This window comes from Acinonyx jubatus, chromosome E2, assembly GCF_027475565.1.
Source record: "Acinonyx jubatus isolate Ajub_Pintada_27869175 chromosome E2, VMU_Ajub_asm_v1.0, whole genome shotgun sequence".
In the NCBI taxonomy this organism is placed as follows: Eukaryota; Metazoa; Chordata; class Mammalia; order Carnivora; family Felidae; genus Acinonyx; species Acinonyx jubatus.
In genome coordinates this window covers 4,366,576-4,437,153 of record NC_069396.1, presented here as the reverse complement: position 1 = coordinate 4,437,153, position 70,578 = coordinate 4,366,576, and the positions used below count along the sequence as shown (strand labels likewise).

The following is a 70,578-nucleotide window of genomic DNA, read 5'->3' as shown; positions in this document are numbered from 1 at the left end:
TCTTGAAATGGGGAGATAACCCTAGACTCTCCAGGTGAGCCCGATGTCATCACAGGTCCTTCTAAGAGGGGGACAGGAGGGTCAGAGCCAGACACGGGGACACGGTGATAGAAGCTGTGTTACTGGCTTGAAGGTGGAGGAAGGATTTCCGGAAGCCAGAAAAGGCAGGGGAGAAATTCTGGAGCCTCCAGCAAGAACACAGACCTGCTGACATCTTGGTCTCAGACATGTGACCTCCTGAACCGTAAAGGAGTGAGTTACTGCTCTCTTAAGCCACTAAAGGTGGGGTAGTTTGCTATTTGCTACAGCAGCAATGGGGGGCGGGGGGGCACGGATAAACTCTCCTCCCTCCGTCCCTCAGCTGGGAGCCTGCAGGGGTCAGAAAGCAGGGTGGCCAGAGGTAGCAAATCAAGACACAAGATGCCCAGTTAAATTTGAATTTCAGATCAACAGTCATTGTTTTTGGTAGAGTCCCCAGTGTTGCATGGGACCTACTACTCACCCTGAAAAGAAATGATCGATACAAATGTTACTGGGCATCCCGGTTTTATCCGGCAACCCTAGTGACAAGAGCAGCTAGGGAAGAAGGGAGCAAGGAAGACAAACACCACACTCCCCCACACCCCCCAAATGTCCACAGCAGGCTCTAAAAGGGAGTGGGGAAGATTTAATGTTGAATGAAGGTCCAAGCGTTATCAGTCGGGACTGGACATTTTTCAGTGCTAAACTGAGACCACCAGCAATCTAAAAGTGACCTGAGACTTAGTTTCCCAAGAATGGAGAAAAAAAAAAAATCACGGGGAAGTTCTGGACTTTTCGTCCGGCGTCGAGCGGGTTCGAGGAGCGGCAGGAAATAAAAAGGCTATCATGGTTGCACCTGCAAGGCTATCGTGGACCGGTGACAGTGGGACAGAAAGCTCCATCTCTAGCTCAAGGTCAAGGGGCAAACAGAAGCAGCCACGATGAAGGGTCCTGTGTGTGCTTTGCATCTGGTGTGGCCTCACCCCTCACCCCTGCTGGGTTAGAGTCACTGTAGGGAAGAAAACTGGCTCTTTCATTTTCCAAACCCAGACCTGTCACAGCGAATGAGGCCATGCGCCCACAAGGTGGCGCCCACGATCACTGTAAGAGACTTTGCTTACAGTCCTGTGTGTTTTCAGGGGCGCCTGGCTGGCCGTAGGTGGAACACGTGACTCTTGATCTCAGGGTTGTAAGTTTGAGCCCCAGGTTGGAGGTAGAGATTACTTAAAAGTAAACTCTTTAGGGGTGCCTGGGTGGCTCAGTAGGTTAAGCCAGCTTGATCTTGGCTCTGGTCATGATCTCACAGTTCATGAGTTCAAGACCCATGTCGGGCTCTATGCTGACGGTGCAGAGCCTGCCTGGAATTCTGTCTCTCCTTTCTCTGTCCCTTCCCCACACATACACGTGGGCTCTCTCTCTCTCTCTCTCTCAAAATACATAAATAAACTTTCCTGTGCAACCTACAGCCAGTGTCCCCTATGATTAACATGTTACATTAGTATGGCACATTTGTCACCATTAGCGAAGCAATATTGATCCCTCGTTACATGCAGCTCTCCAGACGGGGATGGTTGCTCAGACTCTCCTCAGTTTTTATGACCGGGACAGTTTGAGGCATGCTGGTCAGGTGTTCTGTCGGGTTCGGGTTCCCCTTTATTGGGATTTGCCTGGTGTTTTCCTCATGACTAGACTAGGGTTGTGGGTTTGAGGGGTGTAAAGTGTCTGCTCGTCCATCATATCAAGGACACATGCCATCACTGTGACTTATCTTGGTTGGTGTTGACCTTGGCCAACCACCATCCAGTGTTGACCGTGGTTTCGCCATCACCCAGTCTCTCTCCTTCCTCTTTTCATACCGTGCTCTTTGAATCGCGTGTTTTTCAAAGGTTTGCGCATGTGACATTTACTTGGGGCTCTAGTCTCTTCCTGACTCTCCAATTATCCAAATAAAACTTCATCGGGGCGCCTGGGTGGCTCAGTCCGTTGAGCATCCAACTTCGGCTCAGGTCATTGATGATCTTGCGGTTCATGACTTTGAGCCCCACACCAGTCTCTGGGCTGACAGCTCAGAGCCTGGAGCCCGCTTCAGATTCTGTATCTCCCCCCCTCTCTCTCCCTGCCCCTGCCCCGCTCGCACTCAGGTTCTATCTCTCAAAAATAAAAATAAACGTTAAAAAAATTAAAAAAAAAGTAGTTCATCAGAGAGGACAGCCAGAGACCAGCAGTGTGAGAAGGACCCAGGGGCGCCCTGCCCCTGCCCTGGGAGCAGCGACCCCACACCTGTGCCCTCACACCTGTCACCTGCTTAAAAACCCTTCAGTGACCTCCACCCTCCTGAGCAGACCCCACAACTCCTCACACCCTGGGTTTGGCCATCCACCCCCCCCACACACACGCATGCCATCCCACTCTGGGTGACACGGGACACACATGGCCTCTTCACAGTGTTTCGTGAGCCTCGCAGAGTTGGTGACATCCTAGATTCACAACCCACCATGTCTCGCCACGACAAAGCTGCATTTCTGCTTTTGTGGTCCACAGGCCTTTTTCTTCCTCTAAGACCATGAGAGGTGCCAAAACCTCCTCGTTGCTAAAATCCTCTGTGCACAGGCCCAGATGGCAGTGTCTCTACAGCTGAGCTGAGCAAGGCCTGTGTCTCAGCCCGCTCACCTGCGTGGGGCCACCGCGGGGACTGCCTTATATGGTGAAAAGCAGCCCCGGGGCCGAGAGGGCAGCAGGGCTCATAAAGGAAGCCTTCAGTTTCAAAAGAGGCTTTGCACGGATTTTTGCAGAAGGTCTGGCCTCCAAGCCTGCAGTCTGCTCACTACCTTCCCCGAAGGGACCGTGTATCTATGGCAACCAGGAATTAGGTGTCAAAGAGACTTCCTGTCCGGCAGCTAAAACAAAAAGGGGGGGGGGGGGGACAGAACAGGCCTCCAGGAACCCACCCCCAAGAACGCTGTGCCACTGGGACGAGGCGACATTGGCCACAACCACGCCCAGGGCCACGGGGCACAGGTTCAGGGGCTGCTGCCAACGGGAGGTGTGGTGCGCGTGGAACATACCAGACTTCAGCGACGGGGTGGGGTCTTTTCCTAATTTTTAAAATGATGTGAGAAGACGGTTTTAAGCGTCAACTCTCTCAGTAAGTTGCATTTTCTAGAACCCGAGGAGGGCTTCCTGTATGGGAAACGGCATCCTGAGCCTGGCTTCCCTGGAGGAGACCAGTCCCTTAGGGTAAGTTTGTCACATCGTTCACTCGCTCAGCCCGTCTCCTGCACCGCTGCCGAGTGCTAGACTCGGTGCTAAGGGCCGGGGACACAGAAGCGAGGCCTGCGCGGCTCAGAAACGTAAAGTGTCCCTGCCCCCGGGGCCCGTGAAGCAGGCCTGGGGATCCCAGAATGCCGCCCCACTCCTGACCCCTCCCTGAGCCCACCCGCAAACAAACCAGAGGCAGGGTCGGTGGGGGAAGAATCAGTACCACGCAGAGAAGGTCCTGGCGTGCGAAGCTGCTGTCCCCAGTCAGAGCACTCAGGGGCACCCCTGCAGCCCAACGCCCCACTCCTGAGTGTCCCCCAGCACCCCCCTCGCCCACCCATCTGTCCTTCCATCCATCCCAGAGGTACTTAGCCCCCACTGCCCCTTGGACACCCTGGAAAGATTATGAAAATTCTTTAACCTAAGAGGAACAAAGCAGAATAAAACAAACCCTCCTCTACCCACCGCCTAGATTTAGCAATTGTTAACATTTTGCCCTATTTCCTACGGCTGCCGGTATCTGAAAGGAGACCAGAGTCGTCCTGACCCTCAGCCCTAAATAGGCCCATCTCCGTCCCTGTGAAATAGGACACTTGTCACCCAACCACAATACCGTTAACAAAAATCCTGAATATCGTCTGACCCTCCATCCGGGGGCTCCGGTTAGAAATGCGGGCTCTGGGGTCTTGCCCCCAGACCTACTGAACCAGAATCCGCATCGCAAGAGGGTCCCCAACTAACCCACGTGCTCATTACAGTCCGGAAAACAAACTCGACACCCAGTCTGTTGGGGGCTGAATTCTACGCCTCCTGATTCATAGGCCGAAGCCCCAATCCCAGGACTCAGAATGTGGCCTTAGTTGGAAATAGGGTCAGTGCAGATGTCATCAGTTCAGACGAGGTCATTCCGGAGCAGGGTGGGCCCCTAATCCAGCATGACTGGCGTCGTTTTAAAATTTGGACACAGACAGACACACATGGGGAGGACGACACGAGGAGACGGGGAAAAGGGTGGCCGTCCACAGGCTGAGGGGCGCCTGGAACAGAGATCCTCACGGCCTCAGAGGGACCAGCGCTGCTGACGCCACAGTGATTCTGGACCCCAGGCCTCCAGAGCGGAGAGAGAGGACGCTTGTGCCGTTTCAGCCAGAGCTTGGGGTCCCGAGCCACAGCGGCCCCGGGACACCATGCACAGCCCATACTCTAGACCTCGCCTGCAGGGTTTTTCAACGACCCAAGGCTGAGCCCATGCTGGAAGGTTCTGACAGAGCCCGTCTGGGTGCGGCTTAGACTGTCCCTCACGCCGCTGGCAATTCTCAGCTGCAGTCTGCCTGCTTTCCCAGTTAACCTTGACAAAGTGGGCCGGGGAGGGGGGTCCCCCACCTGCTGCGGGGGGCTTTGCGAAGAAGGGCTGGCAGGTTACCTGGGGAGAGAAGTACCCAACCTCAGGGTGGGGACCCTCAGAGCTGTGGCCCTCAACGTGGGGTCCTGGGCCTGCGGCATCCACATCACCTGGGAGCCTGTGGGAAAAGCAGGTGCAGGTACCCCCCACAGACGTCCGGAATCAAGAGGCTGAGGGCGCCCAACAAGCTATGTTTTAAGGAACCCTCCCTGCAATTCTGATGCACTTCTGAGCCTGAGGAGCAGAGCCTTAAGGAAACGGGGCCAGGGCACCTTGGGGGGCTCAGTCAGTTAAGCGGCTGACTCGAGCTCAGGTCATGATCTCGCGGTTCGTGGGTTCGAGCCCCGCATCAGGCTCCGTGCTGACAGCTCGGAGCCTGGAGCCTGCTGTGGATTCTGCGTCTCCCTCTCTCGCTGCCCCTCCCCTGCTCGTGCTCTGTCTCCCTCTTTCAAAAATACATAAACATTAAAATTTTTTTTTAATTAAAAAAAAAAAAAAAAGAAAAGCACAGGCCTGAACTCTGGATGTGTTCCGACAACCTCCACCCATGCCAGCCCGTGGGGACTTTAAGAGCACCCGCGCTCTCTCCGTTGAGGTGAAAAGCAGCAAAATCCCCCATCAATAGCCGCAGGCTGGGTATCTCCTTCCCAGACCCCCAAACCGGCATCTCCATTCAACTGATGGCTCCCGGACATTCACTCTATTAACTTGTGTGGTGAATCATTCACATGGCCAGCCAACACGGTAACAATTTCAAACAGTCGGAGAGAGAGAGAGAGGCTAGAATACAAGGGAAATCCTGACACCCGGCCCCCAGTCCCGCTCCCCCCAAGGCAGCCACGACCAGAAGCTTCTGGGGGCTTTGCCCGGAGCCAGTCTGTGAATCCACACCCGAGTGCATCCATAGCCCCTTCAACACACACAGCGGAAGCCAGCGTCATACCTGGTCTCTTTCCTCCATGTACCATCCACCCTGGAGCTCACACGACCGTCTGTTTTTATAACGTGCCGCCGTCTGAGAACAGATAACTGAGCCCGTCCCTTACGGACCAGCATGTCGCTTGTTCCCCATCTTTGGCCTTTCCGCGCAAGCCTGCATTTCGCGGTCTTGTACATTTTTACACAAAGGGCCCAATGTCGAGCGGCCAGACGTGTGGATTTCACGAGCCAGTTAAAATGTCGAGGGGCTGATACAAAGTGAAAAGGACGTTATTTCCAAACAAGATCCCGCGTACAGGTGCCGGGCAGACACGTCTTCTGGGGGGGGGGGGGGGGCGGGTGGCAGGGGGGCCACCGTTCAAACCACCACAGGTCGGCCTGCAGTTCGCTCCTCTATGAGGAGCTTATGCTTGTCACACCCCCTCTCATCCGGGAGGAAGAGAGGCTGTGTCCTCTGAGATATCAGTCCTCCGGAAGCTGGCAGGGGCCGCTCTCACTCCCGCTGCCTTGTGCACCGCCCTGACCACAGCCCTCGGCTCTTACACCCACTGGGACACTGAGGGCCAAAGACACGCAGCCAGGTGGCTGTGAGGCCTGGTCCCACCCGGCAGCCCGCTGATTTCATGGCGCAAACCGGGGCCCCAACATCCAGGGGAGACCGACAGGGAAGGACGGGCCCCAAATAAAAGGGTGTTCATCTGGCGGTCCTTGGGGAAACACCTCATGACGCCACAGAATCGGGAGCCGGTTTGATGAGCCCCACGGATGAGTGTCCCGAGTCCTCCACGGTCACGTGCGGGAGGCCACCAGAGCTGGGACGCACGCCCGGACACACGCTCTCGGACGGCACAGACGGTCTGCGGGATCCCGTGGGGAGTTCATACAAGCCCGGATGCCCAGGCTGCATCCACAGCAACGGAGTCAGCAGCTCTGGGAGACGGGGTTCAGGCATCGGGGGTTCCCGTGCACAGCAGCATCGAGAACCACGGGTATGTAACCGGAAGCTGTTGCCGTGCCGGCTGGGGCTTCGTGGGAGGACATGGGGCTTGAGCTCACGACCCCGAGATCAAGAGTCACACGCTCCTCTGACTGAGCCAGCCGGGCGGCCCGTGCATGCTTTTTGGTTAATGTTTTCCCCTGTCCCATGGACACCGGCTTTGTAGTTAGAACCCTTACCTTAACGACTCACTTTCCGTGTGACAACTAAGCGTCCCTTACTTGTAGAGAAACACGAAGGTCCTGGGGATTGCTGACCACTTGCCCAGAGGTGCCTCAGGAAGGTCTTGCTTCGGATTCTGTGTCTCCCCCTTTCTCTGCCCCTTCCCTGCTTGTGCACATACGCACTGTCTCTCAAAAATAAATAAACGTTAAAAATTAAAAAAAAAAAAAGAATTTTCCAACCAAGTTCTGTTCTTTGAGTAAATATGGACGTTGTTATTTGAAAACGTAACAATACCAAGCACGCAAATCACACTATGTGCCCAGCCATGTTCCGAGCGCTTCACGGCTCAGAACCGTTTAATTATCCCTCGGGCCACGAGGCGAGTTCAGGCATTAACCAAGCGTTACTGCCCCGAGGACACGGAGGCCAAGAAAGCTTAACTGACCTGCTCAAAATCCCATGAGAATGTCTGAGCTGGGATTTGCTTCTGGAATCTGTGAACTCCACCACTGCCCTTTGCTGCAAAGAAAAGAAAGGACGCACGAAGAGAGAAGCCAGCTCAGCTCAGGAACAGGACCCAAACCCACAGAATTTAAGGGCAGAAATGCCCTCAGCCTGCAGCCTCAGGGGCTCGTTGTGGGCAGTACGCCAAGAAAGGGGGCAGGGAAGACCCACTAGCTGTGTGACCGGGCCACTTCTCTGCCTGGCTCAGTTTCCCCGTCTGTAAAATGGGCAGTGATCGCACCCACCTCCTATTCTAGGCATTAAGGAAAACTCTCAAAATAGCGCCCGGCTCCTCAGTGGCCAGCAGAACTTGGCTTTCGTTATTCCTGTTTTTCTGCTCGATTCGACACGCCCAACAAACCACCAGCGCTCCCACGCACCTCGGTCTGGAATGGCGTGAATTTGCGGGGATAACGCAGCCCCCTACCTCAGAATCTGTCCAGGCCGAGTTTGTGACAACCGCGTGGGGATCACGGCGGCTTAGGATGTGTGCCTGTGACTTTTAAAAAAACATTTTTTTTAATGTTTCTTTTTGAGAGAGAGAGAGACAGAGTGCAAGCAGGAGAGGGGCAGAGAGAGAGAGGGGGACCCAGAATCCCAAGCAGGCTCCAGGCTCCGGAGCCGTCGGCACGGAGCCCGACGCGGGGCTCGAACTCACGAACCGCGAGATCATGACCTGAGCCGAAGTCGGACGCTTCACCGACGGAGCCCCCCTGGGCGCCCCAATGACCAGGACTTTTTTCAAGGTCATAAAAGGGTTGCAGCTGTATCTGTGGGTCAGTTCTCTCATTTCCACGCCAAAGCCCCGAACACGGATTCTGGCAGATGGAAAACTAGGCGTCCTCTCGGAGCCTGTTTCCTCCTCTGTGAAATGGGCGCAGTGAGACTTGCCTCCGTTCGTGTCACTCAGGGTGGCGTCAGGGACCAGCAGCACCAGCAAAGGCTGAGATCCGTTAGAAACGCAGACCCTCAGCCACCACCCCCAGAGCTGCCGAATCAGAAGCTAATTTTGCTGGAGATCCTCCGGGGAATTTGCGGGCACGTTATGTTTTTTGAAAAGTCCTACCCTGCCTCTCAGAGTCTCGTTTGGAGCAAATAAACTGTAAGGCTCCTGTACGTTATTGACTTAGATACAGGTTAGCTCCTTCCCCTTGACCTTCTTTTCTGCCCAAAGGAAGGTAGAAACTCCACCTTGTCCGTAACCTGCAGTCGTGGTGACCCTGGGCGGAGGCTGGTGTCTGTACCTCATGAGCACAAGGTCTCATCCTCCCGGGGGGGGCCCCTCTGGGGTAGAAACTATTGTCCCATGTGACAGACGAGCAAACAGATGCTCAGAGAGGTCCTGTGACTTGTCCACGTTTGCCGAGGCTGAGGCAGGCTGGGGGACGCCGTCTGATGCCACAGCCCTTGTTCTGATCACCACGCCCTCCTCCCCGTGTCCCTCAGCCTGCGCCCTTTGGGACCCCAGGTTTGGTGCGCTCCCTGCTCCCGTCCTCCAGAGACACCTGCAGGTTGGGCCCACCCCCCACCCCGGGGCCACTCTGTAGTCTGGACAAACACCCTCCAAGCCAGACCAGCCAGGACTGAAACAAAGAAACCCAAAAATGTTACCAACTTGCAAATTTATGGGCAGTTGGGGAATGCCGGGTTTGCATATTTTAGCCTGTGTCCTTTCGCCCAGTCCTCTGCAATCACGTCATTCTGATTCTCTCATTCACAGGGCGGTGGCTGGGACGGTGAATGTGGACGCAGTGACCCTTCCAGAATAGAGTGGCCAGATGGCTCCGTCTTCCTGAGAGGGGTTCCCCAGACGCGCCTGAGGACCTTGGGAGCGTCCCTGGAAGCTCCTTCCTCGGTGGCTCAGATCTCTTATTTGGGAGTCCTGATTTTTCTTTCTTTCTTGCTTGCTTTCTTTCTTGCTTTCTTTCTTTCTTTCTTCCTTTCATGTTTATTTATTTTTGAGAGAGAGAGTGAGCGTGAACGGGGGAGGGGCAGAGAGAGAGGGAGACACAGAAACCCAAGCAGGCTCCAGGCTGCCAGCACAGAGCCTGACCTGGGGCTCGAACTCACGGAACCGTGAGATCATGACCTGAGCCAAAATCAAGAGTCAGCCACTTAACCGGCTGAGCCAGCCAGCCAGCCAGCCAGCCGCCCCGGAGTCCTGATTTCTTGTTTCGTACGAGTTCCCTCCCGGGGACACCCTGGCCGCTTCCTGCCTGCAGGAGGGAGGCTGGGAGGGTTCTGCCAATCTCGTCATCGGGAAGGACATCGGAGCCCGAGGGCCAGGAGCAGGAAGCCACACAGCAGAGCCGGCTGCTGGAAAGGCCCCTGCGGCTGCCACCCCAAGAACGTGATCTCATTGCTGAAATATCACGGTGGCGCATTCGTTCGACCATCGTAAAGCACATTTAGTCGTTCCTTATCAAAGAAATATAAAGACCTTCCGGACACAAAAAGCAAGAAGCCACATACACACACACACACACACACACACACACACACACACAGTGTGTTGGGAGTCACCAAGACCATGCCACATTCAGAGACTCACTAGAAGGACTCCTATTTGCACACGTGGTTGTGTTCATGGTTGAGATCTATTTAGAGCAACAGGGTCAGGATACGCAGCCAGATCCTCAGGAAAAACCCCCAGGTAGAGCCTTTCCAACTGAATGTTTGTGTCCCCTCGAAACTCATATGCTGAGGCTCTAAGCCCCAATGTGATGGCATTGGGAAATGGGGAGCCTTTGGGGGCTTAGGTGTGCTGGACATACACGAACTCACAATGGAGAATGAGAACAAGGTTCAGCCGATTCCACGGTTTCTTAAACACGACAATCGACACCAAAGGGCAGGTGTGCGGAGGGGGCCCCTTGGCTGCACTAGGCGAGGAGAAGGTTCTCTTTGTTCTAATCCGGTCCAGACCCGACTTCTGCCCGGTCAGGCGCGTGCAGAGGTCCCCTTTGGGGTTCTTGAGCTGCCCTGCTCTGCCCTGGAGGGCTCGGCTCTGTCTACACTCGCCCTAGTAACACGGAATTTACCGGAGTTTGCTCCCAATTCCCATGGACCCCTGCCCCGCAAGCATGGGGCTCTCCACCAGACATCTGCTGTGGGGCTACCTTTTCTCTCAAATAATCATCCTGGACTTTGTCCTCTACGGTTCCCCCCACCAGTGGTGGCCCCCCTTGAATGAAGTTCTAGCAGGATCGGAAAGCCCTTTCCTTTGAGTTTCAGAAAGACCACCTTTCCAGCCAGGTCTGTCTTGCTCAATTGAGTTCCTTTGGTTGCAGGTAACGTAAACCCAGCGCCGGGTCCATGAGGGCGTAACCTGGATGCCCACAGGCTCTGCTTAGAATTCTTTTTCTTTTAATTTTTTTTTTAACACTATTCATTTTTGAGAGACAGAGCATGAATAAACGAAGGGCAGGGAGAGAGGGAGACACAGAACCCGAAGCAGGCTCCAGGCTCCGAGCTGTCAGCACAGAGCCCGACGCGGGGCTCGAACCCACGAACCGTGAGATCATGACCCGAGCCGAAGTTGGACACTTAACTGGCTGAGCCGCCCAGGAGCCCCGCAACCAGGAGATGCCCAGGAGGCCCCTACCCGGTCCTCGAGGGAGCCACCCGGAGGCTGGCCTCACCCAAGAGCGCACGTCCTGTGTCCTAGGACCCGTCTCGACGGCCATTTCACGGGACAGAGACGCTGACCGGCCCCGCTGGGGTCAGGCATCCAGTCCTGGGGCGGCTGCTGCCGGCCAAGGGGTCAGGGGCCCGCGGGAGCGACACGCTTCCGTGTGGAAGCAGAAACCGCTGTCAGCAGTTGGCAGAAAACAAGCGTATCTTGCAACTTGCTGTAGAGCGCATTCCACGGCCCCCTGGCCGCCGCAGCCCCCGTGCGTACGCGGCTTAACCATTTCCTCGCTCACTCGCCCGCGAACTGCCCTTCTGGGAGCAGGTCCTCCAAGGGTATCTGGTGATCGATGAGCCGACCTTCGGCCTCCAGTCCATTTCCAGCCGAGCTATCGATCTGGGGGAAATCCTCCGGCTCTTGGCCATTTTCTTGCTCCTCTCGTTTCAACACGAGCCGACCACGATAAACAAAACTTGACAAGCAGGCCGGGAGGGGGACGGATACGGGGAGCTGTGACCGTGCCTGGTTGGCACAGAAGCCTCACGTACGCGCCTTTCTAAGCCTCCCCGAGCGAACCGTGTGTTCCTGGCCCTTCAAAGTCGGGGCCTTCAGGGACGTGTGGCACAGCGTTCTCGGGGGGCCACTCAGGGTTCTGTGTGGGACAGAGAGCGGCCTCTCCAAAGGAAGTTGATTAGACTTGGGGAGATAAATCTTCGGCTTCCTTCCTCTCTGAGACGATTCTGGGCAAAGTGCCCCCCGCAGTCCCTGCCGGGGGAACAAAGGCCCTCTGTCCAGCCAGGCGCCTCCGCCCGACCTCTTCTGCGTTATGAGCCGTGACCTCATGATCATTTCATAAAGCTTGCCAGGCTCTGAAATGGCCACTCCCCGCCCTCGGGCTGCAGGAGACCGCTGGGCCTCTCCAGACCGCAGTCCCCCCCCCCCCAACTGTCCCCCTCTCTAGCCCCGGGGGCCTGCCAACCCCACCCCCACCCCACCCCCCAGCCATAAATGCAGCCAAGCCGTCTGCTGATGTCACCCTGGCTGTCATCCAGGCCCCCGGAAGGCTTCCTCTAGATGACCGCCCTGAGGGGACCCTGACCTGCAGGAAGGCCTGGTACCCCAAGGGGACGATAAGCACAGGCTTTAGGGGCGGACACGGCGGCCTTCCAATCCACCCAGCACCCGCTTCCCAGCCACCACTGGGGGGGTGGGGGTGGGGGGCTCCCGAGCTCCCTGCCTCCGCCTCCTTGTCTGCCCACGGGGGATGGTGACAGCAAGGCTGAGCTCACAGGGGCGGTGAGAGGCTACACGTGGTCACGTGTGTGTGCCGTGCTGGCAGAGGGCAGGGGCCACAGCCAGAGCGGGATAAACCCCAGCAGGGGGGAGGTAAGAAGGTGCGCCTCCTGGCTCAAAGGACAGGAAAGACCTTTCTCCTTTCTTCTGGCCACCCTCCCCTCCCCCACCCCGCCACCCCCTTCCCCCCAACGCTGCTTGTCGTGCCGTTTTTAATGTATTATTTGAGGACACACCCCCTGGGGCACAGGACGCTCTCGGACAAGTGGGTGGAGAGCCGCGGTGGTTCCTGGGGAGGGAAGGGAGCCGGCGGCTGTGATGGGTTCCGGGAGGCAGGGAGGTGGCAGCGGGAGGCACCAGCAAGGCCCCCACGCGTGCTCCACTGTCCCATCGCACCTGACTTACAAAACGCAAATGCAGGGGCGCTTGGGTGGCTCAGCTGGGTAAGCGTCCAACTTCGGCTCAGGTCATGATCTCGCAGTTCGTGGGTTCGAGCCCCGCATCAGGCTCCACGCTGACAGTTCGGAGTCTGCTTGGGATTCTCCTCCCCTCTCTTTCTCTGCCTCTCCCCTACTTGTGCATTCTCTCTCTCTCTCTCAAAAATGGATACATGGGGGCATCTGGGTGGCTCAGTCGGTTAAGCACCCAACTTCAGCTCAGGTCATGATCGCACAGTTCGTGGGTTCGAGCCCCACGTCGGGCTCTGTGCTGACCGCTCGGAGCCTGGAGCCTGCTTCGGATCCTGTGTCTCCCTCTCTCTCGGCCCCTTCCCCCGCCAAAAATAAACCTTAAAAAATGTTTTTAATGGACAAACGAACTTTAAAAAAGCAGATTAAAACAACGCAAATGCAAAGATAAAATTATTAAGAATTTCAAACCAGCTACCACGGAAAATTAAATCCCAAGGTGGCCCACCCAATCAGGGGGCCCTGTGTGACTTCACGGCCCCAAAGCCCCGGAGACCAGCCCTGACCGTAGTTACTCTTTCGATGTATCCATCACCCTGATTCTTAGATTCGAGAATGTCATTCATCGGATAAACGGTTTCTAACCACTTGAGAGTATCTACGAATGCCGAACTTAGACACACGCAGCCACTCTACTCCTCAGAACACGCCCACAGGACCAGGGCACGTGTAAGACCTTGTGCTAGAATGTTCTTAGCAGCACTACTCACGCTGGCAATGACGCGAATGCCCGTCGACGGTAGAAGGGTGGGGGGAAGGGTGGTCTATCCACAGGACAGAGACCCCCGCAGAACAAAGAATGAGTTATGACTGCCCGTGGCGGCGGGGCCGGGTCTCACAAATGTGACGCCAAGTCAGAGGAACCAGACGTGAAAAGAGCACGCGGGGTGTGTATGTGTGTGTGTGTGTGTGTGTGTGTGTGTGTGTGTGTGTGGTTCGCGCACAAAAGCAGGACAACAAATCCATGCTGTTAGAAGTTAGGATGATGTTTACCATGCGGGGGACTCAGTGAGAGAGAGCCAGTGGGTTAAATACCATGAAGTATGATGTCTTGATATCCTCCTGGTTTGATTTATGGCTCCTGACTGGAGGGGTTCAGCCAGCATTGGATGATCACCTGCTATGTGCCAGGTAACTGGGGACACAAGGTTAAGGATATCTCTCTCTTGAAGAGCTCGGGGTCTGGTGCCAGAGTCAGAGGGATGGCCCTTCCTTTAAAAAAAAAAATCTTTTTTTTACGTTTATTTATTTCTGAGACAGAGACAGAGCATGAGTTGAGGAGGGGCAGAGAGGGAGACACAGAATCCGAAGCAGGTTCCAGGCTCCGAGCTGTCAGCACAGAGCCCGACGTGGCGCTCGAACTCACAAACCGTGAGATCGTGACCTGAGCCAAAGTCGGTCGCTCAACCGACTGAGCCACCCAGGCGCCCCGATGGCCCTTCCTTTAGAGTTCAGCGTGTGAAGTGCTCCCCAGGGGGATTCCGGAGGACGGGAAGGCTGGAATGGTTTTATAGGCCCAAGGAGATGGGCCAGCGGGGAACGGGGCGAGCAACACCCCAGCAGCTCAGATCACTTAGGCCTCAATCTACGAGGGGCTCAAGAACCATAATAAGCCAACAGCAGGGGCCCGTCACTCAGCTTCCTTCTGACTCATGGTTTGGAAAGAGTCACACGAGAGCAAAGCTTAGCTACAAGACTGCTCACTGCAGCGTTGTATAAATAGTGAAAACATTGGAAATAACCTATGTTTCCAACAGCGGGAGATTGGTCCGAAGGGTGACAGGAAAGAGAAGTGAGAGAAAGCTGTGCACTCGCTGGAGTGGTGCTGGGGAGGACCACCGAGTGGCCCGGGACCGTGGACAAGCAGTACATACACCGGGAGGATCACCAAGTGGCTCAGGACCGTGGACAAACAGGACGCATGCCAGGGCGGACCACCGAGTGGCCCGGGACCGTGAATGAGCAAGATGTATGTTGGGGAGGACCCCCAAGTGGCCTGGGACCATGGACGAACAGTACATACACCAGGAGGACCACTGAGTGGCCCGGGACCATGGACGAGCAGGACGCATGCCAGGGGGTGGGACCACTGAGTGGCTCAGGACCGTGGACAAGCAGGACTCATGCCGGGGAGGACCACCAAGTGGTTTAAAACTGTGGACGAGCAGTATATACACCGGGAGGACAACCGAGTGCTCAGGACCGTGGATGAGCAGGACGCATGCTGGGGAGGACCACTGAGTAGCCCAGTACTGTGGACGAACAGGATGCATGCCGGGGAGGACAGCCAAGTGGCCCGGGAACGTGGACAAGCAGGACACATGCTGGGGAGGATCACTGAGTGGTTAAGGACCATGGACAAGAAGGACACAGGCTGGGGAGGACCACCGAGCGGTCCAGGACTGTGGATGAGCAGTACATACACTGGGAGGACCACCGAGTGGCTCAGGACCGTGGATGAGCAGGACACAGGCTGGGGAGGACCACCGAGTGGTTCAGGGTTGTGGACGAGTAGTACATACACCGGGAGGACCACTGAGTGGCCCAGGACCGTGGATGAGCAGGACTCATGCCGGGGAGGACCACTGAGTGGTTTAGGACTGTGGACGAGCAGTATATACACTGGGAGGACCACCGAGTGCTCAGGACTGTGGATGAGCAGGACACATGCTGGGGAGGACCACTGAGTGGCCCGGGACCGTGGATGAGCAGTACATAGGCCGAGAGGACCACCGAGCGACCCGGGGACTGCGGTGAGCAGACATCATTCCCTGCACACAGCCCACGAGTGGCCTACCAGCTCCAAGGCTGCTGAAGGAAGACACGAGCTCTCTGGGTCAGAGAAGGGCTTCGTTACCCACAGCACAGCAGCAACGTGAGCTTAGGTCTGCCTCTGCTCCCTGTGTCCCAGGTCCCTCGGGGGCGATGAGCTGTGGCCCAGCATGTTCCTCCCCATGGAGGAACCCTGTGCTCAGGAAATCCAAACCTCTTCTGCTGGGCTGGAAGCCTGCCTGGCCATTGTCCTGAGGCAAGACTCCGTGTCTTAGCGGGCAGAGAACCAAAGCTGCCTTTGGTTCGGGGGAACACGTCCAACCAACAAGGCCTTCTGCTACTTAAACAGCCTTACAGACAGTCAATGCTTCTGCTTACAAGACAGGCAGAAACCTGAGACGGCCATGGAGAAGGGTCCCCCCAAAATGACGCAGAGAAATCGCGGCATCGCAGGGAAACGGTTTACGAAACAGTCCGTATGTTGTGCGAGATCTCGAGTCCCGGGGATACACACACGCGTATTACAGAGGCGCTCATCCTCTCAGCAACCTCGGAGGCGGTGCTATTCATTATCCCCATTTTCCAGGCGAGGCAAACTGAGGCCTGGAGAGGTCACGCCGTGGGGAATCCGCACAGCTGGATTCTGAACCCAAGGTGTCACGGCCGCTTAAAACCACTTTCCTCTGTGCCTTATTACTACAGGACAGAAAGCCCCTCCACCAGAAAAATCAAATGAAGCTAAAACCAGCCGTAGCTGGTGATCAACACCGTGTAGTAATGCACAAATGCTCAGGCTTAAGTCAAAAGGCAGGATAAGTAATTTACGTTCAGCAGCATCACAGACACGTGCGAAGAAACAGGTACAAATACATGTACCTGTGTACCAAATGGTGGGGGAGCATGAGACGCAATAAACGATCCCACTGGCCTCGCTCTGGGGGGCTGATCTCTTCGGGCTGCTTTTTTTCTTTCCTCCATTTTCTGAATTTTCTATAATACAGTTATAATTCTCTCATAATGAGAAGAGGTGGAAACATTTAAGAAGATAAAGTACCCACGAGGCTACTCAGAAGCTTTTCGGGATAACAGAGGTCAAGACCTACCCAGCCGAGGGGCGCCTGGGTGGCTCATTCGGTTAAGCGTCCGACTTCGGCTCAGGTCACGATCTTGCGGTCTGTGAGTTCGAGCCCTGCGTCAGGCTCTGGGCTGACGGCTCGGGGCCTGGAACCTGCTTTGGGCTCTGTGTCTCCCTGTCTCTCTGCCCCTCCCATGCTCATGCTCTGTCTCTGAATAATAAATAAATGTTTAAAAAAATAAATAAATGTGGATTATAAATAAATAAATGTGGATTCATTCCAATGAGAATTGGTAAATTTCACATAGAATCCAGGTTTCTGACGCTTCTTGAACTGTTCGCTGATGACACCCCTAACCGGTGAAGTTCACTGAGTTAGGGAGCCACTGCTGCTTTCGGGGGGGGGGGGGGACACCTGCTCTGCACGGCTCTACGGTCTACACGGGGACCACCAACCATTCTGAGTTGCCTGGGACGTGGGTCTTTCGGGTTTAAAACCAGACAGTTCTGAGGCCAGACCTGGGCGGTTGGCCACCCTTGTCCCCACCCAGACCATGTGCTCGCTCGTGGTCCCTGTCTGGCCCTGGAATTGGAGTCTGAGACCCCTTGTGAATTATATGTTAATAATATGCTGACCACGTATGATCTCAGGGTAGGTGGGATCGAGCCCCGAGTCAGGCTCTGTGCTGACGGTATGGAACCGGCTTGGGATTCTCTCTCCCCCCTCTCTCTCTCTGTCCCTCCCCCACTCGCACTCGTTCTGTCTCTCTCTCAAAATAAATAAATACTAAAAAAATAATATAATCATATACGGACCATATGCCCTCTCTTTTGCCACTCTGGTCCTTGACCCCTTTGCCCTTATGTGATGCACCCACCTGCCCTCCACCACCCACACCTGCATTTCTCTGCCCAGTGGCTGCTGTCTTTGGCCAGGACCACTCTGCCCACCTGTAAGGGAAGGAAATGCAGAGGCCTGATGTCCTGGGCCAGTGTGAGGGAGGGGAGGGCAAGTATCAGCTGCCTTGACCTTAGAGGGAACACGACAGCCTCCAGGGTGCCCCGGGGGGACCGAGTCCCTGCTGCCTCGTATGGTCACAACCCTCCCATTATTTCTTCCCTCCTGTCTCACCTCGACCCTCCTGCTCCCATATCTTAGACCACTTCCCAAATGACCTTGCCTTGGGTTCTGTTGGTTTGGGACCCGAATTAAGTCAGCCACGAAATCCCCAGCACAGGCTGGCCTGGGGAGCACTCAAGAAAGCATCTTTGAGCAAATCAGCCAAAGGGGTATGTTAGGTAAGCCTTCCTGCTGGCTGAAGTGGGGCCCAGGGCCCGGCTCTGGAGTCAGACCCGATTCCAGAACATCTGTGTCACTTACGGGGGTCACTTACCGCCCCTCTGGGCCGCAGGCCCCTCATCTGTGAAATGGGCGTAATCACCACTCGCCCCGAAACGTGGTTGGGAGGACGAAGGAGTTAATGCAGGAACACTCACAGCACAAGCGAGCACTCCCCGAATGTGGCACCATGTGGGGTCCTTGCTGATCCCACGGGCATCTCCTCTACCCAGACCCGAGGACCCCCGCAGTCCTACAGCGAGACTGTCAGCGGAAGGGCAGGTGCCTGGGGGCTCGGACTCACGCTGCCTGGTGCCCGAGGGGCTAAAGCGCATCCACCAGACGGAGCCAGTACTCCTTCAAGGTGAACGCGCCCGGAGGACAAGCTGAGGTTGACTCTGTGAATATGTCCCGGGGACCAGTGCATAAGCAGAGTTCGGATAGGAGCCCAGGGAACATTCCAGAACAGCTCCTGGTTCTCAGGAAAACAGCCAGGCAGAGGTGGGAGATCTGTGCGTAATAGCTCGGCTCTGGAGGCCCGAGCTGTCTATCTCCAGCAGGGGACAGCTGCTGGGAAACCGCACATCGGTGTGGGGTGACAAGCAAGCCCAGGCACTGTGCCTATGTGTCCATGGCTGACACCCCACCCCCCTCACCATCTATCCTAGCTACACCGGCCTGGCGAAAGTCCCAGTGCATAGCATGCCTTCGTACCACAGGGCCTTTGCATGGCATCGTGGTTTCCAATGGCTGCTCGCCAAGTTTGGGAGTCCCAGGACCGCCTCACTTCTGACACCGACGGCAAGTTTGGGGGCACCCGAGATCACACTCAGATTTGACGACTTACCAGGAGGACTCAGAAAAGCCATTGGACCCATGCCATTACCGTTGACACAGACTGAAATCAGCAAAGGGAAGAGGTGCATAGAGCAGAGTTCTAGAAACACGGAGCACAAGCTTCCAGGTGTCCCAAAGGGGTGCTTATTCCCGCAGCACTGATGTGCTCGGAGTATCGCCAAAACGAGCGGCTCACCGGAGCCCTGATGTCTAGTTTTCCCGGGGCTCGCTCACTGAGGACGTGGCGGACCACCACCTCAGCCTCCAGCCCCTCCAGAGGTCAAGTTGAGACTGTGCGCCCACCCTCATCAAAAAAAAAAAAAAAAACCCACATTTTTAGCCCAAGGTTAAAATCCCCTCCTGGCCCTCCTGACCCCTAAGAGGCACCGGAGAGAGAGAGAGCAGGGGAGGGGCAGAGAGAGAATCCCAAGCAGCCTTTGCATGGTCAGCGCAGCGCCAATGGCATCCTTGCTCCAAAGTCAAAGCCACGGGGCACCTGGGGGGCTCAGTCAGTTAAGCGTCTGACTCTCGGTTTCGGCTCGGGTCCTGATGTCCCAGTTTCCTGGGTTCGAGCCCTATGTCAGGGTCTGCGCTGACAGTGTGGAGGCCGCTTGGGATCCTCTCTCTCTCTGCCCCTCCCCTGCTCGCTCTCTCTGTCACTCTCAAAAAAAAAAAAAAAAAAAAAGTAGAAGTCTCTGGATCAGAAATGCTAGGGGTGGGCCCAGCCATCTGCACTGTAACATGCCCTGCGGGTCGTTCTGCGCCTGCTCAAGCGTCAGGACCCCCGACGGAAGAGTGAGCTTCCCCCGTGGATGTTTTAACATTCCAGTGATTACACAGCAATTAACACGAGCCCTAACGTCACCCCTGCAAAATCTCCAGTCTCTTATCCATCGCGTTAAGGAAGACTGACCAGGGGACACCGAGAGCCAGGGAAGCAGAGGGACCATCAGTCCAGGGGGCCACACAGCTTGCCCGGGGCAGAACCAGAATCAGAGCGAGGTCCCCCCCTCCCCGGCCTGCTGTCTCTGCCCAAGGACCTCCCGTCCAGTGATCCTATCCTGAGTTTTCCTGGTTTCAAAGCCCCCCTGGGTCAAGGGCACACGATTTTGCATGAGAAAGCCTACATCTGGGGGTCAGATTGCTCTTCAGATGTGGCTTCTACCCTTCTGGCTGTGTAGCCTCTGCAGGGAGGCTGGCGGTCCCCACGTGCGGGGCAGATGGAGACAGGAGGGCCCTTCTCGCTCAGCCAGCCTGGGCCCTGAAGGAAAGGGCCCCGGGGTCAGCCCAGGGTGGAAATCAGAATCTCGGAAACCAGAGCCCAGAGCAGCCTTTCAAAGTGGAACGCGCCTGGGTGGCTCAGTCGGTTAAGCACGGGTTCGTGAGTTCGAGCCCCGCGATGGGCTCTGTGCTGACAGCTGGGAGCCTGGAGCTTGGGTTGGATTTTGTGCCTCCTGCTCTCTGCCCCTCCCCCACTCACTCTCTGTCTCTCTCAAATGTAAGCCTTTAAAAAAATATTAAAAGAAAAAGAAAAGAAAATGACCTCTGGAGCTTTTTTTTTTTTAACTGAAAGTGTGCATCATGAATAATTAATTAGCTATCTCGTCCTGTCTTTACGATGGGTTCCGTGTGGGGAGAGAAAGAAAGACGTGAGCGCAACCTTTTGAGCCGACGGACTTGGGTTCAAGTCCCAGCTTCACCGCTTAGCTTTGCCATCTCAGGCAAACAGCTTCGGCTCTCTGAGCCTCAGTTTCCTTGCCTGTAAAATGGTTTAACCATACCGCATCCCTCAGAGACGAGCGCGGGGTGTGCCCTCAGTGACAACGGCCCCCCCTCCTGCGCGGGGAGGGCCCCCACCCCCCTTCCCCAAAACACCCCTCACTCTCTCATGTCGGCACCGGGGCGCTGGCGGGGGGCTGCATGGGAGGCCCAGAGCCACGGCTTTCCCACACATAAATGAAACCTGAGATCCTAAGTTAATGTGACTGCAGACCTTCGGGTGTAACGGCCTTTGTGTAGAAGAGCCTTTTAGGAAAACTTCCAAGTGGGAGCCAGGTTTTCAGGCCCCTGTGGGCTTGTTAAAACCAGCACGTCCCCCCTCAGCCAGGCAGCCCTAGGGAGGCCTGCTTGCACCCCCAGAGCTCTCCAGCCCCCCCCACCCCTGACAGCTGTGTGCCCCCAGCCTCCTCCCAGAGGCCCACTCGGGCTGCAGGCTGCAGGGGTGGGGTTTCCTCTCTCCCTCTTTCAGCCCAGGAACAGCCCCAGCCCCCAAGGCCAACTCAGCACAATGCACCCGGCTGGGGAGGTCAGAGCCCTCCCACAGCATCTGCTGAGGGCGAGCATAAATCCAGCCAACAACCCCCTCCGGGGGACATCTCCAGGTCACATGGGGAGGGGGTGCTCGGCCCAAAGGGGGCCTTAAGATACTCCAGGAAAGCAACACACCCAGGCTTGCTTTTCCTCAGATGCTCCACAGTGCTATGGAAACAGCCAGGCACACAGGCAGCTGAAGAGAATGTTCTAGAATCTTTAAAGAGCCTGGCAGGAACGAGCTGGGCCTGGAGACTGAGCCGGGGGTGTCTGTCTGGGGCTTTCCAGCCTCCAGCAACCTGGGACCCACTGTTCCCGCACCTCTCATTCATTCCCTTGGCAAGGGAGCCAGCCCGTGGAGCAGAATGGCTCCCAGCTCCCGACCACCCCCGCTTCTCCACGTCGTCCGGAACAACTAGAACGTGCTTTCTGCATGAGATGCCAGCCCCTGTTCCATAAATATCCCGATCTGGGCCCTCTTTTGAACATCATGAGATCCGAGAACACAACGGCCACTGTGATGTGGGGTGAGAGCTGCCCTCTGAAACAGGGCAGGACCTCTTCCCTGGCCGCAGTCCCCACCCCTCCATGCTGTCCCCTCGCCACTCTGCCCCCTGCCCAGAGAGGGGAGGGCCTGAGGAGGCCTGGGCCAGACAAGATACAGGTGGCTCTCCCACTTGGGATCAACAGGCTGCAGAACAAGGAAGGTGGGGGCGGGGGGTGGGGGGGTTGGGGGGGTACTGGAGGGGCAGGGATATGTTCATCCCTGTTTGTTTTTTGAGACAGAAAGCACAGTTGGCTGGTCTGGGCTGGGGCGGTGGGGGTAGAGGTAAAGAGGGGCTGCTTAATGGGTAGCAGGTGTTCTTTGGGGGTGATGGAAAGTTCCGGAACCAGACAGCAGTGATGGCTGAGCCACATGATGAATGTGTGTGATGCCGCCGAATAATTCACTTTAAAATGGTTAAAATGGGGGCACCTGGGTGGCTCAGTCGATCAAGCGTCTGACCCTTGATCTCGGCTTAGGTCCTCGGTTCGAGCCCTATGGCGGGCTCTGGGCTGACGGTGCTGAGCCTGCTTGGGATCCTCTCTCTCTCTGCCTCTCTCTCTCTCTCCCCAAATAAATAAACTTAAAAAAAAATTTTTTTTAACTAAATAAAATGGTTAAAGTGGTAGATGTTATGTGTATTTTACCACCAAAACAAAAAACAAAAAAAATCATAAGACCCAGTGCAGGTGAGGGCGTGGGGAAGCGGGTGGGGCACACACAAGCCCAGGGCTTCCGGACTGCTGGTTCCTGTCATCATCTAAAGGTTCAGCTTAAAAACCCTGCAGAAACTCTGGAGTGAGAACATGTAACCAAAGGAGTTCAAGACAAAGAAGCAAAAGCTGGGGACAACCTAAATGCCATCTTCCTTTTCTACGGCTGGGGAACACATTTCCGCCACCTTAAAACCAGACCCTCCCGAGCCTTTGCCACCCACGGATGCCCCCACAGCCGCGCAGGTCAGCAGCACCGAGCACCACGGCCGGGTCCTCGGGGCATCGAAACCCCAAGGCCAGCAAGGTGCAGTCGCCTGGGGCTCAGGGCCGGTTCCAAGCGCGTTCAGCTTGGTGGCGGAATGTGCTTCCTCGTGGCTTTGTACCCAAGATCCCCGTTTTCCTGCTGACCATCGGCCAGGAGTCTCTCTCAGCCACCCGCCCCCAGCAATGGAGTATCCCCATCGCACCAAACCCTCGGACACTTTGGACTTCCCCGCCAGAGAGGACTCACTCTTTTAGGTCAGGTCCACCGGGGAGCATCGCCCTTTCTTAAAATCAGCGGTGCCGTGGAACACGCCCCAGCCACAGGAGCGACGCCCCTTCCTCTTTATCGGTCCTCCGCACCCAAGCCCGGGGGATACGCATGGTGTGGGTCACTGGGGGGCGTCACAGAATTCTGCCTGCCACAGTGTCCATCGCGGGGGACCACTCAAGTAGGGATACCTCCATGATCTCGAAAGGGAAGGAGAATTTAAGTAAAAGGAGATCCGTCTATGCGAGCTGACGACGAACATTTTCTTTGATGCATTAACTGGAAATAGAACATTGCAAAACTATACACACGCACACGTAAAAATAAGGCTTCACGTATGTGTACAATGTCACTTAACGTAATTTCTTTTATTTTTGTAAGTTTATTTATTTTAAGGGGGGGCAGGGGAGGGACAGAGAGAGGGACAGAGAATCCCAAGCAGCCTCTGTGCTGTCAGCACGGAGCGGGACGCGGGGCTCGATCCCACCAACCGTGAGATCGTGACCTGAGCCGAGGTCAAGAGTCAGATGCTTAACCGACGGAGCCACCCAAGCGCCCCACTTACATGTAATTTCATTGTATCAAACAAATTCTACCTATGCACGCCTGTGTCTGTGTGTGCACATCACAAAGCCACAAGAATACAGATGATTGAGGCGCCCACAGTTTGTACTTTGGTCTGTGTTCTTCCAGACTTTTTCTTTTATACCCTTCGAAACTACCAGAATTAGTTACATCGGAAATCTATTACTTTTGTAGTTTAAAAAGATTGAAACACTACTAAGAAAAAGGTCACGATGTAATCACTAATTTAATCTCCACGTTTTTTAAGGCACGTAAAGGAAAACCGGTCCACCCCCCCCAGGCCCTTTGATGTGATGACACTGGGCAGGCTCGTTCTTTGTAGTTTTGAAATGTTCCTTAGTGACTCCTGAACTGACTCATCCCTAAGTGCGAGATTCCAGAAATCAGAGTGTAGCAAGAACCTGGAACCACTCCCCCGGTACCGCGTTTTTCTCGAGGAGCAGGGGCCGAATGCTTGTGTGCAGGCGGGTCACAGTCTGAAGTGGGTTGTCTACACTGGAGGTAAGCAGCAGCCTGAGATCAGAGCCAGGCTCAGAATCAAGACCCAGCCGCTAATGGAAGGTCGGGAGGGGCACACACACCAGGGGCCGGCAGGCGTGGGGACCCAGGCAGGTGGCCTGAGTCAGGCTCTCTACAGAAGGCAGAAACGATTCAAAGTATTTCTAGCAGAAAGCAACTTAGTACAGGGTATTAGGTGCTTACAGAAGTGATGGCTGGCGGAGAAGCAGCTCCGGACTCAGCCGCCGTAATGACCCCCAGATGCCACCGAACTGACCCGCCAGGGGAACCACCACCCTCGGGAGGACTAAGAATCAGAAAGTGGTGCAGGAGACCACGGAGTCAAGAACACGCCCTCTGAGCTGCCATCCAGGCTATCAGCCCCCACGGCTGCCCTGCACCTGCCTCGACACACCCACAAAACTGGAGACCGGACGTCAGCACCCGCCATGCGCGTCAGGGGGAAACAGGGCACAGACAGACAGACAGCTTCCGTCTCCCCCGCCCCTGCCTTCTGAACCTCACACGAGTGCATCTAATGGACACCACCAGATTCCCACCCAGAGAGCCCTGGCCGAGAGCTTGGGGAATTCTTTTCTCCCTTTCTTTTTTTTTTTTAAGATTTTATTTTTAAGAAATCTCTGTGCCCAACGTGGGGTTACAACGTACAACCCTGAGATCATGAGTTGCGTGCTGTACCCAGGGAGCCCGCCAGGCGCCCCAGGGAATTCATTTTTAACTTTTCAAGGAAGTTGGAATGGGTGCTGGGTCCAAGGGCGGTTGGTTACCCAGGAGGGGGCAGTACGCCCCAGGAGGTCAGGGACCCGGGCCGGGGATGGGGGGGGGCTGGAGAGTCAGGGCAGAATCCAGTTCGAGGGCCCAACACCACGTTCGCGGCCCCAGCGGCAAACACTTTGCCATGGCGCCCAGTTTAGGGTTCTTGGATGACTCCAGTGCTCCTTAGGTATAGTAATGGGGGCTGGGTTTCTCTGCTTTACTCTCATGCGGCTGCGCAGATAAACTCTCGCTAAACTCACACTCTGATTGTTCTCAGTCATCTAAGTTGTAGTGGCCACGACTGAGTGGCTGCCATTATCAGCCAAGCACTGTGTTCAGGGCTAAAGGCCTTGCCATATAACGGACAGTTTGCAGCAACCTCATAAGATGGGGACTGCACTTGGGGCACCTGGGTGGCTCAGTCGGTTAAGTGTCTGGACTCGTGGTTTCGGCTCAGGTCACGATCTCACAGTTTGTGAGATTGAGCCTCAAGTCGGGCTCTCCACGGACAGCATGGAATCTGCTTGAGATTCTCTCTCTCTCTCTCTCTCTCTCTCCCCAATAAATAAACCTTCCATAAATAAATAAATAAATAGTGACCAAACAGAGGCCCAGAGGAGTTTTGTAACTTGCCCAAGGTCACACAGCAACTGAATGGCAGAGCCAGGATTAGAACCCACTTATTTAACTACATGGCATTTAATTAACGGTATGACAACCACAATTCGGCTAGCACAATTCATCTTTGATTTTGTTTTTTTCTTTCTCTTTTTGATTTATTTTGAGAGAGAGAGCGAGAGAGGGCGTGCGCAGGCACATGTGTGTGCAGGGTAGGCACAGAGAAGAGGAGAGAAAACCCCAAGCAGGCTCCACGCTGGCCCTGCAGAGCCCGACTCTGGGTTTGATCCCACAAACCGGGAGATCACGACCTGAGCCAAAATCACGAGGCAGAGGTTTCCCTGACCGAGCCACCCAGGCGCCCCTCATTTTCTCTTTAAGTGAGAGAACAACTCTGTGCTTCCTAAATGCAGCCTGTTTGGCAGACAAATGTTCAAAGCCTGGGATGCCCGGGGCGGCAAATCATAAAAGGAATCCTTCCTGCGGGGGGAGGAGCCAGAATCTGCAGTACTCTGCGGGGCCCGGGGCTCCCTTCCAGAGCGAACATTCTGTTCTAAAAGCAAGCCTCCTTCCCCTGTGAAACAGTACCTGGGATCTTAGCCACCCTGGAGGTGAAGACTCAAGAGGTGGGGGGAGGGATGGGGGGTGCTGCTTCTTGGAGGACCCTCTGGGATCACTCTTGAAGCGATCGTAATACGCAGTTGCCATAGCAACTCCCCATCTGGGCTATTTAAATGAAATCTAGAAAGCATCGTCGGCTTCCAGCCTATCGTGGCTTTGAAGTGTGAACGCTTCATTCATTCAACACCTATCTACACGTGTCATCTTGAGGCCTCTGGTGGCCGACTCAGAGGCTTACGGGGGTCAGACAGTTAACAGAAAGGACTTTTTGTAAAAGGACGGCAAGGGATTAACCAAAAGTTGGGGCCTGTAGGGCCCTGCCAAGTGCACCTCCCCCACTCCCATCTGTATGGGCAGCCGTCTCAGGCCCAGCCCCTCCTTGCTCTGCAAGCATGTAATCCCGGCGTTACAGATCTTTTTTGGGTTTGTCAAGAATTGTTGAGAGCTGGGTTTGCCTGTGAAATCTTTCCATGTTAAAAGTATTGGCAACCGGTTCAACATTTGGAGCGGGGCTTCTGAGGACTGGTGTGCAGGTGGCGCACTGCATCACTCAGGGGTCACCTGCTAATGACTATACAACCGTCCAGAAGACAGCAACAATAGGCTGGCAGTTTTCGCTGATGGGAAAAAGCATTCGCCATGTCCTAATAAGTGGAAAGAGCAGGTTACAACAACATAAACAGAGTGTAAGCTCTGTTTTGGAAAATAAAAATGTGTGCTCCGTGTGAAAAAGTCTGAAAGGCTGGGGGCACCTGGGTGGCTCAGTCGGCTGGGCGTCCGACTTCGGGTCCGGTCATGATCTCACGGTTCGTGGATCAGGCCCTGCGTCGGGCTCTGTACTGATGGCTCAGAGCCTGGAGGCTGCTTCGGATTCTGCCTCTGTCTCGCTGCCCCTCCCCCGCTCAAGTGCGTGCGCGCGCGCGCGCGCGCTCTCTCTCTCTCTCTCTAATATAAATAAAAACATTAATTTTTAAACTTTTTCTAAACATCTGTATTCCAAACAGACAGGAAAAGAGGGCAAATAATCTACCAAACCCCCACCTGTCCACCACACGGATGCTGACCTTTTATTGTATATATTGTCTGCAGCTCTTTTAAAAATAAATGAAACCAGGGCACCTGGGTGGCTCAGTCGGTTAAGCGTCCGACTTCGGCTCAGGTCACGATCTCGCGGTCCGTGAGTTCGAGCCCCGCGTCGGGCTCTGTGCTGACAGCTCAGAGCCTGGAGCCTGCTTCGGATTCTGTGTCTCGCTCTCTCTCTGACCCTCCCACGTTCATGCTCTGTCTCTCCCTGCCTCAAAAATAAATAAACGTTAAAAAAAATTAAAAATAAATAAATAAATGAAACCAAAAGGATACAGCTGGAATCCTTCTGTGACCCATCTCCCTCCTTCCCTCCCCGCCCCCCAGGGCTCCCTATTCATTCTCCCAGCTTCTGATACGGTTTTGCCAATACGTATATATTCACAACCAGTACATTTTTCTCTTTAAGAAGGTAGCTCGGGTGTAATCATCCTATATCCTTATCATTTTGCGAGTTGCCTTTTACGCCTGCCTTTACGCTTTATGCTCTGGGGTTTACCGGTGGAATCACACTCCGTGTCGCCCGGGCACGCCTCAGACACGCCGTGTCTGAGGGCACGTGCCCTCGCCGGTGACATCAGACTCGGGGACTGCTGGGGACGAGCCAACCAAGAACGCGTCGCGGTCTGCCCCAGCTCTCTCCAATTTGCCAAAACAACCCGTGTCAGAATTAGCTCTCGGTTCAAAGAGCCCTCTTCTCTCCCTTGTACCCCAGCTGCTGGGCAGCTCCCCCAGACCAGGGATGGGGTCCCCCCCTGCAGGCTGCAAGCCCCATCCCCACACTCCTGGTCTCCAAGTCTCCCCAGACTCACTGGTGTGGCTCTGGGGCTCAGGGCAACACCGGCCTCCTTCCTGCCCCTCCTCCCCCACCTGGGAGGGAGCCAGCCTCCCAGCCCTGGGCGCCTCCCCAGTGGAACCTTAAGGCCCCCCCCAGGGACAATCAGAAGGGAGGAGCAGTCTGGGTAATGGTGGGAAGCTCCTGGAGGTAGAGAAGCTGGGCAAGTGCACCAGATAGGTGGACGAACACATAAGTCCTGTGCTTGGCCTCCAGGGGACATCTGGGCACACAGCCAGAGGTGGGAGCCAGCGTTCAGGTGAGGAAGCTGGGAAGCACCCCCCACTCCCCGCCGCTTTGCCTGGCTCAGCACAGAACAGATGGGAGCAGGGGTGGGTCCTGTGTATGGCCTGGAAGGCAGTGCAGCCCCATTCACTGACTGTCACCTGAGCACCTCCTATGTGAGAGGCTCTGGGGACGCTGTCCCTGCCCTGGAGAGGGTGACAGTTAATGGGGGAGGGGGCAGATGCAAAAGAGGTAGGGATGGGTCCTGGGGCTCCTGCAACTTTGACCACCACCTGGGGACTTAAAACAACAGAAACGTCTTCTCTTACGGTTCTGAAGGCCAGAGGGCTGAAATCAAGGTGTGGCAGGGCGGGGGGACCTCCAGATGCTGGAGGCCCTGGGGAGGACACTGCCTGCGTCTTCCAGCTGCTGTGGCTCCAAGCGTCCCTCGTCCCGTGGCCATGTCGCTCCAATCCCTGCCTCTGTCTTCACCAGGCCTCCCCCTCTGGGGCTCTGTCTCAAGTCTCCTCTGCTTCCTCTTATAAGGACCACCTGCCATTGGTTTCGGAGCCCCTCCCAAATCCAGGATGATCCCATCTGAAGATCCTTCATGTAATTACATCTCAAAGGCCTTATGGCCAAATTCGATCACGTGCGTAGGTTCCAGGGCACGGACACATCATTCGGGGACTGCTATTCACCCCACTACAGAGGACCTTCTAGAAGAAGCAGATCAGGCCGGAGACCAGTCTCTTGTCCAGGGGGAGGGGGTGGGGCCTTCAGGAAAGTGAGGGGAGGACAGCCGGATCAGCGGTCCAAGGAGGGAAGTGCACAGAGTCCTGGCCGGAGAGACAAACAAGGCCTGCTATTCCCCCGGTGGGAAACTTAAACTTGATCCCAGGACAATGAAGCCCCCCCTCCCAGGGGGCTTTTAGCAAAGGGCTGATAAGGAGCTGTAGTCTGGGGAGGGAAACTCTCTTCTAAATTTAGGAGGAGCTTTTCTTTCTTTTCTTTTTAAGTTAGTTTGAGCAAGAGAGGGAGCTGGGGAGGGGCAGAGAGAGGGAGACACAGAATCCGAAGCAGGTTCCAGGCTCCGAGCTGTCAGCACAGAGCCTGACGCGGGGCTCGAATCCACGAACTGTGAGATCATGACCGGAGCCGAAGTCAGATGGTTAACCAACTGGGCCCCCCAAGCTCCCCTCTGAGGTTACAGTTTAAAAGGCTATGACTCGACCCATCCTGACCAAGACAAGCAGAATCCAGGCTCGGACGATTGTCCCCGTTGGAAGATGCTTCTGGGTCTGCCTTCAAGGGTCCTCTGGCACATCAAAGAGGCCCGCCAGGTAGAGCGTCATGCGGTCTCCCCCAAGACACCTTCAGTTTTTCTTTGCTCTTATCTTGAACTACAGGGAAAAAGTGGCCATGGTTCTCATGCTGTCATGGCCCCATGGCCCCATGGCGCCATATTGGAGTTAGAATGCCTGGCATTTATCCCTCTTTCTTTAAAAAAAAAAATAAAGTTCCTTTGAGAGAGGGCGAGAGAGCGCAAGTGGGGGGAGGGCAGAGAGAGAGAGAGAGAGAGAGAGAGAGAGAGATCGAGAATCCCAAGCAGGCTCCACACTCGGTGTGGAGCCCAACGATCTCGTGACTGTGAGATCGTGACCTGAGCCGAGATCAAGAGTCAGATGCTTACGTGACTGAGCCACCCAGGCGCCCCGTCTCTCTTTCGTTGAATGGGAGCCCAGCTGCCAGAATTCCTACTACACCCTGCCCGGAAGGACCACCTGCTAAGGGGCCCTGTCCCGGCCAACAGGCAGCTGGGGACCCACGTGAGGCCACGCAGCCTCTTCCTGTTGGGCGGAACGTTGGTGCTCCCTCCATTCCTGGGGCAGACCCACAGCATGGGCCTGGGTTCAACTCCTGCCTGGCTGTATTTCTGTTCACAAATATTTGGGGACATATCCCTGCCCCACTGGACTCCAGCCTGGCCATGTGCCTTGCCCTGGCTACCCCAAAGGGAGGTGAAGTGTCCTCCCTGAGGTCATACAGGCTGTAATCGGTAGAGCTGGGATGGGAACCCTCCCACCTCACCCGGTGCCGGCTCCCACCACCGGCCCCCCTCCCCATCGGGACGGCCGAGAGCCCCTCCCAAGCCCCATCCAGATGTCTCCCTGCTCTGGAGAAACACAGCTCGGGAGGTGTTTGTTTTCCCATCTGCCGAGCAGCAGGAATAGAAGGATCTGGATGCTCTATCTGTGCCTCGGTGTCCGGCCGGAAGCTGCTCACGGCCCAGCCCTTCCCAGAGCAAGGACGGTCTTCTGGGACCACTCAGAGAGTAGCCAACATAACGCGAAGATAACGTCGTCGTGCTGAGCTGTTGGCATGGTTCACCCATGGACGGGACATCCATGTGGCTGTCCTATAAATGCACGAGGGAACACCGTGGTCTTGAGTGTGTGTCCCTCCGATTCACGCGTCGGAACCCCAACGCCCAGCGTGATGGTGTTAGAAGGTGGCACCTTGGGGAGGACACAGGGTCGTGAGGTGGGACTAGACCTCACGCAGGAGACCCCATGGAGCTCCCTCCCTCACCCCTTCCCTGTGACGACACAGTGAGAACCAGGAGAGAGCCCTCACCCGACCACGCCGGTGCCCTGACCTTGGACTCGCGGCCTCCAGGCTGTAAGAAATCAATCTCTGCTCTTTATAAGCCCTCCCGGTCCGCGGTATTTTGCATAGGAGTTCAGCAGACAAAGACAGGTAAGTACTGTGTGCACGGTCCTGGTTTCTTATTTATTTATTTTTTTAAGTTTTATTTATTTATTTTGGCGAGGGGGGAGGAGGGACAGAGAGAGAGAGAGAGAGAAAGAGAAAAAAAGCCCAAGCTTCTGCACTGTCAGCCCAGAGCCCAGCATGGGGCTCGATCCCACGAACCCTGAGATCGTGACCCGAGCCAAACTCGAGAGTCGGACGCCCCACGGTCCTGCTGTAGAGAGGAGGAAACTGAGGCTCGGAGAGGTGAAGGCACCGGCCGCCTCTAACCTGGCTCGGCCCGAGTGCAGAGGTGTCTCCTGTCCCCAGCGGTCACCTCCTTACAGCCGCCCTTTTGGCATCTGTTTCTTGCCTCTCTTCTGCAGCTCACCGAGAGGCGGGGGGCCGGGAAGCAGTGGAGTGACAGTAATGAGGACAGCCCCTCCTGGGCGGGGGAGGGGCCGCAGGAGGCCTGGCCCCAGCTGGGGCACCCCGGGGGCTGGGCCCCCAGGGTCCACGTTGATCAGGAGCCCTGGGTGAAGTAGAGAAACAGGGGCCTCCCCCGAGGATCAATCAGCCAGGAGCCACGAGCGCCGTGCTCCCCGAGGGCCCAGAAACACCAGGGCAACAAGTGACTTGTTTGACTGCGGATCGCCTCTGCCCCACCCCCACCCCCACCCCCACCGTCTCTGAGCAGGAGGCTGCCCCTGCCCTAGCAGATGCCTGGCCGCTAACAGGGTTACACAGGCCTTGGCACGCCCCCCACTGAAAGGTGAGGTCCACGTCCCCTCCCCTTGAACTTGGGGGGGGGCTCACGACCGCTGCCCCAATAGAATCCAATGGATAGGCTGCCACGTGACTTCCGAGGGCCACCCAGCCTCCCCCTGGTCCTCAGGGACCCTCGCTCTGGGGGAAGAAGTCCAGAACGCTGACCCCGCCAGGCCAGCGGCGGGGGGGGGGGGGGCCACGCTGGGTGCTCACATCCAACGCCCTGCTGAGCTCCCGGACGGCTGCCAGCCACAGGAGAGGGGCCATGGGAGAGGGGCCACAGGAGAGGGGCCTGTGACCGGCTAGCACGACCGGCCAGGCGGATCTGACCGCCACTGCGTTGACACCCTGCTGGTGAGAACCACCCCGCTGAGCCCTTCCGGGATCCCCGGCTCCCAAAATCAAGGGCAAATAAACGGTGGCTGTTTTCCACTGTGCAATTCGGGGGAACCCGGAACAACTGTCGAATGACCAAGCGAAGGGTTTCAGAGTGCATCGAGGTGGAGACTTGAGTAGCTAGAACCCCATCCCTACCCCCTGCCAGGGGGGGGGGGCGGGGATCAGGGCCCATCCAGGCCTCTGCCGAGACGGGAGCTGCTGGAGGTCATCCCCGGCAATGTCACTGGCCCCCTGCCAGGCGCTGGTTACAGGGGATAAAGAGACGCAGAGGCAAAGCCTCTTTCTGCCCTCGAGACCTCACGCTCCCCTCAGGTGCCCTCTGAAATCCCAGCAAAGGCCGGAGCTGCCACTTTAGATTAAATCCAAGCTCATTGACACAGAAACCCAGCTTTGCCCTTTGCTTCTTGCCCCGGGCACACATCCCCACGGAGCCTCTGTCCCCCGACCCCCTTCACCCACCTCACTGCTCCTCTCCTTCAGGTTTCAGGCGTCACCTCCTCAGGGAAGCCCTCCTTGATGCCTCTGACCAAGCCCAGGGCCCTCATAACTCGCCCTCCTGGAGCCCAGCTTTTCTTCCAGAGGGGGCCTGTCCTGACCTGTAAGTGTCCCCAGCTCTCTCACCAGAGTTAAAACCCATGTGCCGCGAAGCCGGAGACCTAGTTCGGCTCGCTCCGTGCCGGGTGTGGGAAAAATCTGGGACACGCAGAGCTGAGCTAACCAGACCTAGCAGTGGGCCTGGTGTCATGAGAGCGGAGCCCCGACGGGGACACGGGCAGAATCCTTCCCGCCCCTTCTGCCTTCCGACCCATCCCGGTGGATGGTATTACTGGTTTTGCAGATGAGGAAACTGGGGCCCAGAGAGGTTCAGTAACTTGCCTAAAGCCACTGAGCTTTAGGGAGACGGGCAGGCATTCGAACCCCGTCGCGGCTGGGGCAGGGTGGTGGGGGCGGGGGTGCGGCGGGCTGCCCTCAGCCCTGCGCCGGTCTTGGGTGCTGCCCTGCCCGGCCCCACACTCAGCTCCTCTGCGCCCGCTGTCTGTGTGTCTGAAACTCCTCCGGCCTTAATCTTAACCCCCCCCCCCCCCCCCCCCCCCCCCCCCCCCCCCGCCACCCAGGGCTGGCATCCCGGAAGTACGGTTCTTTGGCTCGAGGACAGCCTCCGAAAGGCTGTCGCAGCCCAGCCGAGGAGGGCGCTCTCCGTCAGCCTTTCCTGAAAAGCCAGCGTGGACGGTCCTGGCCACTCGGCAAATGTCACAACCCTGATGCGTCCTCACCCTCTCAAACGCAGGGCCTCTCAGCCGCCCTCCCAGATGCGGCGCCTGGGGCCCTGGGAGACGGAGGTTCGAATCCCAGCTCCGCTTTCTAGCTGGGCGGCCGCAGGTGACCCACTCAGTCTCTCTGAGCCTCAGTTTCCATGAAAGGGACACAAATGGCATCTAGTTCTTCAGGTTGTGGTTAAAAATTAAGCTACTGGGGCGCCTGGGTGGCTCGGTCGGTTGGGCGGCCGACTACAGCTCAGGGCATGATCTCGCGGTCTGTGAGTTCGAGCCCTGTCGGGCTCTGTGCCGACAGCTCGGAGCCTGGGTCCTGCTTTGGATTCTGTGTCTCCCTCTCTCTCTGCCCCTCCCCCACTCACGCTCTGTCTCTTTTAAAAATAATTAATTAATTAAATTTAAATAAATAAATAAATAATAATTTTAAAAAATTAAAAAAAAATTAAGCTACTGAATGTGAACGTGCCTCTGTCCCCAGTAGCCCCATAAATGCCTCTTCGGTCCGAATAGGACAACTGCCTCCGTTGTTACAGGGTAGGAAGACGCTTCCTAAGACAAATGAGGCAAACTCGTTTCTTTTTGAAAAACAAAAAAAACCACATTTATTTCTGTAAACTGTTTGAGGGCAGATGTTCACAGCCCTGATACAGCACAGACTTCCTACCCCCAAATGAAATGAGCAAGGAAAGAAAGAAAAAGAATGGGACGCATGAAGAAACAAGCCAATCTCATCTTCCTTTGAAAACAAAACTGCGTTTGGACGTGTGGTGTGGACCTGGGATGAACACCACTGACTTTCTGGGGCCACGCGGGCGGGGGTCTGTTCCACCGGCGGCTCGGCGGGGGCCCCCCGAAAGCGAGGAATCGGGTTCTGCCCGAATCCCCACTCGGCACCCCGGCCTCCCTCCCTGGCGTCCTCATCACCTTGGGAGCCCTGAAGCGAACCCTGAGAGATGCCAGGTCACAGCTGGACTCGGACCCGTGTCCCCACTCTGCACCGCGCAGTGGGGTTCCGAGCAAAAGGGTAGGAACGAGCCGCTGCTGGGCAACTGTTAAGGCAAATTTTCTCTCTTCTCTTCGGTCGGAGTCAGGCTTCGATGTGTCACTGCCGGGCATGGGTAGCTTAGGCAACTCTGAATGCAGGGGTGAGGGACCCCCGGAGCACGCTTTGGGGGGGTCCGAGCCTGACGCATGGGATGAACGAGGGTGCTCCCAAGACGGCCCCCCGACGGGCGCGGCCCCCAAGCCACGCAAGGTGGTGGTGGAGAAGCCAGGCGGGCTACGGTGTAAGAGAATGCCAGGAAAGGGGGGTCACCGCAGGGGGAGCCTCAGATCTGATGATGTGCGTGGCCTTGGGATCAAAATGATTTTTCCTTAGAACGAGAAAGAGCGGGGAAAGGAAGAGGAGATAAAAGAAACATGTTCTGCGAGCTTCGGGAGATAGGGCGCAACAGGGCTCGGGAGGGAAGCGGGGAAGGGGAGGCAGGCGGCAGACAGGGAGGCGCGTGCCTCTCACTGCGTCTCCTGTCCCTGGCGGGCTGGTGGGCTGGTGGCTGAGGCCGCGGTCCCCTCCCCCGGGGGGCAGGCAGATGACTTTGCAAGGGGCAGGGGAAGGGCTGGGGTTACTCCGTCTGGGCGTCGTAATTGGCTCCCCCCGCCTTCTTGAGCTCGCTCTTGATGAAATCTTCCTCCAGCTCCTTCCGATCGCTGATCACAAACTCTTTAGCAAAATTCTGCAAGAAAAGAACAAAATAAAACACAGAGTTCCCGTGAAGAAGGGACAGGGTCTACATGTTGCTCAGACGACACACGAGCGAGTCCTGGCACCTAAACCGCTAAGAAATGATCAAAACGACAATCGCGTGGTAGCGTGGTTTGGCAAGAGAAAGAAAAACCGTGACTGGAGATCACAAAACGTGTGACATCAGGGTACGGTGTGGGCCCGAGGCCAAGGACGTGGGGCCAAAGTCAGCCCGGGTTTGAATTCTGGCTCTGCCGCTTTCTGGCTGCGTGACCTTGGGCAAGTTCCTTCAACTCCCCGGGCCTCAGTTGCCCTGTCTGTGAAAGACGAACCTGTCAGGAGAACAACGGGAGAGGAGGCTGGAAAGCCCGGCTGGAACACCAGGCTTTCCAGAACAAAAAAGAGACAGGAAGAAAGACAAGTGGTGAGTAGCTTTTGCTCATTTCCATGGTGTGAATATTCCCGCAACGGCTGGTTTCAGCCGCAGCAAAGAGCTAAATGGGTACGGCCACTGTCCCCCCCCCCCCCCCGCCCCCAGAGGACACAGGCTTCAACCATAACATCCCACAGGCCAGGCACACGTGGGGCACTCCGTAAATGCCTGTGGCATGAATGCGTGAAGCGGGTGACCGGGCTTATCCGATAACTCCGAGCCATGAAGAATCAACGAATCCATGGCTGTTGTGGTATGTGGGTCACAAGACTTCGATAAACAAGGAAAATTTCAGGATGGTGAAAGAGACGAATACAGAGAAACTTACCAAGGTACAAGTAACAAGCCCCAGAGCTCTACACGAGGAAATAAAGCACACGGTCCCACAAATACTTGTACACGAATATTCATAGCAGCATCACTCGTAACAGCCCCAAAGCGGAAACCACCCAGACGTCCGCCGACAAATTGCGGTCTATCCACACAATGGAATATTATTCAGCCACAAAAAGGAATGAACGTCATGGATGAGTCTCAAAACCGTCACGCTGAGTGAAAGACACCAGACGTGAAAGATCGCCTGCTCTATGATCCCTTTTATATGAAATGTCCAGAAAAGGCAAATCCACACAGACAGGAAGTAGATTGGCAGTTTCCAAGGACTGGGGGTGGAATGGGGTGACTGGTAATGGGGACGGGGTTTCTCCCGGGGGGATGAAGATGCCTTGGAACTAGACAGGGATAGTGGTTGCACAACACTGTGAAGAACCACCAACGAACTCTATGTTTTAAAACGGTTAGTTTTAGGTTATGTGAATTTCACCTCTACTGGAAAAAAAAAAGTCACCATGACTCCAAGAACAATGACTAAACCAGGGGAACACTCAAGGTTGAGCCTCACAGTATAAAGATAAACCATTTGCCAGGCCAAGGAACTAAGACTACTAACTGGGAGGCGAGAGGGGAAGGTTAATATTTATCAAGCAACTAATATGTGCCAGGTGTAGGCTCACACATTTTCTCACTTAATCCTCCCTCAGTAGATTAGCTGTGTTCCTTTAAGATAAGACCCACGGGTTGGGTTTGGAGAGATTGTGTAGCCCAGAAGGACGAGACGTCCTTCTGACACTCTCTAGTCCCATTCCGTCATCCTGTGCCGTCTGTCCTCACTACAGTGAGGGAACACGAGTTGGGGCAGAAAGGGGAACTGAGAATTAACGTGTTTCTCAACCTGAGCCGAGCCCAAGCGGCACGGGGGGGGGGGGGGGGTGGAGAGGCAGAGAGCAGACCCAGGAGGAGGAAGCCAACATCTCGAGAGGCCTCTAGCAGGAAGTCCGAAGTTCCCCTGCCTTGTGATAGCTATATATGGCAATCTAAAGAAATAAGAACACTCCTGTTTGTGTCTGTTAGCCATTAGAAGATTTAGATTAAGAAAAGTTTGATAAGGTCCTAAGAAATCTACAGTAAAAGTGTAAATGGAGCTATGCGTCGTCCAACTTAAGACCACAGGTATATGGCAAACCAAATCACGGCCAAAATGAGGAACGATCCAGAATAATGGAACCCAGTAAAAACACGACATAACAATAAATGTAAATGAGCAAAATTACCCTCCCCCAACACAGCTATGTCTTAGACTACCAAAACCACCCCCCGAAACCCTATGCTACCTACCAGAGACATGATTTAAAAACCAAAAGGCTAGTAAGAACGATGATTATGCCGAACAAAAGTACATAGAGAAGCAGCCCCATCCGCTCCCACTATGGGAACAGCACCCGCCCTCCAGGGGGCCAAAGGAGAGGGAGGGGGTGGAGCCACAAGGAGGGGGCCCCACCAGGCCTCACAGGCCTCCCCCACACAGGATGCTCGTCACCCCCAGAGGCTTCAGAGGGGAGCTGACACTTCCCCTGAGGGTGTGGACTCTACAAAAAGTCCCTGAAGGTCTGAGTCAATCTAAAACCCAACTTGCATCAGCCCCCTCCCTCCCCCACCTCTGTCCCTTTCCAGCAGTCCTCAGGACGGGCCTTCCACTGGGGAGGGGGGACACCAGCGCCCCTGGGGGGGTGGGCTTCATTGTGACATTTCAAAAAGAGGCAGAAACAGCAAAACCATACGCCCACGGGGCAGAAGCTGCAAGAGACAGAGGCATGTCCTCACTAGGAAGGACACAGGGCCCAGAGCAATGCTAACACATAGGGAATTTTTCATTTTCTAGCATCCACGGTGAAAAGAGTAAAAAAACAAACAAACAAAAAACAGGTGATACTTTCATAGGATTGTATCTAACTTTATATATCCCAAATACTGACTGCCATTTGAACAGGTTACGGACATACAGAATCACTCATGGGACCTTCTACGTTCTTCTCTCCGTATTAAGTTTTAGGAACCCGGTGCACATGGCCCACCTACGGCCCAAAGCGGTACAGATGTGCCAAACCTCAAGAGCTCAGCAGCCACGTGTGGTTGGTGGCGGGGCAGGTCTAGCTAGAACAGGAAAGAGTCTGAAAGAATAATGTGTTGAGTCAAGGAGAAACATTAATCATAAAATAGCTGAGCTGAGCTGACTGGAGGCCTGGAAATGTTCGTCTTGATCTGGAGTTGAAAAAAAAAAAAGAAAGAAAAGAAAAAAGAAACCTTAACTCCGACATTCACCCCTTCCTTTGATTGAAAAGCAGCATGAGACCCAGAGAGGGGAAGCTATTCATCCCCGGGCACACAGCAGCCTCATGGCAGGGGTCGTGGGGGCAGGTCCTGACCCTAGTCTGTCCTGTCCTCTCCCTTCCTCTGCTCCAGACTGCCCGCCCCACGACAGCCTCTGTCATACCCTCAAGACTGCCAAAGCCACATGTCATAGACTTCAAAGCAAAAAAGGTGCCGGTCTGCAGGTAGGGTTACCTATGGTTCTAGAAAGATCTTCTTTGTCATATCTAAGAACACTCTGTCCCTGTCTGATAGCTTCCAGAAAGGGTCACTTCCCCACCCCACCCCACCTTTTTTTTTTTTTTTTTTTGCCATGGCAGGACTTTTCCAAGGAAGAGGCCCATCCATCTCAATCTGACTCCGGGATGGCTTAGAAACCAATAACCAAGTTGAGGACACATTTGTCCCTGAGACTTTTCTCAAGTGCATACGTGTTCATATTTCAAAGATGTAAGACAGACATTGTTTCCAGCGGAAGCTTCCAATGGTCTGTTCCAAGGAAGGCAACTCTATAGAGGACAGGTTAGGAACCAGGCTCTGTACACAGCCAAGAATCTATTTGCAAAGCTGGTTTAAAAAGCGCTGGGGTGCCTGGGTGGCTCGGTCAGTTAACCGTCTGACTTCGGCTCAGGTCATGGTCTCGCGGTTCGAGGGTTCGAGCCTCGCATCGGGCTCTGTGCTGACAGCTGGGAGCCTGGAGCCTGCTTCAGATTCTGTGTCTCCCTCTCTCTCTGCCCCTCCGCTGCTCTCTCTCTCTCTCTCTCTCAAAAATAAGTAAACATTTAAAAAAATAAAAAACACTAAAACGTTTTCCTATCTTTGGTTTTAAATCATGTCATTTTCAAACAGCTCCCAACTGGTGGCTTTAAACCCCTGCGTCAATCCTGAAGCACGCTGGGTGCCGCAGGTTTGGACCGAACACAAACAAGGGGCAGTTGTCCATCTGAATCTCCAGCAGCCGGCCCTCCCCAGGGACTTACCCCCCTCCCCCATCCCGAACTACCACTCCCCACCCCCCACTTCCCTGTCCCCCCAAGATTCCATCTCTTGGTCGGGTGGATCCGACGAGTGTGCAAAGGGCTTAGACACTCCATGAGGGTACCCAAGAATCGTTAGGTGATAGTTTGAGTGATCCTGGCTGGGTTCACCTTTGTTTGCAAGATTGCCAGGGGACTCCGAGACCCAAAGTTTCCTGAAACACTCGAGTGTGAAGGCATAGGGAGCTGGCTCGTTCCTCTTCTCTCACCCACGATGATTCCTTCACCTCCACCCTTATTTTAGTGGAGGAAAGTCCGGGGAATTCCTGAGAATAACCAAGTCAATGACTCTGGCATCACCTCGCCCTTGGAGAGAGAAGATAGCAAATCCAGCTGCACACCCAAAAGCTGGGGTGGGACATGGGGTTAGCCGTGGGAGGACAGCCTGTCAGGGTAGACGTGTCAGGTCTCGTACCCAGAACATTAGGACTAAGGTGGGTTTCTAACCCGTGCAGACGATGTGGGTGCAGAAGAGGGTCTGGGAAGAGAAGAGGAACGTGGAGTCTTTAACGGTGAGGTTTGTGATGTCAGCAATGCACATTCCTACAGAGCAGGGCATGGTAAGAGAGGGGACCTTCATTGTATCCAAAGATGAGAGCAGCTAATGCAACTCACACAACAAACACATGCTTACGAAGCACCTATTGCATAGCAGACATTCTCCCAGGTCCCGGGAAGTCAAAATTCTGGTACCTAGGGCTCTCTCTGAGAGTCTGAGAGCATAAAAGGAGAAGCAGAGGACTCTAAAAAGCCCGAAGGGAAGCAGCCAATGGCTCTGGGCCCTGGTTTCTAGCTTCGTGAAAGAAGGGGGCTAGGCAACAGGCTCTTCTGACACCTTCCCACCAGCCATCCCGGGTTTGCACTTAAGCCACCGGAGCGCGTGGGACAAAATTCCACCTCAGATGCCAGAATCTGATGGGCAATAGGGAAAAAAAAACTGGCACAGAAAAGCCAACTATGGGATTAGAGCCTGGCCTTCAAAAGGAAGGCCCGTCTTCAAAAGGAAGGCCTGGCCTTCAAAAGGAAGGCCCGACGTGGCCCATCCCAAACCCTTGCATAGACGTGTGGGGAATAGGCTCTCTCCTCCTGTGTGTGTGAGACACAAGACAAGACACACGCTGGCCACAATCATGTATCTTTCCCCCAAGTGGGTGGAGATTAATTAGAAACCAAAGACTCAGTGTGCTGAAGGAAAGCAGTTGGTACCCTGCCGCCTGAATCTTGCTAGGAGAAAGGACACCCTCCAAGGACCATGTGCCAGATGAAAATGCACGGCATCGAACCCGCTGGGCATTCAGCTGCAACCCCTCCTGGGCCCCCCACGCTTGCCCTCCTACAACCATTCTAAAGAGCTTCAAAGACCCAGCTTCTCAAAATCCTTCCAGCAAAGTGTAATTGACTCAAAAAGAACAGGTTCTTATAACAGCCATGAGTCATCAGAGAAACAAGAAAAAAACAAACACCAAAATGGTACAGTCTAGTGTTCGGCAGGTTCGGGAACAAAGGCACATACGTCACCTGAGCATCTCGTCAATGATGTGACCCTCCTTCGCGGGGGAGAGAAAACAAAGGCCACGAGAGAGGCACGCAGTCAGGTTTCAGGTGGGCACGATTCAGGGAATCGTCCAACGCAGACGGATGGCAAGGAGGCATGACATCCCAGAACACGCTGTGGGTAGGTCTGGGCCAAAACCTAATAGGGTCAGTTGTCCATATGCCTCGAATCCTGACCCCGGCAGGGCCACCCACCTCTTTAAAACTTGGGTGACTGCCTAGGTTCTGACCCCCGCTTTCCTGACCGTGGACACTGACAGAAGCCCCGACTCCCCTCTGCCTGATGTCTGACTACGCCTACGTCCAGATCAGGAATGTGGGAAACACACGTCACTCCTCCCGCATCCACGGCAGACATAACCAATCGTGGCACTTTCCTCACGAGTCCAGACTTCGCATCAGAAGCCTCCTTAACCCAGAGCCCCAGCTGTCGACCAACTGGCAAGCACAGTGCAATCCGGGCTGGGGTGTTCAATTTTCGCCCGGTCAAAATCATGCCCGTCATTTCTTGTTCCCCAGCCACGCCCACTTGGGGGAATGTTGCCCGGGAAATAATTCAGCAGATTTTTTTTTTCTAATTATGATATATACGCACAGATGTTCGTTGTCCGTAAACACCAGACTGTTTTCACTTTTCGACAAAAGCTGAATAAGTAAATAGCATCGCCATCAAACCCTTCATACACATCAGGCACTTTGATAGGGTATTTTATTTAATTTTTGCGACTCCACGCGTCAGCCAGAGATGCTCGTCCCGAACTTTCAGAGGAGGAGGCTCAAACTCAGGTTAGGGAAGTAGCCCGACAAAGGTCGCACCTGCCGAGGGCTGGGCTGGGCCTGGGAGCCACGACTCACCCCGTGCTGAGATCCCTGCCGGGAGATCCCTGCGTGCTGAACACAACAGCACGCAGACGCTAAAATGATGAAACCACACTTACGAAGCGTTAAGAGGACACAGGTACCTCTGCTATGACTAATCACCTTCGCAAAACACGTTCCATTGGCAAGGGCTCCACGGGAAGCCGCAGCAATCACAAATCTCTGCGTGAGGTGAGGGATCGCGGCTAATCGTTCTTTTCTGCCTTCATTTTGTCTGAGCCACTTTCAAAAAATTTTTTTTATGTTTATTTATTTTGTAAGAGAGAGAGAGAGAGAGAGAGAGCATGGCAGAGAGAGAGGGAGACACAGAATCGGAAGCAGGCTCCAGGCTCCGAGCTGTCAGCACAGAGCCCGACGCGGGGCTCGAACCCACGGACCGCGAGATCATGCCACGAGCCGAAGTCGGACGCTCAACCGACTGAGCCACCCAGGTGCTTCTGAACCGTTTTTAACAACCACAAGGCCCTGGGATGCACCACCACGGGGGAGAAAGCAGGGTTCCTGGGGCTTGTTCCAGAAGGGAGTCTGAAAGGCAGCATATCCAGGGACAGAAAATGACAAGGTAAATACAAAAGTGAGGAGCGGTACAGGGAAGGGACAAGAAACAGGGAGGAAAAATCCAAACGACACACACAAGACGCCAGGAGCAGAGACAGCTTCGGGGCGCCTGGGGGGCTCAGTCGGTGAAGCATCCGACTTCAGCTCAGGTCATGATCTCGGGGTTCCTGAGTTCGAGCCCCACGTCGGGTTCTGTGCTGACAGCTCAGAGCCTGGAGCCCGCTTCGGATTCTGTGTCTCCCCCTCTCTCTCTGCCCTTCCTCTGCCTGTACACGCTCTCTCTCTCTCTCTCTCTCTCTCTCTCTCTCTCAAATAAGCATTTTTTAAAAACATCTGAAAAAAAAAAAGAGTACAGGCGGCTCCACAGAACCCCAACGAGAACGTGGGGTACGCGTGTCACACGTGAACAGGAACCGTCTGGACTCGGTGCTCCGGGACCTGCCTGCGTTCTGACCCCGTCCCCACCACGGGGGTTAAACTGCATGCTGGTGACAGCCGAAGGGATTGCTGCACGGGGCACCGGCTGCTGGAGGGTGACCAGGCAGGGGCCGTGCCACCACGGGCTGGCGGAGGGCGGGGACCCGTCCGGGGCTTAGCGAGGGGCACCCAGGCCCCAGCCCGCCGGGCAGCGCTCTTTGCTTGTGACGGCGGCTTCCATTTTTGGACCAGGCTCCGGGTGTGGGACAGCTTCCTCCCTTCCCCACTGGAGCTTGCAACTTCTTAGCAGCAGGAGCCCAGAGGGGGCCGTGGGGCTCCCCAACCTGAAGGCGGCCTCTGACCCCCCCATCTGCTTCTCTGCCTCAACGCTCGCCTTGGCTCCTCCCTCCGAGCCTCAGCTTCCCCATCTGTATGTTGGGTGTGATAACCGCACCCGGCCCCCTCTGCGATACCCACCCACCCCCCTTCACGGGCTGCCGGGGCGTTGGATTTCCAATCAGGTCGTTTGGGTCTCAAACATAGGCCACAGGCCACAGAAAGCCCCTCTGCCCGAGCCCAGGCCCAGGTGAAACGCACGGGGCACAGAAGGCCCTCTCCGGCTCCGAGAATAAAGGGCCTTTCCATAAACCCCGAGCTTGAAGAAGCGTACACATTCCCCGGTGAAAACGAACAGCTGAAATCCTCTGGAGGGCCACGAAGCAGCCAGAGCCGGTCCCCCGAGTGCTGGGCGGCACCGAGGCTCCGAAGGCAGAGCGGGGACCCCACGAATCTCGTCCCACGGAGGAGCGCGGCTTTCTCCCGGGCGACCCAGCCAGCTTCTCTATTGCAACGAAAGCAGAGCCTCTGGAAACTCCAGCCCTATCGCCAAAGCCCTCCCTGAGGGTAACTGGCTTCCACAATTTAATCCAATCCTGACACCGGTTATGGAACATGTAGGAACGTTCTTCTGTCCTAGGGATACGCAGAGTAAGACACCGTCCGAAGCCAGCCCGTGTGAACAGATGTGTTTCTTTACTTTTTCGCACCTGTTTTGGTGCGTTTCCAGGTACGAGGAGCGTTCTGTAATAAAGCAGGCATGGTCCCTGCCCTCGAGATTCCTTTCGAGGGTCCTTTAATTACACTCAAATGGGACCCGTAGTTCACGGGATCATAGCAGAAACACGTGAAGGAGAAATTCTGCCTGAGGCTGGTAGGAGAATGGAATAAAGAATGAGGGTTTTGAAGGATGAATAGAAGTTCGCCAGTCACCAAAACAGAAAACTTTTTTTACATCCTTTGCATTTCTGGATCCTTTGCAACAGCTCTGTGGGCATTTGCGCTCTCTTTTTCATAACACCTTGTTCACAGATTCTAAAGATAAAGTTACTTGCCCGAGGTCCTAAAGCAAAGAGTTGTGGAGCTAGAGTATCACCTTGGGTCTCCCTCCCCCTTCAGCCCATGATCTTTTCCGTTGGACACAGCAGCATTTTTATTTATGTATTTTTTTTTTAAACACGTTTATCTTGAGAGACAGAGAGACAGCGTGAGTGGGAAAGGGTCAGAGAGAGGGAGACGCAGAATCCCAAGCAGGCTCCGGGCTCCGAGCCGTCGGCACAGAGCCCGACGCGGGGCTCGAACCCCCGAACCGTGAGATCGCGACCTGAGCTGAAGTCGGACGCTCCACCGACCGAGCCAGCCAGGCGCAATTTGCTGAGTCATGATATTCCGTTTCCAGAATTTTTTTTAAGTCTCTACCATCAAGAAGATGAAGTATGTCTGAAAATAAATCTAAGAGGTTTATTTCCTGCACAACTTCTCAGAGCATTTAATGTGCCGTGTGATCCTGCAAAGGTAGGGTTTCCGACCCGCAACGTGGCCTCAGAACATTTCCTTGGGGCTGAGGACTTTGGAAACGTGCAGGAGGGCAAGGTGACAGCGTCGGGGTTCCGGGGCCAGGCAGTCTGGGCGCTGGATGGAGTGCCACCGTGTCCAGGTGCTGGGAGCTTGAGCAAATGACTCAGCCTCCTTGGGCCCCAGGCCCCTTATCTCTAAAATGGGGACAGTGATAGAAGCGGCCTGTTCGGCAAAGAATACACGATTGCGATATGGGGCTTTTCCCTCCTGTCTGAGTGTTAGGTATATCTGGGGGGTGGGAAGGGGTCCAGAATTTTTTCTTTTTTTCAACGTTTATTTATTTTTGAGACAGAGAGGGACAGAGCATGAACGGGGGAGGGGCAGAGAGAGAGGGAGACACAGAATCGGAAACAGGCTCCAGGCTCTGAGCCATCAGCCCAGAGCCCGACGCGGGGCTTGAACTCACGGACCGCGAGATCGTGACCTGGCTGAAGTCGGACGCTTAACCGACTGCGCCACCCAGGCGCCCCAAGGGGTCCAGAATTTAAGCCGACCCTGCTCCCGGGGCTCAGGAGCCATCAGAATACACATTAAGCTGATGGTTGCAGAGTCCCTGAAACGTCGGTCCTTCCTGCCTCCCCGCCCCTTGGGGGAAACAACACCGCTCTCCTCTGCCCAGGCTGAGAGCGGAGACGCACCCTCTGGCTGTTCCCACTCCGGAACGTTCAGAGGACATCAAAAAATAAATAAAAGGATCACGTGAATAGAGACATTCTGCAAGGCAAGCACGACACATCAGTGACAGAGTCTGCTCCCAGTCAAGACAGCCTGGCCCAGCATGGACAGCGGGCCCCGGACAATGGTGGCTGCATTGTCCCCGTAATCCCCCACAGGCGCCAGAACAACGCGCACTCCTGTGCGGCAGACGACAGCCGCGGTGAGGCAGCCACGCGTGCTGTCCCCTCCGCGCAGCCCCCGGACTCAAGCCCGGGCGTCGCTACTGTCCGGCCCGACCCGCCCGGAAGCTCGTCTCGGCCACGCAGGCGCCCCAGCGCCAGGACCTTCCGGCGTCATTGATGGCGGAGACTGTGGTCCAAGAGGCAGATACTACTTTACTCCCGTTCTTGGACTTCAGGGGACCGGGAGGCCCAGAGAAAGTAAGCAAAGTGCCCAAGGCCGCCCAGAGCTGAAATCTGAACCCACAGCGCCTAGCTCAAAAAGCTCCGCCCCTTCGCCGGACAAAGCGAAATGAGGTTCCGGTAAAGGTATGATGCCATCGACCAAGTAGCACATTTTTAAAATGAAAACACTAAGAAAAATAAAAATAAAAATAAAAAAATAAATAAAATAAAATGAAAACACTTCGGGATACGTCCAAGCAGAATACGACCCAGCAAATCAACCCACTCAACCCTTCGCTTTATCCATGGGGAAGTTGTGGCCCGGGAAGGGAGACAGGCTTGCCTGTGGCCAGGCAGGCAGCGTAAGAACCCACCTTTCTCGATTCTAGTGCCTCGGTGTCAGTTTACAAGGCCTGTGTTTCGTGCAAAGTGCAAGGCCATGGGGATATTACTTTCATGACAGTACAAGCCAAGGGTGTACCGAAAATCTTAAGTCCTAGAGTCAATACGCTCAGTCTTCCCGTGGAAATCATGGCAAGAGGCAGTTGGGGAAGTAACACAGTCCACAAGACACAGGATCCAGAGTGTCCCGTCTGGAAGGCCCTCGGCATCTGTCTGAGTCTCTATTAGACGGAGGGGACGCTGGTACACGCACCAGGATCGGCACGATTTTAGCGGCTGTCGGAAGACACCATTAGGCCAGCATAACTGACCCTTTGGGACTTCCATGGCTGTATTTAAAACTGTAGGATAAGCGTGAGGTATCGCGATAGCTTCAGACACTAAACCCTTTTAAATGCAAGAGTGGAACACACAAAAGGTAACGGTCAAAATGCAACATGGCACCTGCAGGTCAAGATGGCGTCCCAGCTCCCCCACCCGAGTGACATTCATGGGCATCCCTTGAACACGAAGCCCCGCCTCCCTGCCCATAGGATGTGCATGTGACCTGAGTTGAGCCAATCAGGGTCCTTTATAAGGGAATGATTGACGCCGAGGGCTCTATCTTCCCTTGGGATCAACACCCAGAGGAACCACCAGAGCCTGGACCACTTCTGCTGTACAGAGGCCGCCGAAGGCTAAACTCAAGAGAAAAGAGAGATGAGGGGAAGCTATTGCTTGAGCCCAGAACCCAGCCACGCCTAAAGCCCAGTAACCCTGCACTTCCCAGTTTAGAGAGTCAGGCAATTCCCTTTTTCACTTTCACATCTTTGAGCTCGCCAACCAATGGATGATGGCCAAGAGTCCCAAGTGAAACTCCCCACCAAAGAATTCTATTTCCCCAAATCACCCTCGGTCACTGGCTCACTGAGCCAAACTGGGATGAGCGCTAGACCCAAAAGGAACTCTCCCAGAGCTCTGCTCACGGAGACGGAGATTCCCTTGGAGGTGATGGAAAAGTTCTGGAACTAGACAGGGGTGATGGCTGCTCAACGCTGGAAATGTGCTTCCAGGCCACTGAGTCATAGGCTTTAAAATGGGTAAAATGAGGGGCGCCTGGGTGGCTCAGTCGGTTAAGCGGCCGACTTCGGCTCAGGGCATGATTTCGTGGTCCGTGAGTTCGAGCCCCGCGTCGTGCTCTGTGCTGACAGCTCAGAGCCTGGAGCCTGTTTCAGACTCTGTGTCTCCCTCTCTCTGACCCTCTCCCGTTCATGCTCTGTCTCAAAAATACATAAACGTTAAAAAAAATTTTTTTTTAATAAAATAAAATGGGTAAAATGAGGGGTGCCTGGGTGGCTCAGTCAGTTGAGCGTCTGACTTCCGCTCAGGTCATGGTCTCACAGCCCGTGAGTTCGAGCCCCGCGTCGGGCTCTGTGCTGACAGCTCGGAGCCCGGAGCCTGCTTCGGATTCTGTGTCCCCCTCTCTCTCTGCCTCTCCCCTGCTCGTGTTCTGTCTGTCTCTCAAAAGTGAATACACATTAAAAAATAAATAGATTTCTTTAAAAAATAAAAAAAAGAAACTAAAATGGGCAAAATGAGCAATTTGATGTTATTGAATTTTTACCCCAATTATTTTAAGTGGAAAGGAAAACGGAGCCCTGCGAGATTCAGAAGATTGCCCCACTGGACGTCACCCAGGCAAGGCGCTCTCTCCCGGGCCGCCGAGGGGAGAGGAATAGCGTGCAAGGAGGAATTCAGCGGGAGACCTTTGGCCACGGAACAGGCTGCCACCATAAAGGAGACACCTGATGGCGGTTGACCATTACAACGGCCCTGGTTTGAGCAGGTGGCTTTCCAAAGCGAGGGTCCATACCGGACAGGGTGCAGCCAGTGGTATTAACCAGTAATGTGGATCAGAATGTGAAATCAACGACATACATTAAGCACATACTATGTCCCAGACACGGTGCTAACCCGGTTCTAGAAGGTAATCTGACACCTCGCACCTTTTTAAAATGATTTTCGTGTCTATTAACTCTGGAACCCCGCCTCCTAAACATGTACCCCAAAGACATAAGTCAGCGGGGGAGGCAGAGGAGCCGTGTGTATGAAAAAGGTGATTGGAACGTTATCTATGAAAATAAAAACTGGCAGCAACTCGATGGGCCGACACCAGGGGAACATTCGGCCCATGATGATGCACTTGGCAAAGGAACACTCAGCCACCAGAAAAACGCGCACCCCGGAGCTGGCAGCCACATCATTTAGAAGATGCCCCCTCGCGTGCGATTTGCAGGCTGTGACTGCGGGGATGCGCAGAGGTCGGTGGGAAGAAATGGGCCACGATTATGCAACGGAAGGCCTTCTTTTTCTCTTTCCTAATATATATAATTTGTTAAATCAAAGTTTTCCGCGAGGGATGATTTTAAATGCACAGAAAAGCTGCAGGAGACAGTGCGAGAGCTCCCACACATCCCACACTCTGTTTTCATGAGGCTTACGGTCTTCCGTTGCTGCGGTACGTTTCTCGCAACTGAGAAGCCAACACTGACGTGTTACCATTAACGAAACCCCTGGCCCTGTTCTGCTGCCACTGGCTCTTCCGTGCCAGGATCCGACCCACGATACCGCGTTCCGTGCGGCCTGTTTCTGTGCGTGTTGCTGGTCTGGGTTTTTACAACGCAGTGAGTGGCTTTTCACACATTCGTGGATACGTGCAAGCATCACGCCAGTCAGTTCAAGGATATTTTCATTCCCTCCGAAGGAAAGCCCATACCCGTCCGTCCGCCATCATGTCCCGATCGTGGGCTTTGAGGAACCCTTTTGCGAGACGGAGAACACTCCGGGGAGGAGAGAGCACTCCTTCGCCTCCCTTCCCCTGGAGTCTCTTTCTGGAATTCAGATTTTCTCTTCTCAGTGTGACCCCAAGCCTTAGCCCCAAACGAACCACCTCGGAAGCTTCCACCAGTACCGATCTGTGATATGTCCACTTGGAAACAGAAACCCTCTAGGGGAAGTGTCAAGAGCTCGGAGACAAAACCAAGGGAATTCCCACCTCCCCTTCTTCCTGCTGATCTAGCAAGGACTGGGGGATAAGTGTTATCGAGTACCTACTGTGTGCCAGGCACCGTTCAGGGAGGCCATGCATGAAGGTGCCCATTGGGTCGTCATGGCCACCACTGGGAGCCAACCATGATCACCCGCGATCCAAGCAGGTAGAGGTCCCCATTTTGGTCGTCCTTCCAGCCCCCTTCTTCATCCTTCCAGCTCCCTTCCTCATGAACCGCCTGCCCCACCTCAAAGGTAGGCCCCCGGCCGCCATGTTTCCACGACGTGGTGGTCAAGTCCTGAGCCCGCACCCTGCATACAACTGCGGTGACATTTCGCCGGTGGCTCTGGCGGCACAGAGATGTGGCCCAGCTTGCTTTCAGTCACAGGCGCCAACCCGGCCTGCTCTGTCCCTGGGGACGGCGACCCTGAGTGGGGCGTGACCCGCCCAACCTTGGAAAGAGCACAAAGCCAATTACCTGCACTACCTCCTTCACCAGGGTCTTGTCCGTGCCCGTTTTGGCTCGCTGCAGCCCGCTGACGTTCTCACCAATCCACGTGATGAGGGCAAACTTGGACCTCTTGCTCATGGCATCCCCGGTGGTGAAACGCACGAAGGCGAACAATCGGACGTCATCTGCCGGAACAGCAAGGAGAGGGCACGGGGCTCAGTTAAAACGTCCCAAGACGGTGTCCCCAGGGAGCAGCCACGAGCCAGAAGGCACCCAGGGCAACGTGGCAGGCACTCAACATGGACCTCGGCCAACATTCCCTCATTTAAAAAAAAATGTTTATTTATTTTGAGAGAGAGAGAGAGAGAGACAGAGAGAGAGACAGGAGAGGGCACGAGCAGGGGAGGGGCAGAGAGGGAGAGAATCCCAAGCAGGTTCAGCATTGTCAGCACAGAGCCCGATGCGGGGCTCGATCTCACGAATCGGGAGATCATGACCAGAACTGAAACCAAGGGTCCGATGCTTAACCGAGCGCCACCGGGCGCCCCCAACATTCCCTCGTTTAACCCAGCATTGCCACCACAGCCTCCGAGGCCGAATTCACAGCTGGGAAACGGGGGTTCAGAAGGAACACGTGACGCTCCCATGGCCACATGGGCAGTTCGAGGCCATGCTGGGATCTGAACCCAGGCCTTTGTGGCCACGACCCCTGCAACCTCCACCCCCCACCCCCCCGCCCATCCCTCACGCGCTCAGGGAAGGGCTCAAATTCTGGATTTTATGTAGGGAGGCTTTCCTCAAGTCTTCTGAGCCCCGGAGGCCCTGCTCGGAATAGGAACTGAGCTGCGGGGTGGGAGTTGGGGGGGATCGCGTGGCCCCGATCTTGCTGTGGGATACGGCTCCAGGACCGCGGGTCACGTCTAGCTCACGGCTGGAACTCGCTCTTTACGGTGGGGACCGTCCTGAGCAGAATCCCTGGCCTCCACTCGCTAGTTGCAGGATCACCCCTCCACCCCAGGGACAACAACCGTCCTCTGGGGGGTGGAACCACCCCTGGCTGACGATGACCTTCTAGATTGTCGGGGTCCCCCTTTGATGAAGCCCCTCTTTGTGTTTTCCACCGAAATTCTGTGTTTTTTCACTGAGGAAATCATAGATCCTTACTCAGCTGGGTTCCCAAATGGTTCATATTTTAATCGCGATGATCGCGGAGAGCTCATCTCCATCCCTGGCTGGAGACGCCCGCATGGGACTGTTCTGGGCGCGGGCGGGAGGGGGCTCCTCTCCTACTAGCTGCTTGATCAGCTTTTCCATCCTGGCGGGGCTTTTAGCTGCCGGCTGTAGGATTCCTCAGGTTCCCAACGACAGCGGGGAGCTGTGCTTCTGACACGTCCGTGTGTATCTGAATCGCTCGGGGATCCTGCTAATGTGCAGATTCCGAGGCCTTGGGTCTCGGATGGGGCCCCGGGGCCTGCGTTTCTAAGTGGCTCCCCGGTGACACAAATGCTGCTGGCCAAAGGACCACATTTGAGGCCTTTTTTTATTTTCCTGTATTTTTCTTAAAACCCAAGGCATCTTCCTTCCTAGACTTTCCAGGTGCTTCTGTGCTGAATCCCACACAGCGTATATAGGTTTACGACAGTCTGGGGCTGATTAAGTTCTCTGCCTCGTTAGGACCTCAAAGCCTGAGCACAAGTTGGCTAAGAAGCTGTCTGGAGGGGCAACCACCTGTCACAAGGGAGCCAAGGAACACGATCCTCTGCAGGCCACGGACTCCTGACCCAGACACTAGAGGCCAAGCCAGGAGGCTCCACGGTGCCGATTTCTTAAAGGACACGGAACCTGGGACACGGAACACAGCCCTGGGATCGTGACCTGAGCCGAAACCAAGAGTCGGACACTCAGCCCATGGAGTCACCCAGGGGCCCCTCATTTGGTCTTTATAATGATGCCGTGAGGCGGGCAGTGGGGGAGGAGGGGACGTCAGCGTCTTCTTCATCAACATGCACTCCACCCTGTGAAGATGAGGCTCAGAGGTCATGCGATGTGCCCAAGGTAACGCATCCTGGCCAAGGGGGCTGCAGGCCGAGGCCTGGGTGGCTTGGGCGTGCCTGCCCAGCCCCCTTCCTTTGGGGAACTGCCCCCACCGGCCACGGGAGCCTGGCGGACACCCACTGGGGGACCCGCCTACGGAGGTCCAGGGGGACAGAGAAGGACAGTCTCAGGGACACCGCATGGTCAGATCGACAGGGCTTGGTGACAGACTGGCCACGGGAGGAAAGGAAGCAGTCCAGGGGCTCCCACGTGGGGGTGAGACCTCTATCTCGTACGCTCGCGGACCCTGACTTAATCCCCAAACACTGAGCCTCCGCTCCCTCCTCCGTAAAATGCGGTGAGTTTTTTGTTTTGGGTACTGCCTGCCCCACCCCCCTTTTTATTTTTAAGAAAAAAAAGAAAAAGCCACAGTGAAAGATAAAAGTCACCACGTCAACTATTTTAAAGCATACCTTCAGTGGCATTTAGTACGTTCACAGTGTTGTGCAATCACAGCCCCCTACCTCGTTCCAGAACACATGCCTCTTCCCCAAAAGGAAACCCTTTCGCCCACGACAGTCGCTCCCCGGCCCCCGTCCGCCCGGCCCTAAGCAACACTAAGCCGCTTTCTGTCTCCGGATCTGCTTGTTCGGGGCATTTCACGTAGATGGAATCACAGCGCCCGCGGCCTCTGGGGCCCGGCTTCTCTCCCTCAGCAAGTTCAGCCCCTGCGGTGGCCCGATGGGTCCCTTCCACGGCCAAGGTCTGCTCCTCCCACATCCAGCTGCTGAGGAACGTGTGGGATCCTCCCAAACAGGGGACCACATCACTAGTCGCCCACGGGGATTAAATACGGAAGCCGGATGGCCCGCCCGGCCCGCCACAGCGGAAGCCTCTCCCTGAAGCTGTGGCCACAGGACGGAGTGCGGGGAACGAGGCGGCGGGTCTGAGGACCCGAGTGGACGCAGCCACGCGGGATGTCTGGGTTCCCGTGGCTCCAGCGGGATCCCCACCGCCCCGTCGCCGGCCAGAGCCTCCACGTGGGAAAGTTGCCTGTCCCAAGTGCCAGCCCGGGGCCTGGCGTGAGACAGGCCCACGAGCAGTCAGTCACCAAGGGCGTGGGGAGCCGGGCCTCTGCGGACCTTCCAGAAGCGCAGGCCAATGTCATTTACATCATCGTGGCAGCGGGGGACTGTTTGCCCGGGTGGCCGCTGGGCGCTGGCTTATCTGACACCGGTCTGGCCAGCAAGACTGCTGACGTCTTTGAAAATGCGAGAGTCCCATTACGCCTGCAAATGTTTGCTGCTCCAGATCGGGTGTGACACCGGGAAGTCAGCTGAGCCTGCGCGGGGAAAACGCGGTTGGTCGGGGCGACGTTTTCGCAGCTGCCCACGCAGACGCGAAGCCTCCCTCCCCCCCCCCCCCCCCCCCCCCCCCGCTCTAAGCCCATCTTGACCGCAGACTGGTTTGTGCAGGGGGAGGCGGTCGTTCATAGTCTGGGCTGGGCCACCTCCTCTCCTCCAGACACACGGGGCCGACCTGAGACACACACACTCACACACACACACACACACACACACACACACGCGCGGCCACAGCACCGCAGGGGCGTGGAAACCGCCACACCCCTCATTTCTGTCCCGCTGGCACCCCGCTCACACACAGGAAAACGTGGGTGCATCCACAGAAAGGCAGCGCTAAGCCTCATGGTAAATGTGTGTGGTGTGTGTGGGGGCACACGTGTGTGGACCAAGATGGACACTGGCCGGGAGAACATTAGTACTCGACGTTGCCGTCCCTCTCATGGTGCCAGCCGGTCCCCAGGGGGCCAGTGGCACGCCTCTGGGGCCTGAGACTGGGGAGCCGAGGGTGTGGGCAAGCCCAGCGGGGGAAGCCGGGCCCAGACGCTCCCACAGCACGCGGACCCCCACGCTCCCTTCTCCCAGAGGCCTCAGCCCAGCCATCTACACCGGCCGCTCACGTTCAGCCTTCTGCTCCCCAGCCCAGCACCCAGGCGAAGAGTCCAAGTTCCGGAATCCAACAGAAGCTCCCCCGACTTCATACCAGCTCTGTGACCTGGACCAGACGCACGAATGCCCCTAAGCCTCAGTTTCCCCATGTGCAGAGTCATGAGGCGGCTGACAGCGCTGCAGGAAACAGAGGGCACGTGACGGGCGCGGCTCACGGGGGGACTGCTCTTTTTCTATCCCTACCTTTCCAGTTCCGACGGGCATTTCCGGAGGGCCTACTATGTGCCAGGCACAGTGCTAAGCACGGGGGGGGGGGGGCGCAGATAAGACGAACAAGGGTCCTGAGGATAACAGGAGCCGTCTGCTGGGCGCCGACGACGGGCCGGGTACCGTCCTAAGCTTACGCGTATTGGCACATCGCGTCGTGCCGAGCTCTCTGTGAGGTCGCCACTGCTCCCGGGCCCATTTTACAGCTGAAGACACTGAGGCTCAGAGAGCTAAAGTGGTAAGAAGCCAGACAACGCTGGCCCTGCCCGTGGGAGCACTGGTTAAGCGGAGGATGGTTCTCGCAGCGGGGGCGCCTGGACCAGTCCAGTCAGCACCCCCCCCCCGCCCCCCCAGGAAACCATGAGCACGTGGTTGCCCGGGTCCAGCCCAGACCTACTGACTCACAAGCTCTGGGAATGGGGAGTGGCAGCCGAGCCCCTGGGGGATCTGGGTGCTTCCAAAGATTGAGAACCACTGACCTAGGGAGGGTGGGGGAGGGGAGGAGCATTCCGCCAGCGCTGGTGGGAAAGGGGTGCCAGGAGGGTTCAAGGGCAGAAAAGCTTCAGCGCCCCGAGCCCAGCCCACCCCCTCCCTTCCCACCCACACTTCTCTTGTTTTGAGGAAGTGATCGTGAGAAGGAGCTTCCTGTATGGCCTGGCTTCGCATCATCATAATTTACAGACTGATTGTGCATCAGGCACCATTCCCAATGTGGGGCTGTGAACACCCACTCCTTCTCACCCAGCGAGAACCTTGGCCATGAAAAGACGGCCCTCGCATGGTGTGAATAAACCCCACACTCAAAAGAACTTAACCTTCTGGGTGGCCTACAGAGCCTCACAGTGTGAAAGAGATCCCACCAGCCCTAAGGCCCCACCAGCTCAGGGCAGAGCAACACCGGGCAGGGTCCACCCGGTTCCATGTTCCAGTTCTCTCTTCAAGGTCTTTGCTTTCGTGTACTTAGCAAGTTAATACACAACGTGAGGCCGCCATTGCCAAGTTCGTGGGCACGGCCTGGTGCAGAGTAAGCGCCCAGAAATGCCGCTGTCGTCACCTTGGGCTCTCTCCTCCATGCCCCTCGTTGCCTTGGGCTCTCCCCTCTCACCCCCTTCTGGGCCTTGCATTTCCCTCCTTTCTCTCCCATTGACCACCTTCAGCCCTCACCACCTGCCCCTGTATTTCCTCCTCTCACGCTGTCTGGGGCTGGACTGGCAGGAAGGAGTCAGGAGCGAGAGTAGACATGGCAAGAGGACGGGGGGTGTGATGCTAAGCACTTAGGACAGGGCGGCTGTGGAAGGAAACACAACGAGAGGAGATGACCACACAGGGCACAGGAACAGAGGGAGGAAGGAAGGAGGAGTCAGACTTCGCTGGCATCGCCACGGCCACCAGGATGAACCATTCCGTATTTTCCCAAAAACTGTGAATGGCACAGAATCTCCACCAAGCTCTCAGGGACTCTCCTGCCCTCCCCCCACTGATTTGAAATCCGCCCCCCTCCCCTTCAGCTCAGGTAATCCTGAGAGGCAGATTCTGACCACCCCACCCAGCATTCTCAGCAGGGTGACCCCAACATGGGGCCCGCACTGACCAAGGGCCCCCACCTTCTCCCAAAAGGGACCCTAGTCTTCCCCTCTGCCTCTCCTTGAAGCCAGCCCTGGCTGGAAAGGGCCAGAACCCAGAGGAGACTGAGGATCGTTTACAAATGCTTTGAACAATTCTTTTCCGTTTCACACAAAACACAAAGCGGACAATCATGAGAAGTACAAATAAGCCAACGATAAGGGTCTCACCACCTACGTAACCCCCTAAGTAGACGCTCTGTGCCCGGCTTATCTATTTAGCTACTTCCACATCTGTCCACTCGGTGTTATCTCCCACGGCACGAGGCACTTCGTGGGCACTAATACACATCTGCCGGCCAGCAGAGGGACAGAGAGAGCACACGCGTCATTTCGTAACCTCCATCCAACGGTGAACTCGCTCTCAAGAGCGAGTCAAAAGAAAAGGGAAGGAGAAGCGGGGAGGAAATTGCCCCAGAGCGAGACATGATTGCAGCCTGCTCTAAAGCTGACCTTACCTTATATAGACTCCCTAAGAAGTTATGCAAACAAGGTTCATGTAAGGAAAAAAACAACCCACACACCAAAAAGCTGAGCTGTCAGCTTCCACCAAGAGAGCTCCCTGGAGTGGGTGCGGGAGGAAATGGGAAAGAATTCGAACATCCTGCTGCCTGGGGCCGGGGGACAGCTGGACAGGGACCACAGCAGCCCTCCCTTCCACGGGGCTGCTCACAGGGGTGGGGAGTGGGGGGGCAGGTGTGGTGGGGGGAGGGGAGGGGAGCCCAGGCAGTAACGGACGAGGGCCTGGGAGGTGGAGAACGTCCTCTCTAGGAGTCAGAGGGCAGGGGGCTTGGTGGCTGCCCCCGGGAGGGGACTGAGGCCTGAGGCTGATAGGAACGAGTTCCTCCCTTGACAGGAGACCTGTCATTACTGAAAAGCCCCATGTGACTCACACCCTCTTTTCCAAGGTGGTTCTTAACTGTTTGCCCCGATTGGTTAAACACACAACAAAAAAACCCTCCTGTCCCACTCAAAAAATTTGGGGGAAACACTAAGCACAAAAAAGAAAGAAAGAAAGAAAGAAAGAGAGAGAGAGAGAGAGAAAGAAAGCAAGCCCATTGCCCTAGGAATAAGGCCCCTGTTCACATCTTGGTTCGGTCGTCACAGAGCAGGCATGGAGACTGGATTTGATTACGTGCTCTGTGCTGCGGGTCCGTATGTAGAGGGTCCACACCTGCCGTCTGAGATCTGCTCCCCCATTCGTCAAAGGGAGGCTTTTTAAAAACTGTTTTTTGATGTGTATTTTTGAGCGAGAGACAGCGCATAAGCAGGGGAGGGGCAGAGACAGAGAAGGGGACACAGGATCCGCAGCGGGCTCCAGGCTCTGAGCTGTCAACACAAGAGCCTGATGCGGGGCTCGAACCCGCGAACCGCGAGATCCTGACCTGAGCCGAAGTCGGACGCTCCACCCACGGAGCCCCCCAGGCGCCCCTCAAGGCGGTAGACTTCTCCAGGGATTCCTGACTCACTGTGGTTCCATTACACGCGAGTGACCCAGCTTTCCCACTTTGGCAGAAAACAGGAGAAAATGGAGTGCACGATAGCCAGAGGGAAGGCAAGGTGATTACTTCGGTGGAACCCTCCGGGAGCGGGCTGATCTGAATACCCAAATTGTCAGGGTAGCTGAAGGTTCTCCCCAAATGACAAGGCACCGGAACTTTCTTGCTGCTTTTTTTTTTTTTTTTTGATGGTTAGTTTTACTTCCTTAAATGGAAGTCACCATGCTAAACCCGACGGGACCTTCTGACTTAGAGAACAGAGGCCACAACCAGGTCCCGGAGGCAGAACCCACTCCTACAGCACCTGCAGCGAGACACCGTGGGGACACTGAATGTCTGACTGTCCAAGCACCACAGTCCCCTGTCGTGCCCCGCTCTGCATTCTCGCATCTGTTTTTGCTGTCGGTCATCGCGGACACGTACTAACAATCTGTGAAGAGGGACTTTGCTCAAGAAGACACAGTCTCTGGGGCGCCGGTGGCGGGGGGGGGGGGGGGCTCAGTCGGGTGGGCATCCGACTTCGGCTCAGGTCACGATCTCGCGGTCTGTGAGTTCGAGCCCCGCGTCGGGCTCTGCGCTGACGGCTCGGAGCCCGGAGCCTGCTGTGGATCCTGTGTCTCCCTCTCTCTCTGCCCCTCCCCTGTTCACGCTCTGTCTCTCTCTGTCTCAAAAAGAAATAAACGTTAAAGAAAAAATTTTTTTGAAAAAAGAAGAAGACACCATCCCTGCCCTCAAAGGACGTACACTCTAGCCCGGCAAACAAAAACAGAGCGTGTGACACAGGGCAGGTAATGCCACAGCAACAAGTTTCCACAGGGCGGATGGGAACATCAAAGAAAGCAGGAAATTCATTCTGCCTGGGGAGTGGCGATCAGGGCGAGCTTCCAAGAGGAAGTGACGTTTCAACTGGGTCTCGGGGAGCCAAGCAAATCCTAGACCCCAGCAGCCTGAGGGAGCCAGGAGCCCCAGGCTTGCGTCCCGGCTCTGCCTCTTTCCACGGGGTGACTGCGGCCCAGTGGCTTCTCACTCCGATCCCCAGCTCTCCGGGCTGCGGCGTGTGGCTCTTTCAACTCCGGTGCCCCTGGGTGCCGGGCACAGAACTCACAAAACGTTTGCACCCCCACCGATCCCCACGGCTGGTAACCTTCCAGCCCTCAAGTTCGCCCACACGTTCACAGCTGACTCATTTCACTTTTACCGACTCACCAATTTATTAACCCCTATGAATATCCGAGATGGAACCCCTACTTTTCTTTAAATGCTCATTTCCGACGCCAGGGCTGACGGCAATGAGATACACACGCCCTGGGCACCGGCTCTGTCCTGGGCGCGGGCTAGGGAAGACGAGAACACAGCCACGGGACCTATGTCCCTGGATATCAATCCTCCCCAGAATGGAGAGCGAAAGCCTCAGAAGCGAGCCTTGGCACAGAGCCAGCGGTGAAAAAACGCTAGACAGTGATGACAAGAGGTCAACTATCACGGAGCCGATGGAAATGGCAAGGAGAATGGAAATCCAGGACATCAAGTGCACACGGCACGTGCAGGGGGGACGGGGGGGGGGGGGGCGGGGAGGGCCGCGCTGAGTGCATCCGAGGGGCCCACGGGGGTGGAGGGTCGCCGTGGGGACGGGCAGGTCTGCAACAGATGGAACAGTGACAAGAGCGAAACATGCTGAGCAGGGGATTCTCCACGAGAAGGACCGAGGCAAACTTCCAGAAGGCTGTAGAACAAAGGCATAGGAAGAAAATGCTCAAGTAAAACCCAGAGTCGTCGCCGCGGCCCACGGGGCCCCCCGGACCCCCTTGCGCCTACACATTGCAAAAACTGAGACATCATTCACGTATCATAAAATTCACCCCTTTTAAACGCACAATTCATTGGCCGTTAGGTCTAATTCCAAAACATTCCGTTAGCCCCAAAAGGAGACCTCCTACCCGCCGGTGGTCTGTCTTCCTTCATCTCCTGCCCCCCACCCCGGCAACTACTCCCCAGCTCTCTAGCGCCTCGTTCTGGAACCTTCAAATACATGGGATCGCACAACGCGTGGCCTTTCGCGTCTGGCTTCTTTCACTTGGCATCATGTTCTCAAGACTCGACAGCGTCACGGTGTTGACAAATCGCGATTTCCTCCCTTGCGACGGCTGGGTAACGTCCCACCACGTGGAGAGACGCGTTTTCTCTATCCTGCATCCGACGACGGTCAGCCGGGCGGTCTCCGCTCCCCGGCTCTCGTGAACGATGCTTGTAAACATTCGCGTGCAAGTTTTCACGTAGACCCGTGACTGCGTTTCTCTCGTAGATACTAAGGAGTGGGATTGCCAGGCTCCTGGGAGAGAAGCCTGTTCAAACCCCTCGCCCATTTTCTTTTTTATTGTTGAGGGCCTTCCTTTGTGCCGGGCCCACTCCACTCCCAGGCACCCGAGTGCCCACCTCCTTCGCGTTCAGGCTTGCCTCAGCGTCCCCTCCTCTTTAGGCCTCCCGTGACCAAACCCTGGCTGAAGGTGGCCCCGCTGTGGGCCACCTCCAGGCCGTTGCTTCTTTTCATCCTCTTTGGGGCATTCGGGAGTGACCCAATTTGCCAGCTTGTCTGTGATCGGTCCCTGTGCTCCCAAAACAACACGAGCTCTGTGACTTATGTCCCTTACAGCCAGAGGGGCTGGCATGCGGCAGGTCCTCGATTTGTATTTGTTGGATGGGAGTAACGAGAAGTCACGCTGAGGGAGAGAGTAAGCTATTTTCTCAGAATCGGACACGTGGCAGTGGGTTTTGCTAAATCGAGAACGGGGCGAGGGGCATCGTCTTCAGGGCTGCGGGGCTCGCGGGAGTGAACACAGGCCCTCCTCTGTTGGGGGGTGGGGGGCAGAGGGGGGCTCGCAGCCCAGGGCCCGGCTCTTCTCAGTTTTCCCCAGGAGCCCAGTGTGACCCAGGGGGAACCCTGGCCTGCCTGAGGCGGCAACCGGCTTTTATGTGAAACCAGGAACAACACGCTCCAGCCTACAGTCGGGGTAGAATTAGAGCCCCCCAAAAGGGACAAAAGCTATCTCCGGGTCAGATCAGATGACCTCCCGGAACATCCTTTCAGACAGAAGTAGCAAAGTCAGAATTGTCCCCTGGGAAGGACAGAGGCATTTGAATCACAGAGGTGTCCTTCAGAGACCATCGCAGGTTTTCCACTTCTTCCAGAAAAATCACCTCTGAACTGTGAGTCCCACTAACGTGTGCCACCAGCCAGGGACACAGGCCTTAGGTCTGCCCCTGAGCGTTCCAGAAAAGAGCTTGCGGAAAGCTATTATGAGCGTGGGTCCTAAGAGCTCTGATCACAAAGAGAAATGCTTTCTCTTTCGCTTTATTGCACCCCCCATCAGATGACAGATATCCACGGAACCTCCCGTGGTGATCATTCCGCAGCACGTAGAAAGCAAACCATTGTGCCTTACGCTGCTAATGACGTCTGTCAAATATCTCTCAGTAAAACTGGGGGGTGGGGGAAGGAAAAAGCTTTTTTGCTTTTTTTTAAGAGATTTTTTTTGTTAATGTCTTTTTTCAAGAGAAAGCACGCGCACGCGTGAGGAGGGGAGGAACAGAGGGAGAGGGCGACACCGAATCCGAAGCAGGCTCCAGGCTCCGAGCTGTCAGCGCAGAGCCCGACACGGGGCTCGAACTCACGGACTGCGAGATCACGACCTGAGCCGAAGTCGGACGCTTAACCGACGGAGCCGGCCAGGCGCCCCCAAAAGAGCTTGTTTGAAAAGAATTTCAGCTGCAAGCGTAGGGAAGCAGCAGGGTGTCAGGGGGTGGTGGCCAGGAACCCAGGCGCCAGGGAAGGAACAGAGCGGGGCCTCTGTGCAACCTTGGGCCAGGGCCTTCCCACCTCTGAGCCTCAGTTTTCCCACCCACGGAGTGGGACTTACAGCGGGACCTTCCACACTGGGCCACGATGTAGATGAGATGAAATCATCAGACCACAGCGGCTGGCAAGACGGCTGGCCACGATGTCCGCGTCGGAATCTCCAGAACCCACGACTATAGCATCTGACCCAGAAGGGCCTTTGCAGAGGTGATTGTTAAGGATCTGGATAGGAGAGAGCATCCTGGATGATGCAGGTGGGCCCAACGTAATCAGGAACCTCGAGGCAAAAGCATCAGAACCACAGAGACAGCAGCTTGACAAGGACGTGACCCGCTCTCGCTGGCCTCGAAGGTGGAGGAGGGGCCCTGAGTCGAGGGACACAGGCGCCTCCAGGAGCTGGAAAAGGCCAGGAAATGGACTCGCCCCTGGGGCCTCCAGAAAGACCACACCCCTGCCTACACCTGGAGTTTAGCCCGGTGCGACAGATTTTGGACTTCTGACCTCCAGAACTGTCAGATGATAAAATCGCATTATTTCAAGCCACTCGGTTTGTGGGAATTTGTTCCAGAAGGCACAGGAAAAATGAGGTAGAGGAGGATAAACCAAGTCCAGGACCAACTCAGGACGTAAGGCAGGCTGATTTCAAAATGCGCTGGTGAAATAAAACACAAAATGCTGAGGGCATAGCCCCGCCATCAGGTCAGACACAGGCCTCGGGGGACCTGCCCCTGCTGAGGCCACTGACTGAGCTGAATCTGAAAAGCCAAGCACATAAAATCAGGTGGGTGAGGAATGCAGCCATGCAAGGGCCCTGGGGCAGGAAACCGGAGCCAGAAGCCAGTGGGGGCAGAGGCAGCGGCCAAGGAGCCTTGGCACCTGCAGATGTCCATACGGGCCACTGGGCTGCAACCTCAGCAGGGGCACAGCGTGCCTTCCCGGGGTGGGGGTGGGGGGGTAGCTCAGCTCTCAAACATCTCAGGGGACTGTCATTCCTCTACTCAACAAGCAGCAGATGAGAATGCCAGGTGCTGTTCCAGGTGCTGATGGGACAGCAACCAGGATTCCGCCCCGGGGGGAGCTCAGCCTCCAGCAGGGAAAGTCAGACGACAGACAGACAGACGTGGGTACGACTACGACGTGAGGCGCTGCTGAGTGCTGCAGCCCACGACTTGGGCCCACGTAAGGAAAAGAGATTGGGACCGGCTAACCACGGGGGGACAGGGGTTCGCCACCAAGGAGGCCACCACCCCGGTCCGAGTCACTCTCTCCAGGCCCTTGCTGCAGTGCTGAAGAAACAGGCACCCCTCACCCCGCACAATGTGGTGATCATCACGGAGGCAAGGAGGCCATCTGCACGGAGGGGACATTTCCACTGGGCCTTGACAGGCGTATAGAAGTCCTCCGGGAGGACAAAGCTCCTTGGACACAGATCTGGGGTCCAAGGCCACCTACTCTCCCATCTCAAGCAAGCAACTTTCGACTCTTCAAGGAAATGGTCAGACTCCTCATCAGTGAAACGGGGAAACTCCTACTTACTCATCACACACACACACATCCTTCACGGATACGAAACAGTATCTTTGCCAATATGTGCAAAGCGTCCCCACGGAGCCTGGCCTTTGAGCAATCAAGGGGTCAGAACCCTCTGTGCTGGGACGAGCAATGGGAGGGCTCGTAAGGGGCATTCTGTGTTATCGCTAAGCATTTGGACCTTATGGGCAAAAGCCACCAGATGTTCCAAAGGGGAGAGGAGTTGACGCCACCTGGCCCTGGGCTACGCAGTCACCAGTCAAAGGGCGTGGCACCCAGCAGGCACTCACCCCATTCCCTGCAGAAGGAAAAGCCAAGATCAAGGGTGGGAAACGCCCACTCTTGTGGGGCAAGAAGGGAAAAGAGAAGCGGGAGCAGAAAATGAGAACAGGAGGTAAGAGACATAAAAGGAGAAGTATGTGTGTTTGCAGGGGGAAGCAGAGGGAAGGAAACGTGTTTTTTCAGTGAGTCGTGCTCACCGACAAAAGCTGGGAGAACACAGAATGGAATAAGGACAAAGAAACGGCCACTAATTTTGGTGACCAGATTACCAAAGACCTATGCGTGGGGGGCCGTGCTCTAGGGGTGAGGGGACAGTCCCCAGAACGTAACAGGTGGAGAAATGATGGAAGATGAGGGGGCGGAGGGAACACCTAGTCGCTCCACAAGCAAAACTTTAAAAGTCTGCACCAACTCCCAGCGATTTTCAAGGAGCAAAAACTCAATTCAATTCAATTCATCGAAGACTCTTTCTGAACAAGGACACGCTACTTACCAGGCAGATGGACAGGTAGCAGCCTTCCCCATGGAAGGGGAAAGACCACAAAGTCAAAAGCAGGCACCACTATCACCCCAGAGGCAATCCAGACGAGCCATCTCAAGCGTGCCCATGCATCTTAGGACACAAGCAAGCAAGGCAGTGCGGCTCAAAACCCCTCCGCGACACACGTGTGGGAAAAGAAAGCAACGAGACACTGTATATCGCAGAGAGCCGTGCAGGTAGTGGCTCACTAGCCTTCAAAGTGCCACCTAAAAATCATAAACCCAACACTGTCTCTGGAACAAAGGAGGTGCTCCGTCATCGTTCGTTCGATGGGCAGACAGACTGCTTAGCGCTTTGCCACGTTCACAGCACTGTTGCAGATCTAAAGCTTCCTTTCGACCTCCTATTCCCTTAGACTCACTAGACGTTTCTCTCCTGACCTTTTGGCTGAAATTTCTGGAGGCTGTACATGCATGGGCCACAAGGGGGGTCGGGAAACAGCCAAGTGCAGAACAGCACGATAAACTGACCGCCGATTGTACGTGCATTGTGCAGCTGCACACGCAGAGGCCCCAGACAAGGGCATTTGTCTTATTCGCGCCCCACCCGCTTTCTTTTGGTAGCAGCCAAGTTTCCGTCCTTGACCAAATTCTAATCTGGCCTTCTGAACGCTTCTTCACCTAGGTCTCAACTTTCGGACTTCTGTGTTCATCCGTGCGTTACTCGCGTTCAGCAAGAATCCTGCTAAGTTTAGCAGCTCGGCCAGAATCGCCCTCAGCCCTGACACTTCCTCTTGGCCACTCCCCATCCACTGGCCCCCATCTTGCTTCTTGACTATAAATTCGGACTTTTTCTTGTCGTATTCAGAACTGAGCCTGATCCCCCTCCCCCGTTGCAAACCCACACGGTAATGGTCCCTACACCTGTCACACAGTCCCCCTGAATAAAGCCTGCCTTACTGTTCTTGGGCAAGTGTCAGAATAAATAGTATTTTCTCTAACTATAAACGCACCCATTTTCCTTAGAAACCACCCGACTGCCGCTCTCAGCCCCTGGTAGGGCTGACCCCATCCGGCGCCTATACTAATGCATTCTGTTTCTCTTCCTGGGAGTAGAACAGACCAGAAGAGGAGAGTTCATGGTCACGGATGGCCCCTTTCAAACCCTTTCTTAAACATCTGTGCTAAGTGGTCAGGCAACCACTCCTGACATACCTCCCACGATGGGGGTCTCACTACCTTCAGTGACAGCCCATTCTAACCCAAGGACAGTCCTTCCTCAGGTGAACCTACAATCTACCCCTGAAATTCCTACTGTCTGGTCCTTCTACCACGTGGGGTTGGGGTGTGAAGAAGTGAAGTGGGCACACGCCACACGGCAGCCCCTCAAACACCAAGGACAACACTCAAGTCCCCTGAGGTGCCTCTCCAAGCTAAAAATGCCCGGATACCTCCCCTAATCCTCATAGGAGAGCTTTTGAATTCCTGGGCCAGCCTGGATTCTCCTCCCTCAGCCCCGCCCAGCCATCTACCCTGGGGGCTATGGCCTAGGCTCTTTTCGATGGAAATGATAAAGAGCCTACTCATGTTGGCTTGAGGAAAAGAAATTGAACTGGCCCCTGGAAGCAAAGGGCCTCAGGAGAGAGCTCCAGGCGCGTGGCTGCACCTGAGAGTTTAAGCCACGCCCTCTAGGTCCCGCCCCCCATCTCTGGCTCTGCTCCTGAGTCCCCACAGGGTGCAAGGGTCCCGAAAGCTCCAGGCCTTCACTATGCTAACAGGTCTTAATCCCAGAGCAAAATGGGCTCGCCCAGCAACTCTGTCCAAAGTATCAGGGATGCAGCCGATTGGCTCGACTTGAGTCACGAGGGCCCAACCCCGAACCAATCAGCCAACAGAGGACACGGCTTACTCTGAGTGGCCAGCGTCTTCCCAGTGGGGCAGTACGGAGTTAAGTCAGCTTCCCCGGAACTACACTGGCAGAGCGGGGATTACTCTGAAATGAGAAAAGCCCCCCACCCCAAGGATGGGACGTCCAAGGATGGACAAAAATATCAAACCCCGCTTTTCCCTGTGAGTGAGGTTTTGAGCTGAAGACTCCAGGCTCAACAAAGCATCGTGGGAATATCATCTGCACCCAGACCCTCATCTAGCCAACATCACAGGGCATCTACCCCAATCAAGCTTCACGCGGACACTGACCCCCAAGTTTATTTCAACCTATCCATTGATGTGTGACACCTTCCAAGAAGGTTCCACATTAGCAACAACCATAGTTTTGAGCCCTGAGGCCATACCAAGTGCCGCTTTGTATATATCATGTCAACGTATTCTCACGACAAAGCCGTGCAGTCATTATCCCCCTCTTACAGAGGGGGAAACAAAATGCGGGAGTCTTGCCCAAGGTCACACAGCACCTCAAGGCTACAAGTCCAGGCAAGCTACCCTGGCTTGACCATCGATGCTCGTACCCGATCGGCTCTAAAATATGCACCCACAGAAAACTGGATTCATTCCCAGGTGCTTGGATCCTTTCCAAAATAAAATGGGCTGGCGACTTAGTCTGGCTTTCTCAATATTCCACCAGGGACACACATTACTTATCAAGTACAAAAACAAAACGTGATTTCATAGACAGCTTGAGCCACTGATCGTCGCGTACCCATGATCCGCAGGCCCTCTCTGCCGCAATCAGAGAGATCACACATCCACTCGGCCTGGCAAGTGGCTCCCCTCGGCTCCCCCAGGCTCTGTCGGGGGCACCCCCCGCCCACCAGCACAGCTGGCTACCCCTTTCCTCCCCATCGCTTCTTGACCCTCCCACCTCTCTGGTGCTCTCAGACCACACAGGCTCCTGCCACACCAATTAAGTTCCACCAAGGAGATGACAATCACAGTCATTAACATTTAAGGAGCGCTTAGGACGTCGTCAGCACGGTGAGTTGCTTCCTTAACCCTCCTAATGACCACGCTGTAGCAAAGGATGCGCAGGTAGGTCACGCAACTGCCCCAGGTCACATGACTGGCCCGACCGGGAAGCCAGGCCGGCCCGATGCAGCCTAAACCTTGAACCGTCTCTTCCGCAGTCGGTGCTTATGGACTGAGCGTTACTGCGCGCAGACCCAGGCGAAAGGTCCAAGGCGTGCCACGCCGCCCTGGGGTCGAGTGGCTACTGGGGCTAATCTGGAGCTCTGGGCCCACTGGGCACGGCGCTGAGGCACGTGCCGGGAGCTTCAGAACAGAAAACACAACGTCCTCGTAAGAGCTACGAGAGTAAACCCCATAAAAAATACCAACAGTCGACGTGCCATCGGCGGCCTGCGCTCTCCTTTTAAATGTGTTCTTTCGGCCAACCCTCCCAGTCACTGTCAGAGGTGAGCACCGCCAGGACGCCCATTTCACAGACTAGAACACTGAGGCACAGAGAAGGGGATGTCCTTGCCCAAGGCCACACAGCAAGCAAGAGACACAGTTGGGATGTGACTCTAGAGATTTTCTAACTCCGGGCTGTGGAAATAAAAAACACACCCCACTATGCGAGCTCTCGGACCATCTCTCGTGGACTGAGGTGTGGGGCAAAAAGCCAAGAGTGGAGGCAGTAAAGCAGTTGGGGGGGGGGGGGGCAGGTGCATCCAGCACCCAAAGAGCCAGTACAGAACACAGAGGGCTCCAAACCCTGCCAGCAGAAACAGGAAGATGAGCAACCTTCCAGAAAACAGCCGCAGCCAAGGAGAGGCCAGGCCTGGGGGCGAGGAGAGATGAGAGGCAGAAGCTGGGCGGGCAGGACGGCAGCAGCCAGAGGGCACGGGGCTGGGAAAGAAGGGCTGGTTCGGAGAGAATGCCAGAAGCGGGCTGTCTGGGAGGAGAGAAAGCCCGGGAGGAAACGCCCCGCCCCACCGCCCCTCCCCCACCCCACCCCAGCACCTTTGGAGGGAGAGATGGAGTGATGGCTTCTGGCTTCTAAGTCCCCTTTGCACCTTGTTAGATGTTTGGAAAGGGGAAGGCCGGGCCAGAGCGAGAGCCTGTCCCCACGGCCTGGGCCCCTCAGGCTTGCAAGACACCTGCCTGGGAATTAGGGCCACAGAGAGCCCTCCCCGCATCACATAAGTGATGTATCCTGCAAACAAACTGGAACCTACCGTAGCACTAAAGAAGCCTCCTGGCTTGAAAATGAGAATCTAAACCACTTCCGGGGTACCTGGCAGGCTCGGTCGGAAGGGTGAGCAACCCTTGATCTCGGGGTCGTGAGTTCAAGCCCCACGTGGGGTGTGGAGATTACTTAAATAAATAAAACTTTAAAAAAAAAAATCTAAACCCACTTCCTTAGAGAGACGAGGCCACGAACATGGGACTTGGAGCCAGCCTGCCTGGGTTCCAGTCCCAGCTCTGCCGCGTCCTAACTACGTGATGGCGGGCAAGTTACTTAACTGCGCTGGGCCTTGGGGTACTCACCTGTGGAAGGGGAACGATCTCAGTCAGGGGGGCAAGGCACGCCAAGTGCAGCGACTTGCGTGTAGAAAGCTACCGGCCCGTGCGTTCTGAGTCCTTTGTCACTGGGTCACGAGGACACGGCCGTGGTTTTCCGAGGGGAACCAGTGCAGACACAGCAACCATAACTCGTCTATACATTTGTCCAACAGATGGCTGGGGAAGGCAGGCAGATTTCCAGCCAAAGCAGACGGAGCTTCGGATCCCACAGCCCATTCATAAGATCAACGAGCAGCAGGGAAAGCATGTTTAGTTCCCCCGCCAGGCACTCCCCACTCCCATCCCTGCCACTGGGGGAAGGGTCAGAGTAACACGCCTGCAAGGCCCCAGGGGAGGAAGGAAGTATTCTCTGACCGCACCAAGCCCTTCCAATGGCCGCGAGCATCTGTTCAGAGTCTCTTCTATTGACAGGATGCACTTTCGTCCCTGGGTCACCTTCTCCTACTTGCTGGAGCGAACAATAGCTTCAGAAGCAAGACCCAGTCTGATGGCGGCAGCGGCGGCGGGGGCGGAGGGGGGGGGAGGGGGGTTGGGTGGGAAGTGATGGATGGTCAAAGGGAGGAAAGAAAGTGCTAGTTTTCTGTTCCTGAATTCAGCGAGGAGGGAAGCTGGCCGGTCGGACAAAGCCTCAGATCCGACCAGGCAAAAAATATTGTCAAATCTCCTGGTTGTCCACCAGACTGGGGGGAAAGCCAAGAGTTTGTACTTATGCTACTTGCAAAAGCATCCACCACAGCGGAGGAAGGGTAGTGGTGGTACAGAGGCAGGGATCCTGAGTCAGGGGCCTGGGTTCAAATCCCGCCCCAGCGGCTCTCCACGAGACACCCTCGGTGCCTTATTCAACGTGAGCTGTTACAGCATTTCACACCTCTGATATTTTAGGTTTAATTTTTAAGCAATCTGTACGCCTTAGGACCGCCCAGCCCCCAGCAGACTCTTCAGAAATATTATTTCAATTAAACCAAAGGCAAAATACCATTTGGTTAAGGAAACAGTGAAGGAAAGGCGCGGCCACGTGATCCCGTGGCACAATTTCGTACGTTTTCTTCATTTCACAGTTGGCCGCGTAGTTTTGTACAGGCACTGGCCTGAGCATTTTACACACGTTGACTCAGTTACCCTCACAGCAGTCCCCTGAGACTACAGGTAAGGAAACCAGGGGCCCCGAGAGGTTAAGTAACTTGCCCCCAGTCACACAGCCAGGAAGTGGCCAGTCGGTGATTCACACCCACTATGCTGAGCTGGCCCAGAGTTCCTGCTCTAACCTCCAGGCCACACTGCCTTTGTTTGCACATCTGTTTCAAAGCTAGACACCAGAGACCTGGAATGGGTCCCATGCCCAAAGGGGCTGGGCTTTTTGCCTCTACCGAGGGGTCTGTGGTTATATACACCATGCATTCCTTCCTTTCAATGGTTTAACACACCCCCAGGGAAGTGCACAAAGTTTACACATCAGAAGTATTTTGCTCAATGATTTCTTACCTAGGTACACACCTGTGTAATCTTACCTAGGTACACACCTCTTTCCGTGTGTAAGAGGAGACATTTCCAAAAGCCCGCGGCCTTCCGTGTGCCCCTCCCAAGTCAATGGCTATCTACCCCAAAAGGAGATCACTCTTCTGACTTTTCACACCACACATCAGATTTGCCTTTTCTACAATTTCACATCAATGAAATTGTACTCATCATATGCCGTGTACTCTGTCCTGACTCTATTTTCTACAAGTGAAAAACACACATATAACCAAAACACTGACAATGATCTCGGGAGAAGGGAGGATATAGCTGAGTTTCTTTCTCCTCCAAGTTCCAGGATTGTTTTTATTTTGGCTCACTGACTGGTGAAGATGGGGAGGGCGGAAGAGGAGTTTGGGACCACACTGAGTTGACTCTTGGAAAACCAGTGACCCGCAGGGGGCAGAGGAGCCAAAGGAGCCATCTCTTCTGGAGAGGGTACTGTGGGAGCAAGGGAGCCAGGCAGTCCCCCCTGGTTGCTCTGGATGTCCAGAGGGAGCACGTTTCACGAGGCTTTAAAATCCTCAAATCTGGTTCCCCTAGCGCCAGAGGCGCGGTGGGGGTGGCCAGGCTCCTCCCAGCTTGGCCTCCGCAGAAGCTCCTCTTTCCCGCGTTGACAATTTCCCCCAAAGATCAGCAATCTCCCCCCCCCACCCCCCTCGAAGGCGCGTTTCCCTACCTGTGCACTGTTGGATGAAGTCCTGATACTGTGCTCCCTGCTCGCCGGGGACGATGGTGGAGCCGTCATATTTAAAAGTCACCCTTTGGATTGGGAGAAGAAAAAACACACACATACACACATCAGCGATGGTAGCAGCCAGGTGCCAAGCTTCCAGCAGGACAATCTAAAGGATGCTCTGAATAGGGAGAAGCCAGCGCTGGCTTTCCACGCTGTCCTGGGTTAAGGCTGCGGAAGACAGCACGGCATGACCCTTAATCCGTCCCGTTTGGAAGCCGGCTCAGTGCACCAGGCCCCTCGCGAGCCCGGGGAGCGGGGCTTGGAGAGCAATGGAAAGTTCCTCACCAGATGACGGCCGAGCAGTCGTCGCGCACCAGGTTGTACGCCGCCCGGCAAGCCTCTTTGTCGATCTTGGTGGCCATCGCCGCAGGGCCGCAGCAGGGACACTCTGCTCGGAGCGACCGAGCGCTCCCCGGGCCGGCCGCAGGGAAAGGAGCGCGGCGGGGACGCGCGGAGGGCGGGCGGCGGTGGTGGCAGCGGCGACAGCGGCGCGGGCTGCGAGGGTCGAGCTGCGAGCTGCGAGCGCGGCGGCGGCTCCGAGGGCGCACAGGGCGCGCGCTGGGATCCAGGCCGCGCCGCCACGCCCCCCTCCGGCCATTGGCCGCTGGGCCGTGGGGGCGGGGCCTCTTGATTCGCCCACGACCAATCCCAGTCCGGGCGGGTTGCGCAACTCCGTGGCAGGGGCTGGAGGAGGGGCTTTCTGCTCCTCCCTCCCCCTCCTCCCTCCCAACCCCCTTCTCGTTCTCCCACTCCCCCTCCTCCTCCCCCCCACTTCCTCGTCCCCAACCCCTCTTTCTCCTTTCCCTCACCCTTCCCTACTCCCTCTCCCTCCTCCCTCCTCCCCTTCTTTGTGGAAGCCCTCCTTATGCCCTCCCTGCTCCCCTC

The 70,578-nt window shown here is 55.6% G+C and overlaps 1 protein-coding gene across 1 annotated transcript; it reads right to left on the bottom strand.

Annotated features, from left to right (window-relative positions):
* Nucleotides 1-33,808: 33,808 nt before the first annotated feature.
* Nucleotides 33,809-70,257, bottom strand: COTL1 (coactosin like F-actin binding protein 1). The gene is made up of 4 exons (XM_027076318.2): nt 69,979-70,257; nt 69,634-69,716; nt 49,445-49,602; nt 33,809-34,969 (listed from the first exon to the last, which is right to left on the bottom strand). The coding sequence occupies exons 1-4, from the start codon at nt 70,053-70,055 to the stop codon at nt 34,859-34,861; spliced, it is 429 nt and encodes a 142-aa protein (XP_026932119.1). The 5' UTR covers nt 70,056-70,257; the 3' UTR covers nt 33,809-34,858.
* Between the last annotated feature and the right edge of the window lie 321 nt (nt 70,258-70,578).

Bases quoted from the DNA above. Each gene is read 5' to 3' on its own strand.
- COTL1 (XM_027076318.2), bottom strand. From the start codon at position 70,055: ATGGCCACCAAGATCGACAAAGAGGCTTGCCGGGCGGCGTACAACCTG. The intron at 69,717-69,978 runs GTGAGGAACTTT...CCCAATCCAAAG, and splicing joins GACTGCTCGGCCGTCATCTG to GGTGACTTTTAAATATGACG. The intron at 34,970-49,444 runs GTAATTGGCTTT...CTTTTCTTGCAG, and splicing joins TGGTGAAGGAGGTAGTGCAG to AATTTTGCTAAAGAGTTTGT.